The following is a 72,089-nucleotide window of genomic DNA, read 5'->3' on the forward strand; positions in this document are numbered from 1 at the left end:
CCTAGCCATAAATGTATCACATATATTGTCTAGCCATAAATGTATCACATATATTGCCTAGCCATAAATGTATCACATATATTGCCTAGCCATAAATGTATCACATATATTGCCTAGCCATAAATGTATCACATATATTGCCTAGCCATAAATGTATCACATATATTGCCTAGCCATAAATGCATCACATATATTGCCTAGCCATAAATGTATCACATATATTGCCTAGCCATAAATGTATCACATATATTGCCTAGCCAAAAATGTATCACATATATTGCCTAGCCATAAATGTATCACATATATTGCCTAGCCATAAATGTATCACATATATTGCCTAGCCATAAATGTATCACATATATTGCCTAGCCATTAATTTATCACATATATTGCCTAGCCATAAATGTATCACATATATTGCCTAGTAATAAATGTATCACATATATTGCCTAGCCATAAATGTATCACATATATTGCCTAGCCATAAATGTATCACATATATTGCCTAGCCATAAATGTATCACATATATTGCCTGGCCATAAATGTATCACATATCTTGCCTAGCAATAAATGTATCATATATATTACCTAGCCATCAATGCATCACATATATTGCCTAGCCATAAATGCATCACATATATTGCCTAGCCATAAATGTATCACATATATTGCCTAGCCATAAATGTATCACATATATTGCCTAGCCATAAATGTATCACATATATTGCCTAGCCATAAATGTATCACATATATTGCCTAGCCATAAATATATCACATATATTGCCTAGCCATAAATGTATCACATATATTGCCTAGCCATAAATGTATCACATATATTGCCTAGCCATAAATTTATCACATATATTGCCTAGCCATAAATGTATCACATATATTGCCTAGCCATAAATGCATCACATATATTGCCTAGCCATAAATGTATCACATATATTGCCTAGCCATAAATGTATCACATATATTGCCTAGCCATAAATGTATCACATATATTGCCTAGCCATAAATGCATCACATATATTGCCTAGCCATAAATGTATCACATATATTGCCTAGCCATAAATGTATCACATATATTGCCTAGCCATAAATGTATCACATATATTGCCTAGCCATAAATGCATCACATATATTGCCTAGCCATAAATGTATCACATATATTGCCTAGCCATAAATGTATCACATATATTGCCTAGCCATAAATGTATCACATATATTGCCTAGCCATAAATGTATCACATATATTGCCTAGCCATAAATGTATTACATATATTGCCTAGCCATAAATGTATCACATATATTGCCTAGCCATAAATGTATCACATATATTGCCTAGCCATAAATGCATCACATATATTGCCTAGCCATAAATGTATCACATATATTGCCTAGCCATAAATGTATCACATATATTGCCTAGCCATAAATGTATCACATATATTGCCTAGCCATAAATGTATCACATATATTGCCTAGCCATAAATGTATCACATATATTGCCTAGCCATAAATGCATCACATATATTGCCTAGCCATAAATGTATCACATATATTGCCTAGCCATAAATGTATCACATATATTGCCTAGCCATAAATGTATCACATATATTGCCTAGCCATAAATGTATCACATATATTGCCTAGCCATAAATGTATCACATATATTGCCTAGCCATAAATGTATCACATATATTGCCTAGCTATAAATGTATCACATATATTGCCTAGCCATAAATATATCACATATATTGCCTAGCCATAAATGTATCACATATATTGCCTAGCCATAAATGTATCACATATATTACCTAGCCATAAATGTATCACATATATTGCCTAGCTATAATTAGGCTATGTCTATAAGCTGAAGCCTCTTTAATTTTGTAAAAGTTCAAAACCTTATTTTCATGTAGATTTTCTTGCAGGATAGCCATTGTTACAGAGAATGTTAGTAATACATTTCAAATTATCATCCGAACAAATGCTTATGCTTATAGATCTTCAATAAATTGAAGCTCCCGTTGTTTTATTATTCCCTGATCCTGTGCTGCAACTCGCATAGAATTTAATGTAAACCAGAAGGCAGTTAAAATTAAATTTTTAAGTTTAATGCACTATGTAGAAAGTAGTATTAGTTCTAAAGTTAAATAATGATCGATAGCATGAATTAAATCAGACGGTGTTTCGTGAGAGGACTTATTGCGGAAAAGTTCAAGCGCTTGCAACTTTCTTTGTGGGATTATGTATTTGAAGGAACAAGTATTAATTTTAATAATTTGTAAACGGTGACAAAATGTATGAGACAAAGGCTTGAGCAGTCGTTATGGGTGACGAGTGTCAATGATTTCTCTTTAGTTATACTTTTTTATTGATTTTTCATGTATTTTTCTGTAATAATCCATATAAGGGTCTGTATTATATTAATAAATATCATATGTGTGTGTGTTATAAATATTACCATTAAGAGACACATATTCTCTCTATTTATATAAATAGTCGAATATACATCCTAAGATTGTTTTTTATTAATCAATAGTAAAATTAATTCAGCACGCAAGACAATTATTTAGGGATAGATTTTTGTCATCCAACCCCTTCCTTTTCTATTGCTCCCTTGAAATGCTTAATGGTTTAGTTAATCAGTATGGAATCTAGGGTAATGGATGCTGGTTACGGGTTAGGGTTTCAGGCTTTATTTTCGTTGCATTCTACCTTTATATACGTTTTATTTTATCATGTCTTTAACAGATCCACACTACAAGCGTCTTACTATTTTTTATAGTAACATCAGAGGCCGCAGGTCAAACTTTTCTAATGTTCAGTCCTTTCTTTTATGAAATATCCTCATATTCTTGTTCTTTGTGGGAAAAATTTAGATTCTTCTATCAATAGCAATGATCTACATGTATAAGGCTATTTGCCTCTTGTCCATTTAGACTCTTCCCTTCATTTGCATGGTCTTGCTATTTTTCTTCACAGAGATATCCACATTGGACGTGTCCCCAGTTTTGAATGCCATGGATGTCTTTTTATCTGTTTGAGGTTTCATTGCTGCACTCCAGTTTCACTTTCTCTTTTTATACCGTTTTGGCAGTGACTACTCTGTTGTTGATACTATATCCAATGCATTACAACTTCATCCGTCAAGCTCTATCTTTTTCTCCGGTAACTTTAATGCTCACAATTCTGACTGGCTTTCCCACTCTAATCACACAGTTTTCTGGTAAAACTGGTCTTAACTTTTCTCTGTCCTATGACTTACCTTCCCAACACGTTTTCATGATAATATCCTTCATTAACTATTTTTTTAGTCTTTTCTCACTTTTGTGCCTGAATCATGTTCTATTTCCTTTTCTCCTTCATTGGGTTCTTTTGATTCTGGTCTTGTTGATGGTTAAATTGATTTTTCTGTTAATTCTTCAATCGATCGTCCCTTCCATAAGAATATATTTAATTACAAGTAGGCTGATTGGGATGAACTTTACTGATTCCTATATAACCTTCCTGGGATTCTATTTTTTACAAATTTCTCTGAATGCTACTGCTGAGGAGGTTGCTGACTGGCTTCTTATTGAAATTGACAAAACCTCATTCTCCCCTCTGCTTTTCATCTGTTTGTGATTCTGCTATTGCCTATCGTAATTATTACTTCAATCAGTATCGTCGGGTTAGGGTTCTGAGGTTCTAGACAATCATACAGAAAGAATATAGCAATGCCTGCACGAGGACAATTTTCGAGGCTAAGTTAAGCTATTCTCTAAAGATTTAAGATTCTATCTCATCTCAAAAGGTTGACTCTCCTGATATTTAGTACTAATAATGACAAATCTGCTATTCCTCATCTTTTTAATGATCTTTAGGTTATTTCATTTTGTTCGGATAAAGCTGATCTCCTTGCTCGTATTTTGCTGACAGGTCTTTATATCGATGATGCGGGTACTGTTCTTCCGTATTTTCATTCGATTACTGATCAAACTCTTGATTCTGTAATTATAACACCAAAGACGGTTGCTAGGATTATATATTTTTACATGAAGGTCACCACTTATCAAGGCCCAGAGAACACTCAGGGATAAGGGTTATTGTGTATACAGTAATCAATAAGATAGTATTGTAGTAATCATTAGTATTGGAGATTTGATAGTGTCTTACTTAACAGGGCGTTTTGTAAGGAATTTGTTTATGTTGGACTTGAAGACATCCAAGTTATAGTCAGGTGGGAAACAGGCAAACGGAAGAGAGTTCCACAGTCGTGCACTTCTGAGAAAGAACTTCTGCTAATGGAATCTACGTTTGGATTTGGGCACAGATAAAGATTTGGGAAAATTATTGACAGTAGTTTCAGCGTGAAAGATTGCCAAGGGGGGGACGAGATATTGGAGCTCAGACGCGCACTTCTCATGGAAATAATGATAAAACAAAGACAGGCTCGCAACGTCTCTTCTGTGGGAGAGAGGCTGCAGGGAAGAGAAAAGGGCATCCCCCACTAAGCTACGAAGTCTATTTTGTACTCTGTCAAGGCAGGATAGGCTGTTTTTAGCAGCTCCTGTCCAGATGTGGCAGCAGTACTCCATCCTTGGACGTACTTGGCTTTTATACAGATGGAAAATTGCATCAGTAGTGAGATATCTTTTGGAGCGGTAGAAGAATCCCACCATTTTCCCAGCATCCTTGGCAACAGACCTGATGGACGTGTTCCATTTCAAATCAGAAGTAAAGGTCAAACCAAAAAGCTTATCAAAACATGGAGCCTCCCCAAGACGAGAGTCATCGATTTCAATTGATGCCAGAAGGGGATCAGAGCGTTGATTATGTAAAGATAGAAGCTTGGTTTCGGATGCATTAAAAGTAACCAGCCATCTCTTCCCCCATTGTACCACATGTTCAATATAAGAGGAGAGATAATCAGAGAGAACTTTGTCATTTACTGCCTTTGATAGATGGTCGAGTCATCAGCATAGTGTCAATGAATGATTTAAGTATACGTTTTGGGAGATCATTGATGTAGATCAGGAAGAGAGTTGGGCCTAGGATGGACCGTTGAGGTACACCAGCATTAATACTGTGGGCTTCTGATTTCTGTCCAACAACCACTACTCTTATGAGCCCATCAGAGAGAAACAATTTAATGATTATGAAAACATTTCCAGTTATACCGTACCTGGAAATCTTGTGAAGAAGGCCTTTATGCCATACCTTGTCAAAGGCCTTTGATATGTCCAGAGCAATTGCCCTAGAGAGAAAGCCTTTGTCAAGAGATTCACTAATCCTATGAGATATAACCGTTAGTACATCTGCTGTAGATCTTGCGGAGCAGAAACCATATTGTGTGTCACTAAGAAGGTTGTTTCTGCTGAGGTGGTTGAATACTTCTTTATTTAATATGAATTCCAACAACTTACTCATGACATGCAAGAGACTTATTGATCTGTACTGAGAAGGAGATGACTTTTCACGTGAATTCTTAAATACAGGGCATACTGATGAGGTTTTCCAGGGTGTTTCTCCTTAAAGCAACGCTTAAACAGTTTGGTAAGTATGGAGGCAAGTTCTGGTTGTAGCTTTTTTAATACTATAATTGGAATGTCGTCAGGGCCAGTTGCTTTGCTGGAATCAAGGTTCTTGATTAGCTTGGCGACCTCATGCACAGATATTTGTATGTTGCATAGTGTGTTGCCTGCCATAGGTGGAAATACGGGGAGTTGATGGCCTTCGTTGCATAGGGTAGAATTAGCTGCAAAATTCTTTGCAAATAGTTTGGCCTTGTCTGATGCTGATGAGATGACCTCTGGTCCATTGATGATGATTTGGATAGAATGGACGCTTTTGTTCAGGATCCTGTTTGCTATTGGCCAGAACAGCTGGGAACCAAGCCGCTGCTCATATACTTTGGATTCAACGAACTGAGCATATAGCTCTCTTGCATTTTTTATTACTCTTTTACAGTGGTTGCTGGCAGTCCTGAAAGCAGCTTTAGTCTCAGTACAGCTATTACGTTGGTAGCTATGAAAAAAGTTATTTCTGTGCGCGATGGCAGCAGCACATTCAGGGGAGAACCATGGCTGGCTGGCTGGTAGGTTTTGGGGGATTTTTTGGATGGTATGAATCGGTCTATGCCTACAATTAACCATTCGGTCAGGTCTGATACTATAGAGGACACATCCTTTTTAAACATGGAATGCAGAGGTAGATCAGATATAAATGTACGGAAGCTATCCCAGTCAGCCATAGAGTATCTATATACAGTACGGTGGAGAGGTACATCTGAAGATTTATTACATTTCATTTTTATCTTAACTTCTACAATGGAGTGGTCGGAGGATCCTAGAGGAGATAGAACGGAACATGAACATAGCTCAGGGGAAGTTGTGAGGAAAAGGTCTAGAAGGCTTGCATACTGACCAATAGTATCGGGCACATGGGTGGGTTCGTGAACAATCTGAGTGAGGTCATAGGCAGTAGCGAAATCATGGCAGAACCTCCCCTCGTCATCGGTCTTATTTGAGTGGGTCAGCCATTCCACATAATAGACATTGAAGTCACCGCAAAGTTAAATGTTAGCCGAAGGATGAGCAGACAGGATGTGGTCAATTTTCTTAGATATGCTCTTAAAGATAGTAACCCCACTGTTATGGGGGCGATAGAAGGCAAATATAAATGCATTGGTGTAAGCAAGTGCAACCCGGAAGCACATATAAGGTAAATTAGGTCTTCTCTGGAGATATTCCTACCACATGGAAAGCCTTCTTTAATGTAGGCATATATTCCATGCCCATGGCAATCTTGGGGGTCAGATTTAGATGTTAAGTTAGGGTATCCTTTAATTATGAATTCGTCTAGGGAATTGGTTGGCCCTATGCCAGTTTCACTTAGAAAGAATATGTCCGGTTTCGTCTCCTGTAATTGGGTTTCAACCTCTGGAAGGTTGGAACGTAGATCCGTGATGTTGGAGAAGGAGACATGGTAGTAGGGGTCTACGTTGGAAGATGGGGTTCTAGGTTTATTCGTGTTTTTTTTTTTTAGGAGGGGCAAAGATTTGTCATGTTGAGGTTTTGGGATTTGTGGAACAGGTCGATAGACTTGGTTGGAGCAGGACAGAGCGGGAAAGTAAGAGAGAAAAAGACAAGAATTTTTATTTGTAGCACATGATAAGGTAAAGCCGTGATTATTACCCACTAGTATGCCATCGAGAGGCCCCACCAGAAACTACTGTATGGTCCAGAATCCATTCACCAAATGGCAATACAGCAGCCCCGATACTTTGCACCTGCTAATAGGACAGCCTCCTTAGTGGTTAATCCAAGGTTCGGGTCCCTGACTATCAGGCGGGTAACGTCAGCCCAGATGAAACGTTTACCTACAGCACCCTTACTAGTGACATGACCACGAGGATAGACATAGAAACAGAAATTTACCGACTTCTCAGGCTACTGTTCACAAAGTACTACCGATCTAGAAAGCAGCTTTTTCTTCACCCTTTTGTCAGAAAAATCACTCATTGGAAATGAGGATTGAAGGACAAAAAAGGAGAAGCGAGAGTTACTGGAGCTGCCGATAACACATCAACATGCATTATCTACTCTCCATTAAAAAAAAAGGTGAGAAGGACTTATTAATATCTACTTAGTATAAGTCCTTTGCCCGATTCCCATCTTAGGATAGTACTTGAAGATAATCTCCCCTCCCATATTAATGCATGGATACTTTTATCATCAAATTGATTAATTTAAGGTTTGCGGTCCTGATTTGATTCCTGATGTTGTTTCAAACTTTGTGCGCCTTACTTTCTTATATCCTCTCGAAATTATTCTGTGTCAATTAAATTAAATCTTTTATTAAATTAATTAATCTGTGTTAGTTTCAGTTGGTTGGAAAGAGTCTTCTCATTAAAAATACTGGTGATCTGATCCAACAACATATCGCCTAGTTTGTCTTCTCTCTGTTATTAGCAAAGTTGTTTTTAGAGGTTATTCAACAGCAAGTTACTTCATTTTCTAGAAATTCAGGGCTTCTTTAGTGATGTTCAGTACGATTTTATGGCTTTCGATAAACAGCTCATCTAGTTTACTTTTGCAACTGAACAGGTCTGTCAGTTTATGGATCATTCAAGCAAGGATAGGGCCATTGTGCTTGACATTTCAGAAGCGTTCCGCAGAGTATGGCCTCCTGGTCTTCTACTAAAGCTTCAGGGTTATGGTATTAGTGGTAAAGTTCTTGACCTTGTTAGATCTTTTCTCTCTGATCATAGCTTGTGAGTAACTCTTTATTGAGTATCTTTATTTTCTTTTCCTATCAATGCCAAAATTCCTCAATGCTTTTATAACCTAAGGAGCGGGTCCTGGAGTGACCGCCCAACAGTTAAAGGAAGTATTTTACTTTTAAGTTTGTCTAGCGAGGATGTTTATTTCTGTATGTAGAATCCCTTTCGTGGCCCTCAATATAACGTCTCGAGCGTGTTCTGAGAGCGTTACTTGACTTAAGCACGTTCTGGGAAGGGCAACTAATGTAACGTAACCCATAGTTGTTGACAAGGCACAATATGTGTAGTTCTAGGTGGTTAGGACCCCAAAGTTCTGCAACGCAGCTCTAGTTGCTCTCACGAAGATAGGGTTGATATGACGTTGTGTGCAGCAGTGGATGATCTCTGCTATCCTCTTTCCTCTGCTAAAAAGGAGATCGTTAAAACTGGTTGGTCTTTTAAGCTCACTTATAAGTATTAACAATAATAATAACAACCGACGCTAGTTATAGTTTCGTATGATTAATTATTCACAAAAGAGAAAAATAAAAATGTATTACAGTTTTTCACAGGATAATTCTATTAAAAGAAATAAGTGTCGTTTGCAGGTATTCTTTCTCTGGTGGTTACACAGTCGACGAACAGGGTCTTAGTTTTTTTTTCTTCAATAACCGATTCTTGCTTTCCATCGGTCAACGGAGGAGTGCTTATCAAACGACGGGATGGGGAGCGGTGGACAGTTTCCCCACGTCATACGACTGAAAACTCTCTACAAAAAACTCCAAAAACTTCTTTATCCCTCTCTGCACGGGCTTATTTACCTATGGCTCGGTCAGCTCGAGACCGAAACATCCGTTAATATCTCCAAATAATCATGTGTCATAGAAAAATTGTTTTGTATTTTCGACTCTGTTTTTCCCTTTACAAAAGAAGTGTGTTTTACATCGGCGACCACGCCATCTCCCCTATCAACTGGCAGGGTGATCCGGGGTCTGCCAAAAAGGGATCTAATTTCTCTTTCGCTGGTCCCTTTTGGGGGTAATTTTCAATCATAGCCCCTATTTAGCTCTCTGTAACCCCTCCTTAATCGATTCTTAACGTGGCTTGTTGGGTCACACTTTATCACATGTCCAACACTGCTTCTTTTCTATATAAATGGCGGATATTTACAGAGAATATTATTCAGAAATTTAACACTGATGAAACCAATATCTATTCTGGTATTTCTTCTCGGTCATCTCTCCCGAATCAGTTGTAATATACAGTTGATCTAAAAGTTGATTCGGATTCTATTCTGGATTGTAGTAAGAAATGGCTTGTTTCCTTTAATCTTGTTAAGATTCAGCTATTGTCCTTCAATCGCAGGCGGTGAGAGATCGACTCTAATACGTTTTGTTGTTTCTCTCTCATCAAGTCTTTCTTGAAGGTCATATATTAGATTCATTGCTGTTTCTGCTTCTTGTATAAGCAGTTCTCTCTACTATTCTTCTAAACACTTTCTCACAAACGAGACAATTATTTATCTAAAATATCTACTATGCATGGAGTATTGTTGGCATATTTAGGCTGAAGAATCTGCATCCCATTTGCAGGTTCTTCAATAAATTCGATTGCTTCAAACTCACTGCAACCTCTCTCACACAGATGAGATGTTGTCAGTCTCGATTTTTTCTACAAATACTATTGTGACATGTGTTCCTCAGAATTGTCTGCTCTGTTCACTGCTTCCTGCTCTCAAAAAAGAAGATAATTCCGCGATTAGAATTATGACTATTATCTGTATTCTAATTTGGATGAAAAGCAATTAAAAAGTCAGATTCTCGAAAAAAAAAAACGAAAATTACGTATTCTTTTGTAAAAAGCATGCTTATAATTATCGATTAAATGTAAGACAAATCAAGAATCAATATCTCAAAATTGTGCCACTAAAATCCTTTTAAGTAGAACAAGGCCGATAGCCATTAGTTGCGTGCTCTCGTGTAATGAATGAATGTGTGAATGTAGGATTGACATGAAATTCTTAAAGATAAACTAAAATGAATAAAAAAATGGGCTGAAATGACTTAAATAAATAAAAAGGAAATGACTTAGAAAGGATGAATCGAATGACCTTAAGAATTACTTGAATGCTTAAAAAATAACTGGAATCCTTCAAAAACGACTTGAATGATCTGGGGAATGACTTGAATAGCTTTGAAACTGACTGGTTGTAAAGTGAGTGATCATTTTACATTAAATTAATACAGAAAAGTGATGCCCTACTTTATACCACAAAGTTACAAACATAAGTACAGCATGTAGTAAGAACAGATACTAAAGGCCAATAAAAGGGTATCTATTGAAGGGGAAATGGGAACTAACTCCCTGGGAAGTAGGGGAGCTGGATTGCGACAATTGGTATGAAGGTTTGCCCCTACATTGACCAAGATCTTATATGTGTGGTTGGTATTTATTTGCTCCCCCACCGAGCAAATTAGGCACAATGCCGATTTTTAATGTGAGGAGTGAAGGGGAAATGGGGACCAACTCCTAGGGAATTAGGGGAGCTGGATTGTGACAATTGGTATGAAGGGTTGCCCTACATTGACCAAGGTCTTATATGTGGAGTTGTCCCCATATATGGTCTTTGCTTGCAGTATCTGCCGAAACAGATACTACACTGAGATATTAAATCCTTTATTTATGTTAAAAATACAGTGAAAATCAACAATGAACAAAAAACTTAGGCACATGGCCAACTCAAAAGGGGGATTATGGGGGTCGTTGGTCATCTGAACTCCAGAACTAAACAAAATCAAAAGTTTCTCCCAGCTAGTATCTTCTTTCACCATAATACCGCATTCACCTTTTCATTCTGGGGAACGACCTACTTAACTCCCAATTTTTAAAACATTTTTTATTGACGTGTAAAAACAAAAAAAAAATATAATAATAATAAAATGGTACAATAATTCATTTGCGTCGAGGGTGGGGAAGGAAAAACAGAAGGTGATTAGTATGACCCTCCCAACCCCGTCTAGCTGATAGACTGCCCGTTCCACTAGGTTTGTAAAAGGAACCTCGTTTCTGCGGGTCAGTCTCTAAGTGGGGATACCCTCTAGATGTGGGGAATGGAGAAAATAAAATTTTGTGGGTAAGGGATGGGGGTTAGTTTGTATTTCTTTCTCTCCAAGTTGGGTGAAATTTAGAGGAAGGGGTGAAAACAAAAATTGCAAGTAGGAGGGGTGGGGATCTTGGAGGCTTCTTAATAGGGGTGGGGAACACACACTCAGCTAGCTGAGAGGCTACTTTTTAATTTTACTTTACGGAACTGCGCGTTCCACACCTAGGCGGGAACACTTATTTAAATTTGGCTCCTCTTCGTACACAAAGACTTGCTACATGTATCCATCTTCTGTCAAATGGCGCATGATGCAGCCTTCTTCTATCATATCTGATCTTCACCCGTAGTTGGTGTTTAAAGAAAGTAATCAGATCCTGATCAGAAAAAGACAACCCCCCCAGCAACCTTGCAGACGCAACATCCAAATCACCATTCTCGCCACGGCCAGGATCGTAACATAGACCATTCATCTTTCCCGGTCCCACGGCTGCCTCACGCTGTCCACGACATTGGATACAGTAATTGGGCGAGGATGCTCAGGATCGATGCAAGCCGTCACCTTGCTGACATATAACCAGTACCAGCGGAGTTTGCGGCAATCAAAGAAAATGTGATCAGTCGTTTCTACGGCCGTTGTCCCACAACAGGGACAATCAGGCGGAACTGCATTGTATGTTGTTGAGTGGAAGTGCATTTCGGGCCAATCGACAGGTCAGAGAGAACTCAGAATTGTTCAGAGGACTTGAACCTGGCGCCCAGCTCCACGCAGAGTGGATCTCACTCTGCTGCCAACCAAAACGCGCACATAGCGGGTTGCCGGCGTCCCCCTTCACTGGATCCCTTTGGAGTTCCCTACGGGTAGCAGTCATAAGGTCGCTGGACCTTGGTAGTCGTTTTAGCACGGCTTAGCACTCTTTCATGTAGGCAGATTCTACCCGCAGCCTGCGACGGCTCTTGATAGAAGGGTCGAGAATGAGGTCAGGGAAGGCGGCAGTAACCACGGGGTGCCACGGTTAGTCATCTTGCATATAGTAGCTCTGGAAGGCCAGCCTCTCAGCGTCTCGATGACACTTCAAGTCCGGTATTCCCAAGTCTCCCTCACACGGACGTTGAATACAGACCTGTCTGCTCACCCAGTGTCTTCCTCTGTCCCAAAGAAGAAAAGACAAGAGTCCGACGAGAACTGTTAGGTGTTGTGCAGGCAGGGAAAGTATGGCCAGTCGGTAAAGGATGAGAGGAAAGACGTAAGTGGCGCACGCCTCAGCTCTACCCTTTTAAGAAAGTTTCCTATGAAGCCACGAATTGACTGCAGCCTCCACCTTTGACCGTACCTCCAACAAATTTTTGTCAAGCTGGAGACCCGGACCGAACTACACGCCGAGGATCCGAACTGGGCCATCCGTCCAGCTGAAGGGCACAGGGAGGTTGGTGTTGCCACTCCAGGTGCCAACCACAGTCCTACCAACTTGCTGCGGTTTATCTTAGTCCCTTTAATTATTTCGTACCGAGCGAGCGCCTCCGACACAATCTCGATGTCTCTGAAGCTCGACACAGAAACCATGATATCATCGGTGAACGCAGATACCTAAGCGACTTGCAATTCCGGCCGAATTTGACTCACCACGTCGCAGCTTGCAGAGCAGGGACTCCAAAGCCAGGACATAGAGCAGGGGCAACAGCGGACAACCCTAACAAACCGACCGAGAGATAACAAAGGATTTCGAGCGTTTTCCGTTGACTTGCACGATGGATGTGGGCTGTCGATACATCATGGAGATCCACTTGCAGAAGTCCGGTTTAAAACCGGCGGCCTCTAAGACAGATGCCAAGAAACGATGGTCGACCCTATCAAAAGCTTTGGACTGATCTAAGTTGATCAGTGTCGTCATCTATCCCTCCCTCTAGGATCGTGCGTATCAGGTGCAGGTTGTTTTGAATCGATATCCCCTTTACAGCGTAGTTCTGTTCCAGTTCAATCAACTCGCCGATAATAACCTACAGCCGATTCGACAGGACCTTGGCCAAAATCTTCAACTCTGTGTTAAGCAGAGTTATGGGCCTGTAATCGTCTAACTCTTCCCCACCAGCAATGTGATCACTCCCCTGATGACTTCAGAAGAGGCAGAAACATGGGCGACAGCCTCAAATACAGTTCGTATGGCAGACCATCAAGTCCCCGCGATCTGTCACAGCTGACCTGCTTCAGCGCAGTAAAAACCTCCCGCTCTGTCACCCGGCCCTCACAACTAGCCGCTCAAGCCGCCTCGAGGTGGGGAGAGTCAGCCAAATAGTTGCTAAACTCAAGGACGGGAAGATCGGGCTGCTGCGTAAAACGCTCCTTGAAATGTTCTCGAAACCCCTTGCAGATCTTCCCAGTCGATTCCAAGGTGCGTCCATCCGGATGTCTAACCTTTGCAATGTACTTGTCCGAGCCACGCCTAGAAATTTCACGATGCGCGTCAGTGTTGGAGTTGACTGCTTCATTGCCTATCTTTCTAAACCTAGCTCTGACTACTTGACCTTCATAACGCTCACTATTTTCACACAGATGGTCCTGCTTAGCGAGTTCCTGACTACCCCTATCCCCCTCCTCCGTAGCCCGGGCTAGTTTCTGATCTTGCTTCTTCTTCGTCTTGGCCTTATCTAGTGCAAGGCACTGGGGATACTTGACGGAGAAGGTTCTAATTTTGGCTTTTAGACCTACCCACCATTTATTCCCAGTAACCACCCCCACTACTACTTTTTGAATTAATTCTATTAGCTTCTCTTGGAATTCTTGTCTTTCCAGAAGGGAGGTGTTTAACTTCCAGTGAGTCATTAACTTAGGCCTATTTCCTAGCTTCAGCAGGGCCATAACTAGTTTATGGTCCGTCTGGCTTAGCCAAGTGAACGTGGGACAAGATAAGAAGTCTATTTCGCCTCTCCTAACTACCTCGATTTTTGGGCTGGTGGTGGGACGATGGCAGAAGAGATTATGGGCTTCCGTTTTTGTCTCACTGCCGTGCTCCATTCCTCCCCCTTGGCCTCCTGGGTGGTTTGGGTTTTCCTTGGAGCTGGGGTTGGTGCCGCGGTTGGAGGGATTGTTGCCACCTGTCTTGGCGCCGGCACGGTCTCAGGGGTTGTGACCGCCTTTTGGGTCGTTTGATTAGGGGTTACCCTTTGGGGGTAGCTCCTAGCCATGTGGCCCTGCTTTTGGCAGAACCAGCAGTGCGGACGACAGCCCTTCACCACTACCGTTATGCTGGCTTCCTTGTATGTCAGCAGCGCTGGTATCGCCCGAACACCCTCCCTCTTCAGCCTCATTGCTATTGTGTAGCAGCCCAGGTGAGTCCCAGTTTTTGACCGTACTGGGGTCACCTGTTCCACCTGACCATACTGGCTGAAGAGGCATCCTAACAGTTCCGCAGGTATTTGGGTTGGCACATTAAATACCTGCACCCGAGTCCTTCTCTTGCCCTGGTATTCGGGTATTAGTTTGACTCTCCCATGCTTTATTTCTTGGAGGGAGAGTCTCATTGTCCTTGGTGGGTAGGAGGATGTCCCACACGGCGAAGCTCCTCTGCTACAGGTATAGTACTGGGATGTTAAGTTTGTGGAGGAGTTCCACCATGTCTTGCTTCTTCATCCTCAGGAGGCGGTTTTCCAGTATATCGGAAATGGCGAAGGACAGGACTTTGCCCTCAATCGCCTGCCAGGCACCCAGTATGGGTTTTATATCTGCCCCCTCTATGTATTGTCTGTACTTTGTCAGGTACAGGTATCTATACTCTTGAGGGGACAGTTGTTTTTTCTATGGTCTTACCCCTCGCAGACACTCTTGGTGGTGTTGGTGTTGGTATGGCGTCTTTGGTGGGATTAAACCGTTTTTGGTATTTTATGGAGGTCGTCCTCTTTATTGTCCTTTTGGCCTGGACCTCCTCCTTTTTGTGGTCGGAGTGATATGCTACGACCGATTTTGGTTTTGCTCCCCTTTGGGGAGAGTCGCCATCGGGGGGAGCTGTTGGTAAATTTCCCCCTCCTGGGGAGTGTCCAATGCTGTCATATCCGAGCGGTACGACGGAGTGACATAGAGTCGTTTGCACGCGACTAAAAACGCAAATTTATTAATTCATATTTAATATTAATACTTAAAATATAACCACATTTGGAATGATCTCATTTTAACGAACTGCTTTCAGCTCCTACTTACCGTCATTACATAAAACTAAGTATGGTTCACATTATACATCTTTAAACCAGGCATTTGTTTCCCAAAATTCATGATTGGTAATTAGTTTCGGATTTTAACGCACACAAATCTATAAATAATAGCTACCAATTAAGTTATGCACACACATATCCTTTTATATAAATATATATATATATATATATATATATATATATATATAACCTTGTACCATATATTGCTGAGGTAGGAAGCACACACACACACACACACACATATATATATATAGAGAGAGAGAGAGAGGGGGGAGAGAGAGAATATTTTATTGTTCTATTCTTTATTAGCGATACTGTTGTATGTAATTATTTCGCTTAGTTGAACTTTTGTTTATTTTATATTTTTACGTGCATAAAAGTAATCCATCTACAGCGTCGTCAGTTTAGCTACACTTTTAATAAGGATCGAACTCGTAAATGCCCAATCGTTAATTTGATGTTTTACTACGGAGATATGACACCGGCACGATTTTTTCGCTTTTAAATGTAGGTCTGTTATTGTTTTAAACGATTCTGTTGTGTTTAATATCTCTCTCTCTCTCTCTCTCTCTCTCTCTCTCTATATATATATATATATATATATATATATATATATATATATATATATATATATATATATGTAGCGTGTCCAGGGGTGATGAAAAAAATCCAATAAAGTGCTCGATCGTAGATGTGAGAGCTGAAGATACAATATTTATTATGACACTATATATACATATTTCAAGGTCGTACCATTGGTTTCGATACACCGAAAACAGTAATAATATACTGTGGAAAATCGGTATAATCTCTTCGGCGACAAAGAAATATCTGGAACTAATGCAAAATGAACGAACATAGAAGAAACGTTAGACGAGCGTTTAAGACTCAGAATTTCATATTTAAAAAATATAATTTTTAAACCGACGCTAATAGATTATGATTATAGAAGAAAGAAAGGAAGAAAGTGTGTGTGTGTGTGTGTGTGTGTGTGTGTGTGTCTGTGTGCATAGCGGGGAAGGGGATGCAGTGGAAAACTCTCTAAAAAATATAAAAGTCCTGTTAAAGCCATATCAATAAATAAAAGTAGGACAATTAACGATAATAAATAATGAGAAAGGCATGAATATATTAATATGATTTTTTAAAATTTTAAATTATTTAAATTAATTAAATTAAATAAAATAAGGATAAAGATAAATATGTATATATATAGTAAATAAATGACAAAGACTATATTCCAAAGTTCATGATATTTACCATCTTATAATTTATTCCTTTAATTCAGTTGACACTTACAATAAATAAGTTATAAGGAATAGATTATAAAGAATAAATTGTAAGATGGTTAACACCATGAACATGATATAGACTTTTGTCATTTATTCACTATATTGCTCTGTAATTACATTGAGCTTCTTAAGTAAGGATAGTTATATGTTATAAGGAAATAAAATATATTTCCACAGAAATATATATATATATATAGTAAGTTATAAAATGTATATGGCGATTAAGCTACACTGAATATTCCGCGTTTCATCCACGCTAGGACTCTTCAGGCTTATGCGCGAATTCTGTGGTTGTTTGTCGTTTTATATGTGCATCTTCTATTGAGATTTTAGTTAGCCAATTAGCTTTCTAGTATCCACCGCGCCCTTCCTATCAACCAATGAGCATGCATTTATCGGACAAAGGCCTATTTGACCTCTGGTTGACCTGTTCCTTTGTGTTTGCTCTATTTAGCCTGAATATTTAGTTTCTTCATCTATTTTAAATCTAGGTTAGTGTTTTTTTAATGTTAGTTTATATATAAATATATATATATGTACATACATATATGCACATATATATACATATATATATACATATATATATACATATATGTGTGATCGTTTATGTATATTCATGTTTATTTAATGTATTTATTTGTTTATTTTCTATTGTTTTTGTTAGTTTTAAAACTATTTTGTATTGCTATCCTAGAGTAAATTTTATCTTGTGGACACAGTTGTTTGCTATTTCTCTTCTATAGTTTAACAGATGTTGGGGTTCTTTAAAGTACAGGATAGCAAATTTTTCATGAAGGCATAATCTACATGGGTCGTCTAGGTCCCTACACGTGGTAGCTTGTCTTATTCGACTATCGGCGACTTGAGTTCCTAGTATTTATTCGCTGGTGTTGTTTTCATACGGTGTTTTTTTATTGTTGAATGTACTTTTGTGGTCATAATATCGAGTATTGAAATCTAAGGAAGTCATGCCTACGTAATATTTCTTGTTATTCGGGTTTTCTTTCGCAAATATTGTGGCCTGGTAAACTACGCTTTTGGTTAGAATGATGAAACACGGAATATTCAGTGTAGCTTAATCGCCATATACATTTTATAACTTACTAACTAGCTCTACCTACGTATTGAGCACTTTTGAAGTAAATACTTAAAGTTTACGCATAAATCTATAATTTCATATATTAATTTTATGTGAGTAAATGAAGTAGCTATATATATATATATATATATATATATATATATATATATATATATATATATATATAACTACTTCATTTACTCACATAAAATTAATATATGAAATATATATATGATATCAAGGATGAAAAAGATAGGGCAACAGATGGATGGGGTCGGGGCTGCGGCAGTCAATTGTTTCATCTGATTTCTTATATTATTTTTAACTATCGATTATTCTAAAACTATATCATCTTCCATCATATTAAAACAAACTGACGACATTAAAAATGGTAATAATATACGGCGTGGAAACTTGAACTCTGCAGTCACCGATCGATTGTCGTGCAGTCGTCGTCATAACCGAGGGACAACAGAGGATTGCTGTTTGTTTGGTCTCTCAAACTCTCGCCCTGTCCGATTGGAGGTCAATTTTCTTGTCGCTTGTTGAGTTGAGTTAGCCAATTGATCACCGACAGTTTTCCGACTGTCCGCTCAATTATATAACGGACTACTTGTCAAATTTGATAGGAAAAGGCGAGCCACTTATCGCATTACTAACTCCATTGGCCGGATGGATCAGCAGCCCTCGATGGTGCCCGGCGTGACATTAATGTTGAGGTCTGTGTCGCTTCGGCGCACAATTGAAACGCGCGAATGGCGAAAGGGGCGGCTAATTATAACTGAGTGCCCCAAAAGTTAATGGAAGCGTTCGTGATTTTAGATCCGATATCGGCAAAAATGTTAAAATAACGTTGACAGGAAAAGGGATGTTTTTCTACTGATATATTAGAACGATTCATTTTATTTTTTATTAAAAAAATAGAATGAATCAGGTGTTCGTTTTTAATATATTGTCAGCCATCATCATCATCACATATGGATAACTTTGTATCATCATCATTACCATCTTTTTTTCTTCTGCCAGATTTGATCAATTTTTGGAAAAATGCGACGAATCCAAGAAAATGCATTTTAACTTGCTCCTGTAAAAATAACACAGAAGTGTTTAAAACTGTTTTGTGTGTTGTTTGATGGTTTCGTTACAAATTCCGTAGATGTATTTCTTTTTCTACTGAAAGAATCGACATTAGACATTGGCATATGCCAAAACATAACGTTTTTGTGAAGATTTATTTTTTTTTGCAAACAGGTTACCGCTTATCAAGGCCAATACCGACTCGATGATAAGGGTTAGTGGGTTTGACAGTTAGACAGTGAAATACCGTGTGGATTAATAACGAAGCTGATAATTTGATATTCAGCCAAAATTACTCAAATTATAACAGTTGTTTTTATGATGCGCTATATTACATAAAGAAATTATATATATATATATATATATATATATATATATGTGTGTGTGTGTGTGTGTGTGTGTGCGTGAGTGTGTGTGTGAGTGTGTGTGTGTATATATATATATATTATTCAAATATATTTTAAAAGATTAAATAAATATAGTTTCAATTGTAGCATATGTCCCTAATACAATAATTTCTTTTCAGTATAAGAAATAGAGCATTTATATGGTGAAATGAGAGATCAAATACTCATATATATATATATATATATATGCTTACATATTTATTTGCATATTTTCAGCATTTTTATTTTCATGTATTTTTCAAAAATTACCCAATCCTTCGGACGAGAAGACTATTTTGTTTGAAAAAAAAATCATGAAGTGTTAGTATAAGGTATTAAATATAAATTAAGTTTTTTAGTGTATTAATAGAGTTAGTCGCTGTGCCCAGCTTTACATATTCAAGTCAAATAATTTTGATTTTCATGGAATTTTATGCATAGTTAAATACACGCAGAATTAAGCAAAATATATTGAATTTCAAAGGAAAATCATAATCATTTTTTTTACTTAAGTTTAAATAAAAATGATGATGATTTTTCTAAAATAAAAATCGTTTAATAACTTTTTCATAAAAATTGGAATAAGGATTCTAGACATAATTCTACATATATATTTTGATTTTACTAATAGGAAGAGGATTTGTAAATTTGTTCTGTTAGGTGAATTCATTTTAATATTAAATAGAATATTGAATTGAATATTCTCAATCCTCCCAGGCCTTGCCACCAGGCTTTCGGATGGGGCAAGTGTCGAGGCGCCCTTATCGAAAAGTGCCGATGAGCATACCTGATACATTTTCGATAAGTCAGAGTTGTCATTCTTTAGATGCGCTGACTGGACATTTCAAGTTTTTAACCCGGTGCCATATAATGCTGAAGTCGGAAGCATGTAAATACCTGCCTATCCTCGCTTACGTTATCTGCTAGTAAATCAAAATACTTATGAATTTTACATATTTTCTATCTTCTGTATAAAATCTTGTGGACAAATGAGAAAATATTAGTAGAAACAAAATAGCACTCCAGAATGTAAACAATAAAAATAGCACAAATCATTAAAGGAATTAAAAAACACTTCAGAATGGTAACAATACAAAAAGCACCATTGATTAAAACAATAAAATCAGCACTATGAATTGATACAATAAAATAAGCAATAATGATTGAAACAATAACAACTACACTAATAATTGAAACAATAAAAGTTGCTCTAATGATTTAATGATAAATATAGCACCAATGTCTAAAACATTAAAAATAGCACCAATGATGAAAACAATAAATATCACTAATAATTAAAACAATAAATAGCACTAATGATTGAAACAATAAAAATAGCACAAATGATTACATCAATAAAAATAGCCCTAATCATTGCAACTATAAAAATAGCACTAATGATTAAAACAATAAAACTAGCACAATGATTGCAACTATAAAAATACAAAAAATTAGGAGCATTAGTGATAAAAACAATTCCAATAAAACTAATGATTGAAACAATACATATAGCACACATGATAAACATTAATAGCACTAGTAATTGGAACAAAAAAAATAGGACCAATGATTAAAACAATACAAATAGCACTAATCATTGAAACAATAAAAATACCACCACTGATAAAACAAAACCTCGGATTAATAATTGAAACAATACAAATAGCACCAATGATAAAAACAATAAATAGCAAAAATGATTACAACAATAAAAATAGCACCAATGAGTAAAACAGTAAAAATAGCAATAATGATTAAAACGATAAAAATAGTACTAATCATTCAAACAATTAAGATAGTGCAAATGATTAAAACAATAAATAACATAAATGATTGAAACAATAAAAATAGCACCAATTATTAAAACACTAAAAATAGCACCAATTATAAAAACAATAAAAATAGCACCAATTATTAAAACAATAAAATAGCACTAACCTTTGAAACAATTGTTTAAATAGAACTTTTGATTAAAACAATAAAAAGCATTAATGATTAAAACAATAAAAATAGCAGTAATGATTAAATAATTGAAAATAGCACCAATCATTGAAACAATAAAATAGCACTAATGATTTAAATAATAAATAGCAGTACTGATTTAATCATTAAAATAACATCAATTATTAAAACATTAAAAATAGCACTAATCATTTAAACAATAAAAATAGGACTAATGATTAAAACAATAAATAGCACTCACGGATTAAACAATAAAAATAGCACCAATAATTAAAACGATAAATAGCACTAAGGATTAAATAAATAGCACTAATCATTGAAACCATAAAAATAGCACCAATGATTTAAATAATAACTAGCATTAATTATTGGAACAATAAAAATAGAACTAATGATTTAAACAATAAAGAGCACTAAGGATTTATACAGTAAATATCATAAATGATTGAAACAATAAATATAGCACAAATGATTAAAATAATGAATCGCACTAATGATTCAATAAAAATTGCACCAATAATTAAAACAATAAATTACATTAATGATTGAAACAGTAAAAATAGAACAAATGATTAAAACAATAAATAGCATTAATGATAAAAACAATAAAAGTAGCACTAATGATTAAAACAATAAATATTACCATTGATTAAAAGAATAAAAATAGCACTAATCATAACAACAATAAAAATAGCACCAATGATTGAAACATTAAATAGAACCAATGATTAAACAATAAAAATGGCACTAATGATTAAAACAATAAAAAATAGTACCAGTGATTAAAACCATAAGAATAGCACTAATGTATAAACAATAAAAACAGAACTCATGATTAAAACAGTAAAAAGCATTAATGATTAAGCAAGAAAAATAGCACTACCGATTAAAATAATAAATAGCCGTAACGATTTAAACAGTAAACATTGCACAAATTATTAAAACAATAAAAATAGCACTAATCATTGAAACAATAAGAATAGCACTACTGATTAAAACAATAAATAGCACTAATGATTAAAACTATAAAATTAACACTAATCATTGAAAAAATAATAATAACATCAATGATTAAAACAGTATAAAGCATTAATGTTGCAACAATAAAAATAGCAAATATGATTAAAAGAATAAATATCACTAATGATTAAAACAATAAAAATAGCATCAATTATTTAAACAATCAAAATACAACTAACCATTGAAACAATAAAAATAGCACGAATGATTGACACAATAAATAGCACTAATGATTAAAACAATAAACTAGCACTAATGATAGAAACAGTAAAAATGCACCAATGATTAAAACAATAAAAATTGGAAACATTATTGAAACGATAAAAATGGCAGCAATGATTAAAACAAAAAAAAATAGAATCAATGATTGAAACAATAAAGATAGCATAAATGATTGAAACAATAAAAATATTACCAATCATTAAAACAATAAAGATACCACTAATTATTGAAGCAATAAAAATAGCACAAATTATTATAACAATAAAGATACCACTAATGATTGAAACAATAAAAATAGTACTAATGATTAAAACAATAAAAATTCTATTAAGGATTAAAACAATAAAAATAGTACTAATGATTAAAATAATAAATAGCACTAATGATTAAATTAAGACAAATACACCAATGATTAAAACAATAAAATAGCACTAATGATTGAAACAATAAAGATATCACCAATCATTAAAAAAATAAATTGCACTATTGATTGAAACAATAAAATAGCACTAATGATTTACACAATACATAGCACCAATGATTAAAACAATAAAGATAGCACTAATGATTAAGACAACACAAATAGCACAACTGATTTAAACAATAAAAATAGCATGAATGATAGAAACAATAAAAATAGCACCAATGATAAAAACAATAAAAATGGCACAGAAGGTTGAAACAATAATAATAGCACTAATCATTGAAACAATAAAAATAGCACTTATCTTTGAAACATTAAAATTGCTAAATTGCTTATTAAAACAATAAAAATAGCCCTAATCTTTGAAACAATAAAAATAATACCAATGAGTAAAACAATAAATAGCATTAATAGTTGAAACAATAAAATAGAACTAATGATGAAAACAGTAAATAGCACTAATGATAAAAAAATTAAAATGGCACCAATGATTCGAACATTAAAAATAGCACTAATCATTGAAACAATAAAATAGTATAAATGGTTAAAACAATAAATAGCATAAATGACCGAAACAATAAAAATAGCCCCAATGATTAAAAAAATATATAGAATTAATGATTTCCACAATAAAAATAGCACTAATGGTTAAAACAATAAAAATAGCACCAATGATTATTAGAATAAATACCATTAATGATTTCAACAATTGGAATAGAACTAATTATTAAAAAAGTAGTAGCACTAATGATTGAAACAATAAAAACAGCACCAATGATTAAAGCAGAAAAAATAGAACTGATGATTAAAACAATCAAATAGCACCAATGATTAAACAATAAAAATGGAACTTATTATTCAAACCATAAAAATGGCCCCAATGATTAAAAAAGCAGTAATGATTGAAACAATAAAATAGCACTAATCATTGAAACAATAAAAAATCGTACCAATGATTAAAACAGTAAATAGCATTAATGATTGAACAATAAACATAGCACTAATGATTAAAACAATAAATCGCACTAATGATTAAAAAATAAAAATAGCACCAATGAATAAAAAAATAAAAATAACACTAATCATTAAAACAATAGAAATAACACCAACGATTAAACCAATAAAAATAGCATTAATGATTGAAACGATAAAAATAGCAGTAACGATTAAAACAATAAAAATAGCAGTAATGATTAAATAATTGAAAATAGCACCAATCATTGAAAAAATAAAAATAGCACTAATGATTAAAACAATAAAAATAGCACTAATGATTAAAACAATAAAAATAGCAAAGATGATTACAACAATAAATAGCACAAATGGTTTAAACAATAAATAGCAATAATTATTAAAACAATAAAAATAGCACTAATGATTTAAACAATAAAAATATCACTAATCATTAAAACAATAAAAATAGCACCAATGATTATAACAATAAATTACTTTAATGATTGAAACAATAAAAATAGAACTAATTATCAAAACAATAAATAGCACTAATGATTAAAGCAATAAAAATAGCACCAATGAGTAAAACAATAAAAATAGCACTAATCATTGAAAGAATAAAAATTACAGCAAGGATTAAACAGTAAATAGCACCAATGATTAAAGCAATAAAAATAGCACCAATGAGTAAAACAGTAAAACTAGCACTAAGGATTAAAACAATAAAAATAGCACTAGTCATTGATCACATAAAAATAGCACCAATGATTAAACAATAAATAGCAACAATAATTAAAACAATAAAAATAGCACCAATCATTGAAACAATAAAAATAGCACCAATGATCAAAACAATAAATAGCACTAATAATTAAAACAATCAAAATAGAACTAATTGTGTAAATAATAATAATAATAGCATTAATGATTTAAACGATAATAATAGCATTTATTATTTAAACAATAAAAATAGAACTAACGATTAAAACAATAAATATAGCACTAAAGATAATTTCATAATTTATAAAAAATAGTTTTAGTTCTCTTGCGAGTTGAAGCCAAACTGCCCTTATCTTCTCATGAGAGAAATTTACGAGCAAAAGTAAATTGTAGTTTTAATTTTAGAAGTAAACGGTATATTTAACAATATATCAATCATTATTTAAAACAGTTAAACATACTGGGAACCAATTATAAATAAAGCAGTGAATTGTAGTTATCTGTATTTTTATTCATGCGCCTCCACAATAAATCCATTATGAAAAAGGTCCATTAGTTCTTTTTTTTTACATGGAGTTCACCACTTATCAAGGCCCAATGGCCACTCAGGGATAAGGGTTATTGTGTGTACAGTAATCAAAGGGATAGTGTAGCAGTAGTATTGGAGAATTGGTAAGGTGTCATTACTTAGGGGGGCGGCGGTTCATCAGGAATTTGTTTGTGTTGGACTTGAAGACATCCAGGTTCAAGGCGGGAGGAAAACAGGCAAGCGGAACAGAGTTCCACAAGCGTGCAGTTCTAAGAAAGAATCTTTGTTCATGGTATCTACGTTTTGATTTAGGCACAGATAGGGAGTGGGGAAATTATTGACGGTGGTTTCAGCTAGTTGGGTGTTTTTTGAAAAAGATTGGCGATGGAGAACCAGATAATGGAGCTCAGACGAGCACCTGCCATGGAAGTAACGATAGAACAATGACAGGCTCGCTACGTCTCTTCTGTGGGAAAGAGGTTACAGGGTAGAAAAAAGGGCATCCCCCACCAAGTCACGGAGTCTATTTTGTACTCGGTCAAAGCAGGATAGGCTGTTTTTTGCAACTCCCGCCCAGACGTGGCAGCAGTACTCCATCTTTGGACATACTTGGCTCTTATATAGAACGAGAATTGCATTATTAGTGAGATATCTTCTGGAGCGGTAGAAGGATCCCACCATTATCCCAGTGACCTTGGCCACAGACTTGATGTATGTGTTCCATTTAAGATCAGGTGTAAAGGTCAAACCCAGGAGCTTATCAAATCCTGAGGCCTCCCTTAGACGAGAGCCATCCATTTCAATTGATGCCAGATGGGGATCAGAGCGTTTATGATGTAGAGATAGGAGCTTTGTCTTAGATGCATTAAAGGTAACTAGCCACCTCTTTCCCCACTGTACCACGCGCTCAGGATCAGAGGAGAGAGAATCAGAGAGAACATCATCATTTACGGCCTTTGATGTGTTGCCATAGATGGTCGTGTCATCAGCATAGATTTTAGTATGTGTTTTGGGAGATCATTGATGTAGATCAGGAAGAGAGTTGGGCCCAGTATGGACCCTTGAGGGATTCCAGCATTAATACTGTGGACCTCTGATTTCTGCCCATCAACCACTACTCTTATGAGCCTATTAAATTGAAATGATTTAATGATAGAGAAATCAATTCCAGTTATACCGTAGCTGGAAATCTTGTGTAGTAGGCCGTTATGCCAAACCTTATCGAGGGCCTTTGATATGTCGAGAGCAATTGCCCTAGAAATGAAGCTTTTGTCGAGAGATTCACTAATCCTATGAGATATAACCGTTAGCACATCTGCTGTAGATCTAGCAGAATGGAAACCATATTGCGTGTCGCTAAGAAGGTTATTTCTGCTGAGGTGGTTGACTACTTATCTATTTATTGTGGATTCCAGCAACTTACTCATGACACACAGGAGACTTATTGGTCTGTACTGAGAGGGGGATGACTTATCACCTTAATTCTTAAATACAGGACATACTGATGAGGTTTTCCAGGGTGTTGGAAAGCATTTCTCCTTAAGGCAATGCTTAAACAGTTTGGAAAGTATGGGGGCAAGTTATAGTTGTAATTTTTTTACCACTATAATTGGAATACCGTCGGGACCAGTTGCTTTACTGGAGTCAAGGTTCTTGATTAGCTTGGCGACCTCACGCACAGATATTTGTATGTTGCATAGCGTGTTGTCTGTTATAGGAGGGAATATGGGGAGTTGATGGCCTTCGTCACACTGGGTAGAATTTGGCGCAAATCTTTGGTAAATAGTTTGGCCTTGTCTGATGCTGTCGAGATGACCTCTGGTCCATTGATGATGGTTGGGATAGAGCGCACGTTTCTGTTCAAGATCCTATTTGCTATTTGCCAGAACTGGTGGGAACCAAGCCGCTGCTCAGCTACTTTGGACTTAACGGATTGCACATATAGTTCTCTTGCATGTTTTATTACTCTTTTACAATGGTTGCTGGCGGTTCTGAAAGCGCAGACAGGATGTGGTCAATTTTTTCTGATATACTCTTAAAGACAGTAACTCCACTGTTGTGGGGGCGATAGAGGGCAAATATAAATGCAGTGGTGTAAGCAAGTGAAACCCGGAAGCACATATAAGGTAGATTAGGGTCTTCTCTGGAGATATCCCTGCCACATGGGAAGCCATCTTTAATGTAGGCACATATTCCATGCCCGTGGCGATCTTGGGAGTCAGATTTAGATGTTAGGTTAGAGTATCCTTTAATTATGAACTCATCTAGGGAGGTCGTCGGCCCTATTCCAGTTTCGCTTAGAAAGAATATATCAGGTTTCGTCTCCTGTAATTGGGTTTCAACCTCTGGAAGGTTAGAACGTAGACCCCTGATGTCGGAGAAGGAGATATGGTAGTAGGGGTCTACGTAGGAGGATAGGGTTCTAGGTTTATTTGTGTTTTCTTTTTTGGAGAAATAAATCAATGGGGGAGGAAGACGAGCACAAAAAGTGAAACCACTTCAGAGAAACACTGAAAATTTTAACATCCTAACGAGAAAAGAAAAACGAAGTCAACATATAAACTATGCTTCTTTATAAAGCATTCAAAATATTAAAATGTCATAATAAAACATTGATTGAAAGATTTAAATTTTACTCCTTACTACAAGCGATTTTAACTAAGAATAGCATAAAATAGCACTTCTATCCAATCATGACTGAACATATAAAAATGTATAACAGAAAATAAGTACGAAATTTCGTAATGATTCTAGTAGTCCGCACAAAAATTGGAGATTCTCAAGTTCGATAGGATGTACCTGACAAAGGTCGGAGATTATATTGACCGAAACGTTGTTAAAATAACGATGAAAATAAACACATTTGTTTAAATGATCTAAATAATACAACTTATCAATTTTCATGTAAAATTCTGAAACCAAATTAATTATAGATTAAGTTTTGTTGCAACACCTCGCAGGACAACATTTCAAACATACCTCTGCTCACCCAACAACAACTTCAATGGCTTGTCCATGTCATACGAATGGACGATGGGAGGATCCCAAAGTATATTCTATTCGCTGAGCTCGAAAACAGCGCCAGATTAACAGGAAAACATGTCATGCGTTACAATGATGTTTGCAAGACATGAGAGCAGGTGGCATCGACACAATAGGCTGTGGCTCAAGACCTCAGCGGTTAAAGAGGTACTATAAATACACATACTAAAGTCAGGTCGGAGGGATGCGACCAGCAGTGGAGAAAGAGAGCACAGACGAAGAGCTTTCGAAACCAGACAGCGTCTACATTTGTGACATCTGAAACAACGCCTGTCAATAGAGGATTGGCTTACACATTTACAGCATTCGTCAACGGAAAATTTGAGGCGAAGAACACTATTGTATCCTTAAAAGAGATGACAACACTATTTTAAGTTATATATTAATTGTTACTAGTCTCAGTTTTTTCTACAATTTCTATTATAGCATGCATTCCTCATAATTGTCTGATCTATTTCCTGCTTCCTTTGTTCCAGCTCGATGGACTCGTTGTCTCAAGGCCCCCATCAATTCGTTGTTTTAGTACCTCGTTGTAGTACAACTTCCTATTCCAGTAGCTTTTCCCCAAGGACTGCAAGGTTGTGGAATTCTCTTCCTGGTCACTGTTTTCTTTCTACCTACAGCCGCGGTCTTTAGACTAACATCAATAGGCGTCTTTTTTGTTTGCAATGACCAGCTTTCTTTCTTCTTAGCTCCTTACATCAAGTGGCTTTGTGCCTTGTATCGAGCGATTTCCATAAATAATGTCACTATTTTTACACTGTGTAATAAGTAAGTTGCAATTGATGCCATTTAAGTCGTCGTGGAATTTCTAAGTTTTACTAATAAATGAAGACTACTCTGAATTACTTGAATTTTTGCTTCATCAGTTCCGTTGCTAATAATCGGAATCGATCAAGTATGGAGAACAACGATAATGAACGAAAGGTAAAGTAAGTGAGAAACTAACTTGGCACAAAACGTGCCGTGGCGTTTACTAGCAGTATTCCAAACACATCATAATATTTCGAACAATTAATTTGGAATTATTTTCAACTTTACTCGTTCTTGCAACACTTTCATAAGGGCGGTAAATCCGGATTTGCCTTAAAAGAAGCGATCCGTGCACAGGTAATTTCACGCCAGGTTTTTATTTTTCTGGGTATAAAATCAAGGCTTGCATTCTTTACACACCACCCAACATCTCGACGTGATGATTGTCTCGAAATCAAGGTGTAATTGTCAAGTTCGATTGGTTGGATATTTTGAATGGCATAAAAATCACTCAATATATTGCTTCAACAGGGAAGTTGGCCATCAAAAAAATATAGTAAAATATGCATACATGTACGAAGACAAGTTTTAGTTTTAAGTGTGCATGTATTGAAAACCAAGAAAATATGAAGGTAAATAAGTCTTAACGTTCAAAGCCTAGAAGATGTTATTCATAAATATTGGCAAGCTTTCACGCTTTTCTGATTCGATTATATCCGTTTCAAAGTAAAATTAAGTTGGCGGAAAGTTCACGAAATCATGCAAACCTCACAGCTGAACAGGCGGAATGAACGTGTCAGAAATAGTGAGTCCCATTAATCGAATAGAATGATTTACAAACGCCAAAATTACATAACAAATTAGTCTTTAATGCTATGCAACAAAATAAGGAAATTAATAACATCAGTTATAAGTTAGAATATACGCACCAGGGTAAGGGTGAGTATTATTATTTAAGCGCTTTTCAGTATTTAATAATGAAATATATAATACTTAAGCTTTTTTATCGCCTTATCAAACATGTTTAAAACTCAAAATTAACCTTTACATTAAAAAGGAAAACTCGAAATAATGATTACGTAAAAATTTAGTAAAGCAACATTTCGAAATTATACTAAAAATTTAATCAATCAACATTTCGAAATTATTCAAAAATGTAAGCAAGAAACATTTCGAAATTATACAAAAAATGTAAGCAAACAATATTTCAAAATTATTCTAAAAATGTAAGCAAGCAATATTTCGAAATTATACTAAAAATTTAATCAGTCAACGTTTCGAAATTATTCTAAAAATGTAAGCAAGCAATATTTCGAAATTATACTAAAAATTTAATCAAGCAACATTTCGAAATTATACTAAAAATTTAATCAGTCAACATTTCGACATTATACTAAAAATTTAATCAATCAACATTGCGAAATTATACTAAAAATTTAATCAATCAACATTTCGAAATTATACTAAAAATTAATTCAGTCAATATTTCGACATTATTCTAAAAATGTAAGCAAGCAATATTTCGAAATTATACTAAAAATTTAATCAAGCAACATTTCGACATTATATTAAAAATTAAATCAAGCAACATTTCGAAATTATACTAAAAATTTAATCAATCAACATTTCGAAATTATTCTAAAAATGTAAGCAAGCAATATTTCGAAATTATGTTAAAAATTCAATCAAGCAACATTTCGAAATAATACTAAAAATTTAATCAATCAACATTTCGACATTATACTAAAGATTTTATCAAGCAACATTTCGACATTATACTAAAAATTTAATCAAGCAACATTTCGAAATAATTCGAAAAATGTAAGCAAGCAATATTTCGACATTATACTAAAAATTTAATCAAGCAACATTTCGAAATTATACTACAAATTTAATCAAGCAACATTTCAACATTATACTAAAAAATTTAATCAAGCAACATTTCGACATTATACTAAAAATTTAATCAATCAACATTTCGAAATTATACAAAAAATTTAATCAATCAACATTTCGAAATTATTCTAAAAATGTAAGCAAGCAATATTTCGAAATTATGTTAAAAATTAAATCAAGCAACATTTCGAAATAATACTAATAATTTAATCAAGCAACATTTCGACATTATACTAAAGATTTTATCAAGCAACATTTCGACATTATACTAAAAATTTAATCAAGCAACATTTCGAAATAATTCGAAAAATGTAAGCAAGCAATATTTCGACATTATACTAAAAATTTAATCAAGCAACATTTCGACATTATACTAAAAATTTAATCAAGCAACATTTCGACATTATACTAAAAATTTAATCAAGCAACATTTCGACATTATACTTAAAAATTTAATCAATCAACATTGCGAAATTATACTAAAAATTTAATTAATCAACATTTCGACATTATACTAAAAATTTATACAAGCAATGTTTCGAAAGTATACTAAAAATTTAATCAAGCAATATTTCGAAATTATTCTAAAAATGTAAGCAAGCAACATTTCGAAATTATACTAAAAATGTAATCAAGAAAAATTTCGACATTATACTAAAAAGTTAATCAATAAACATTTCGACATTATACTAAAAATTTAATCAAGCAACATTTCGACATTATACTAAAAATTTTATCAATCAACATTGCGAAATTATGCTAAAAATTTAATCAGTCAACATTTCGACATTATACTAAAAATTTAATCAGTCAACATTTTCGAAATAATACTAAAAATTTAATCAGTCAACATTTCGAAATTATACTAAAAATTTAATCAGTCAACATTTCGAAATTATACTAAAAATTTAATCAGTCAACATTTCGAAATTATACTAAAAATTTAATCAAGCAACGTTTCGAAATTATACTAAAAATTTAATCAATCAATATTTCGAAATTATACTTAAAAATTTAATACAATTTTATTATTTTTCAATTAATACCACCTCCAATAAAACATACACACCGCCACTGAAACGTAATTGTGAATAAACGTCCAATTTATAGGTGTGTCCGAAATAGGCAATTGTGTATTAGGTTCTTGTTTGCATTACATGTAAAGTGTTGGATCTTGGGACAGTCAGGTACATGGAGCATGGAAAGGATTTCCCAGGAAGCGGTTCAAGTAAAATAATCTTTTAAAATGAACAGGCTTCCAGCATGTGAGGACTTCTACAGAAAATAGTATTTTACTGATTGCCGGGTTTATGTCGAGAAGACGTGAACCAATTTTATCGGATTACATTTTGTTGAAGTGCATATAAAATTAGCACAGGGATACAACATTTTGACGACGATACACGGAGTCTGAAATTTATTAAGCCATATAAAATTAAATGCACTTATTTGGGGCTCAGTTAAAATTCGAGAGACTAGTAAGTGGTGCATTAATCAGATATGATGAGTAAACTTTATGCAGATGTGATACTTTATAAATATTTATATATTATTCAGATGTGTTCCTATATAAATATATAGAATATTACGCAGATACGTTACTTTACAAATATATATATTATAAATATTATAAAGATGCGTTACTTTAATACAATATAGATTATTATAAATATGTGTTATTTTAAAAATATAAAGGATAATATTCAGATGTATAACTGTATAATGATATAAGATATTATGCATCACTTTATAAAGATATCGATTATTATTAAGATGTGTTATTATATATAGATCTAAGTTATTATGCAGATGTGTTACTTTAGATAAAGGATATTGTTAGTATGGGCTGTTTGTTTTTATAAATAAATAGAATAGTATGCAGACGGGATCACTTTATAAAGATATTGATTGTTATGCATATGTGTTACTTTTTAAAGATACATGATCATATAGAATATGCGTTACTTAAAACATATAAGATATAATGCAGATGTGCTACTTTATAAAGATACGGATTATTATGAAGATTTGTTACTTTGTAATGATATAGGTATAATTCAGAAGTCTAATTGTATAAGATATATCATTTGAAATACACAAGTATTTTAACTCCTAAAAACCTGACTTTCTCATGCAATGTACATTATTATTAACTAGTTTAAACTTAATACTTAACACAGTATTTCTATTTTAATATTGCATTAATATTGTATTTTTATTCCTTTTTTAACCAGTTTCAAACGACTTTTTCTCATCCAAATTGATACAAAATAGTGTGACTGCTCCAATTGATACCAAAAATATTACACTTTTATATTTTAATGTAAGGGAGACCTACACTTTTTTAATAATTAGAACCGAGAAGGGCTTTATTAAGTATGATACTTAATACCTCAATTCTATATCTTTCTGGATTGAAGACGACAGAACTTTCTTTAAATGTGGTATCATCTCCCCAACCAAGCGAGTGCGCTACTAAACCTGATCTTGGCTACCTCTTTCGTGAGATTGATCCGTAGATCTACCTAGGTTACCTGAATGTGTGAATACTCTTAAGTAAATCTATTCTTTTTTTCTATGACATTGCGCCGTAACACTGGGTGAGGGGGTCCTACTGGGTCATAGTCGGTAACCTCCTAAGAGTCGGTGATATCAAAGAAATCCCCCAGTTGCAAACCTTTACCACATAAGAAGCTAAGCTCTGCACGCCTACCATAAGTATACTTTATTAGTCGGGTGCTGTTACAATTTGAAACGCTTTGCCGGGACTCAATTCCTGAACCCCGACTCCATTTCCAATATATTTCTCACACAAACAGTATTCTACCTTTGTTCATCTGATTGGTTTTGATCTTTATTATAAAGTTATTATAAAGTTATTATAACGTTATTATAAAGTTGTCTCATTATGTACTTAAACTTAATCTCCCATCTTTATTTCCTTCTAAGATATACTGAATAAAATTAAAATATGAATTTACAAAAATACTAAAAGACCCCCTCCCTGCTAAAGTAATGACCACAGGTTGAAAATAAATAGAAACTGACCACAGGTTGAAAACAAATAGAAACTTCGTAATACACCACGCGTAATTGAAACTTTAGTGCAGAGAAAGTATTTTGCTTTAAATTACTTACTTGCATGCTAAGTATTGGAAAGTTATTGTAAAGTTACTGTAAAGTTATTATAAAGTTACTGTAAAGTTATTGTAAAGTTACTGTAAAGTTATTGTAAAGTTACGGTAAAGTTACTGTAAAGTTATTGTAAAGTTACTGTAAAGTTATTGTAAAGTTATTGTAAAGTTACTGTAAAGTTATTGTAAAGTTATTGTAAAGTTACTGTAAAGTTATTGTAAAGTTACTGTAAAGTTATTGTAAAGTTACTGTAAAGTTACTGTAAAGTTATTGTAAAGTTACTGTAAAGTTATTGTAAAGTTATTGTAAAGTTACTGTAAAGTTATTGTAAAGTTACTGTAAAGTTATTGTAAAATTATTGTAAAGTTACTGTAAAGTTATTGTAAAGTTATTGTAAATCATGCTATCTTACGGTCTCTCTCTGTATCTCCAGATAATCCTTCTTACTCTCTCAAATTGCACAGACAGTAGAAAGAAGAAAACAAAAAAAAAAGGTTCGCTTACCCGCCTGTGTTGTTCTCTTCTTCCACTCTATCTTTCTCGTCGCTTTGCAACGCGCACTTGTCGAATGTTAAAAAGTGTCGCTTTTCTCTCTCTCTGTTTTCTCTTCTTCTTCTTTTTTTTCAAAATGTCCAAACGTTTTCTTTTTTTTTCTTTTCCAAACGGCATTTTCTTTTTCTCTCTCTGTTCTCTCTTCTTTTTTTTTCAAAATGTTCAAACGTTTTTTTTTTTCAATCGGCGTTTCTTTTTTTCTCTCTATGTTTTCTCTTCTTTTTTTTAAATGTTCAAACGTTTTTTTTTTCAAAACAAAATGTCCTTTTCACGCATGCTAATTCTTTTTCTGGCTCAAAGTCTTTCTTCGGGCGCTGCTTTTTTTCTCCTTCTTCTTCGCTCGTCTCTTTATCAGTTTTCTTTTCTGTCTCTCCTTCCTTTGTTTTCAGATATCCCCGTCTGTCTCTTTCTTAGCACGTCTTTTGTTCTACCACCAATAATGTAGGATTATAACGCAATCCCAACACCGTTTGTTTTCTTTTTCCATGGTAACACAAGGTCATCCTGGTTACGGCACCAAACTATAACCCCTCACTCGATAGAAGGTGGTTAGGGCTCTTATTTCTCTAGAAATCCCGGATCGTGCAGTCTAGTCTCCTCTGAGGGTGTTACATGAAATCTAGTATGCTGAAAGCGAATATCGAAGCAGCAGGCAGGAAGACAAACTTATTTAGTCTATCTACAGAAGCTTAATTTTCACAAAATTATGTACAAAAATGTTTTTACAATTCTCATTCAATTTGTAGTAAGTTTTTCCAAAGTCTCAAATCTCTTCACAGACAGCGACAGACGGTTGGATGAGGAAGGTGGGGGGCCCCTTTTCAGGGAACGGCGGGTTTATACGATCTGTTCTCTCCGAATTCAACAAGCAATCTGTTTCATTTTAGAGCGCATCGACCCAATTGTGGGTGGGGTGGAAGTCTCCCCAGCCAATCAAATCACACTAAGCTCCAACGATCTGAGACCCTATTCAAGACTAAAAATCCCATAACCTCGAGGTCATCAACCATCACTCAGCCAGTACAATATGTTCGTCTAACATCCTCGCATTTCCTGTTGTTGAGTTTTTCCCAAATAACAAAATATCACAGGTCTTCCAACAAAAAAAAACAAATATATCTATTTTGAAAGTGAATTAAAATATATCTATATTTATCTTCTCTATCTTAAATCCTTGGGTTATATGGCGTCACCCGGGAATATAAAGCTACCTCAGCGTAATTCTAACGCTCCTCAATGGGGGATTACGTTACAAAACTATCCTGTACCTCTACAAGGCCAGTATTGACCCATCTATGGATGTTGTCACATTTGGGTTGGTGCATCTACTACTTGTCTCTTACTCCTGGACAGGGTTCAAAAGAGAGTCGTCAACCTAGTAGGTCCTGAACTGTCATCTAAGCTTCAATCTTTGTCCCATCGACAAGTATTTTAATGGTGGATGCTCCGACGAACACTTGTACACTTTCGACGAAAATACCCCCAACAAATCCGACAAGCAGCAAAGTCCCACCCCTACATAGTAGAGATCGCTAGGTGTAAGAAGGCCTACTCCAATAGTTTCTTCCAAAGAACTACTAGATTTCGAAATTCGGGTTTCTGTGTTCCCAACTGCACTGACATGCAGAAGTTCAAGTGTAATGTAAACAGACATCTTGCTGCTCAACTTCCTACATAGTATCCCGTTCAAAGTATGTCCCTGATAGTATCCTCCTAACACCAAAGTTTCTCTTGCCTTGTTTAGGGTGAAAATGTAATAAAAATAATAATTCATAAAGATATAAGATATTATACATATGTGTTATTTTATAAAGATTTTGATTATTATTATTATTATTATAAAGATGGTATTTTATAAAGATATGTATTATTATTCAGATGTGTTACTTTATAAAGGTATATGATATTTTGCAGATGTAATTCTTTTAAAACAATGCGATTTAAACTTTAAAATTGTCATAACAATGCGATTAAAACGAGATCTCTCAAACCGATTAAAACGTTAGAATAATGCAAGTAAAACCTTAAAACAGAACATTGCAATTAACACGTTAAAATAAATAGATTGGATCAAAGCGTTAAAATGGATATAACAATTCGATTAAAATGTTAAATAGAAACAGCAATGTGATTAAAACGTTCAAATAGCCAAAATAATGCAATTAAAACGTTTAAATAGACTTAACAATGCAATTAAAACGTTTAAATAGACTTAACAATTCAAGTAAAACGTTAAAAACATAACAATCCGATTAAAACGCTAAAATACAATAATGTGATTTAATTTTAAAATATTCAGAGCAATTCAATTAAAACGTTTAAATAGACATAGCAAACTGATTTATTTATACAAAGGTGTCACCATTTATCAAGGCCCTGAAGCCACTCGAGGATAAGGGTTAATGAGTGATTCTCCGGGCTCTTTAGTATGCAATGGTAGTAGTGCCGGTGGTGAAAGGGATAGGTCGAGAAGGCACCATGGTGAGTAACCCTCCTAGAGATGATGTCTCAATAAAACTATCGGTGGTGGTGTAACCTAAAATTCACTAACCCAATTTATGGGAGAATGTCAAATCAAAATATTGAAAATAACGACGTGAATGAGGCTGGGACATCTTGCGAAGGTCTCACGTCCGGCAGGTGTCCCACTGGTCAACAGAGTGGGTCCTGTCGTCATCATACAACTGTTCGAAATTTTAAGGATGTTGATGGATGTAGAGGCAGTGAGGATTGGCAGAAAGGGTCTGAAGACACGAAGCGAGTTGGAACAGTAAATATAAAAAAAATCATGGACGGATAGGGAAAGAAGACTACTGTGTGAATTCTTTATAAGAAGTGGAAGTACCAAATCTGGAGAATATATCAGAAAAGTGAAGGAAGAGTAGGAATCTAGAGGAGGAGTAGCTAGGCGTGTCGCGTTTGGTATCTCAGTTAGAACAGATTAAAAATAACACTTACTTGCAAGGGAAGAGATTGAACGGATGGTAAGGAATGAAGTGAACAGCGAAAGTAAAATTGATGAAGCTATCTCTGCTAAAAGCATTGAGGGTGTGGAAGTGCAGAAGGCAAATGTAAGCAATGATGTGAAACGGACAACTAATGAGGAATGGAATGTTAGGGGAAGTGATGAGAAGGAGTTTGAAGGATTTAACGCAGATGAGATCAATGATTCTGCAGCCAGTGGAAGGAGCAGATGTATGGAAAAATAGTGATGAAGTTCGAGCTTTGTCTTTTGTAGGAAAAGAAGTGCTTCAAAAGTTAAGAGAGGCTTTTTTCTTGGAGATGAGATCATGGATATTCCAAACATAAAGAGTAGTGATAGGCGGAAGGTGAAAAGCGAGGTAAAAATAGTTCAAGGCGTAATTCACAACATCATAAGAAACAACATATCGATTACGGAACTTAACAGGCTTCTGTATGCAGCTTCATACGTTATTGCGAATTGTCTTGGCTTAAAACGAGGGAATAAAGGATAGAAGGCCATACTGGCAGAGGCGGCTTGAAGAAATTATTAAACGGTGGGGGAAATGCATTGATAGAATCGAAGTAGTTAAAGTAGGACAGAAAGTCAAGGACGAGTTTGAAAGGAGGTATAGATTGCTGGAAAAGTGAACGATGAACGTTCTAACAATTTTGCAAGAGAAGATCCACACTAGTGGTATGAAAATTAGGAACTTTCTTGGAAAAGGCGTTGCGTTTCAGCAGAACAAACTTTTTCCGAAGCAATCAGTCTCAGCTGTATAAAGAATTAAATGGTAGCAAACGGGCGGGAAATAACAACACTTCTAATGCAGATGATGCTAGAAATTATTGGAATGGGATTTGGTCCGTCCAATGGCGACATAATAAGAAGGCTAGCTGGTTGGGAGAGGTTGAAGCAAAGCTATCAGGAATGCAGCAGAAGGAGAACGTTGAGATAACCATTGATGACGTGAAGGCTGGCATACGAAGGATGACAAACTGGAAGACACCTCGTCCAGATGGAGTGATGGGCTTCTGGTTCAAACAGTTCCCATGCCTTTATTCACCTATAGCTGCAAAGGGTTTCTGCAAAGGGTCGTAGAGTCGGTAGAGGTCACTGATAAGGGAAGGACGACATTTATTTGGAAAGATCCTGAAAAGGCAACAGCTGCCACCAATTACATGTCTACCACTAATGTGGAGCCTGTTAACTGGAATCTTTGCAGAAAAAGTTTATGGACATCTTGTGAGTAATGGTGTTCTCTCTCATGAACAGAAAGGGTGTCGGAAAGGCTCGAGGGGTAGCAAGGACCAACTAATGCTTGATGAGACAGTAATGCCGGATACAAAAAGGAAGAAAATGAATAGCATGGATCGATTATAGAAAGGCTTACGACACGATTCCTTATTCATGGATCCGTGAAACACTATCGATGATGAATCTAGCTGAGCATGTAATAGGGCTTTTGGAGACAAGTACAGCTCAATGGAAAACTATACTGACAGCAAACAGAGAGGAGATGGGGCAGGCTGGCATTAAACGTGGAATATTCCAAGGAGATTCATTATCTCCACTTCTTTTTGTAATGATAATGATGCCACGGAGCATTCTCTTGAAGAGAGAGACGCTGGGGTATAACTTTGGATATGGTGGCAGACGCCTCGACCATCCACTGTTTATTGATGATTTGAAGATATTCGGTAGAAATAAAAAGGAAATGGAGAGACTGGTGGAGCTCGTAGAGACATACTCGGAAGACATAGTGAAGGAGTTTAGGATTAGTAAATTTGTGGAGCTGGTGATAAAAAGGGGAATAAAGGTTCATTCTAATGGAATAGTACTGCCAAATAGAGAAATTATGAAAAAAATAGAAGATACAGGGTATAATTATTTGAGAGTGCTGAAGGGTGTAGGCATCATGAACAGAAAGATCAAAGAGAAAGTCAGGGAGGAGTATCTTAGAAGAGTGAAACTGTGATAATTGGGTTGATTGGCTTACCGAGGGTGGCTCGGTGGGAAGGGAAAGACACTCATGGCTGTGAACGGCCCGGCCTGGTGTTTATTAATGAAGAAAATAGGATGTCTATTCCTTATAGCTTAAATAGACATTCCAGTCTCGTTTCAATCTCGCTGAATGAGAGATTGAGACTATAAAAAGAGTCACCTTTGTAGGCTTGTTGTGGTTGTAGTTTGTTCTTGTCGTTGTTAGAGATCTATCAGACCGGTACGACAACTGTTAACAGCGCGTTATATTTACAAGAATACGTTTGCTTGTAAGCAACGAGGTAATTTTTCGTTGCAAGCTAAACGTCTTTTCTTCCCCCCCCCCCACTCGTCGATAGGAAATATCGACAAAACTAATTGCGGTCGAAATTGCCTGGGGGAAACTTAATGAAGCGGTGAATGCATGGGCATTCAATGTTTGGAGATACAGTGTGGATTTTTAGAATGGTCTGCCAAGGAGTTGCATGCAATGGATACCAAAACAAGAAAAGTTTTAGCAATGTTTGGTATATTCCACATTCTAAGTAGCGTAGCGAGGCGTATCAAAGGAGGAAAGATGGTGGGAGAGGATTGAAAAGCGTAAAAGATTATGTTAGAACTGAAATGTCGTTGAAGGAGAAAGTGGTTAGAAGTGAGGTGTGGATGCTCAAAATTGTGGCAAAGGATGTGGCGGTATGTGAGACCAAGGCTGATTATGTGAAACGTATGAATAGAGAAAGGGCAGAGGAACTGGCTAGGAAGAAAATGCATGGAAAGTTCTTCCAGCATATAGCAGAAGTGGCTGATGAAAGATTATGGCAATAGTTTAGAGCTTGGTATCTGGCTAAGAGTACGGAAGCTTTTGTTTGTGCAGCACAAGAGCAGGCATTAGGAACACGACTGTTCAAAAAAGCGGGTTTAGGAGAGGAAGTTGCTGCAGAACTCAGACTCAGAGTCAATTGCGCACCTTGCAGCAGGGTGTAGTGGATTGGTCCAGAGAGAGAAAGGAAGAGAGAGAGAGAGTACCACAAAAGACACGATCGCATGGGACGCCAGATATATTAGGAGGTCTGTCAGAAGGTTCGAGATAAGTGTGCTGGAAAATGGTTTGAGGAAGTGCCTTATGAAGTGAGAAGAAGTGAGGATGGCAATGTAGAGATATGGTGGGACAAAAGTGCTATAACGATCAAGCAATTGTAACATAAACGCCCGGATTTGGTTATCATTGACAAGGTCTCCAAAAACTGGCAAATTGTAGACATCTCAGTACCCGGGGACAGGAATGTGAGAGAGAAGGAGAACGAGAAGTAGAACCATTATGCTGCATTGGCCTTGGAGATAAGGCGTATACAAGGGGTTACAACACAAATAATCCCGGTCGTAGTTTGTACACTAGGAGTATTATCAAGTCGTCTGGAAGGACAATTGAACAATCTATGAATCCTCGATGTTTCAGACGGCGTTTAGACCTCTGCTATTGTAGGTACCACCAACATCCTTAGGAAAACCCTTGATCTTTGAAGCTCCTGGTTAGGAGCCGGGGTTGAGGAAAATCCTCTGGAAATGAATCCCATCTCTTTTCATGCTGATAAATGAAATCAGAATTATTATTATTATTATTATTATTATTATTATGATCATCATTATTATTATTATTATTATTATTATTATTATTATTATTATTATTATTATTATTATTGCCGTAATTGTTGTTTCGGTTATTGCTGTTGTTTTTGTTTTTGTCGTTATTATTATTATTATTATTATTATTATTATTATTATTATTATTATTATTATTATTATTATTATTATTATTATTATTATCATCATCATCATCATCATCATTATTATTATTCGAATAAATTAACAGCAGTAAACTACACAGATTGGATATTTTATGGATATTATAATTTTATTTCTCATCACAAATAGATTAGCCGCTACATATAGATGACCTTAACGTAGTCGGTAAAAATAGAACTAAAAATTGAAACCTTTATTGAAACAATCATGGATTCTATTCAAAGCACTGGAATGAAATTTGACATTGAGAAATCTGCAATGCCAAGTCGAAATAAAAAAAACGCGGAAAACTCGTGAATTATAATGAAGACATTCAATGAAGAAATTCAATGAAAAGAGAATTACAAGAATCTTGGATTCTGTGAAGCGGACATCATCAGAGAGACGGAAATTAAAGAGAATTCAGAAAGGAATCATTTGGAAGAACTAGAAAAATACATGAGACGAAGGTCTGCAATAAAAATCTGAAGGAATTAGTCTTAATTTTGCGATGGAAATCAGATAGCGGAACGAGATGTAGAATTAAGATAGACGTCAAAAATGTAGAAACACTTGAATGTTGTTGTTGTTGTTGTTAAGCTATAGAAATGACTATCAACACGGATGACATCTGGATGTTGTTGGTGTTGTTGTTGTTAAGCTATAGAAATGAATCAACACGGATGACATCTGGATGTTGTCGTAAAAAGAATGCAAACAAAGTGTTGAAAACATGCGGCAAAGAGAACGAAAAACGCGACGATATAAAATCATATAAACGAAACATTGCAAATTTCTAACAGGTTTCCATGTAAATCATCAATTAAGGTCTTTAGAATTCAATTACTAACAATGTGTTTTTTGCCGAACATTAGAAACTAGCGCTTACATTGCAGTTAAAGATATAGATTTTTTTTTAATTTCCTAAACCAATTAATGCAAAATCGTTTTCTATTTCCAAGAGATCAAAGAAAAAAATGGAACAACATGTATATAATTTAAAATAAAAAGTAATCCGTCCCATTTTTTAACAAGAGTATGCACGTTCACGAATAAGACACAGAAAAAAAAAACAATAATTAACGATTATATTAAATTAAATATAAACTAAAATAGAAAAAAGTATAGTAAATGCACAATATTCAGGAAATAAATAAAGTTAAAAAACAAATAAATAAGTACTAAATAAAGATAAACACAAACAAATATATAACAAATAAATAAATAATAAATAAAGATAATAACAAATAAATAAATAGTAAATAAAGATAAAAAACAAATAAATAAATAATAAATAAAGATAAAAAAAACAAATAAATATATAATAAATAAATAAATAAAAATCAATAAAGATAAATAATAAATAAAGATAACAAATCAATAAATAATAAATAAAGATAAAAAACAAATAAATATATAACAAATAAATAAATAATAAATACAGATAATAAAAAATAAATAAATAAAACATAAAGATATTAAAAAATAAATAAAAATTAAATAAAGATAAAAACAAATAAATAAGTAATGAATAAAGGTAAAAAATAAATACATATATAACAAATAAATAAAAATTATATAAAGATAATAACAAATAACTAATAAATAATGATAATAAAAAAATAAATAAATAATAAAAAAGATAACAAATAAACCAAACTACTTAAAAGTACATGTATAAAAAATTGAACTTCAAAAACATTAAATTAAATTGATTTGGCGTCATCTTCTGCACTCGTTCCAATAACGGCCGACTAGAGAGGAAAATACAAACCCAAATATCTTTTGTTAACGTCATCCTTGACAATGGGATTTAAATCATGAACATACGGATTCTACGCTCAACAGGTAATAAGGAAAATTATGGAAAAAAATGTGTCATTCTTTTAATATTTTGAATAGTCTGTTTTGCATATTTAGCGACCATGTGTAATTTTATACATAGAATGAAGATATGTTCATTTATTAACTAGCCTACTTGTTGACCCTTGGAGGAAAAGATGAAAAATCTTCAAAACAAAAAGGGATTTGGAGATTATATGTTTTTTATTGTCTTGAGAAAATATCTTTTTAAGTGATGAGTGAAAAAAAAGTAAAACATCCAGAGTTTTGCCAGCGTTCATTATAATTAAGGAGTAAAAGAACTACTACAGACAATTTTCATTATAATTAAGGAGTAAAAGAACTACTACAGACAATTTTCATTATAATTAAGGAGTAAAAGAACTAATACAGATAATTTTCATTATAATTAAGGAGTAAAAGAACTACTACAGACAATTTTCATTATAATTAAGGAGTAAAAGAACTACTACAGACAATTTTCATTATAATTAAGGAGTAAAAGAACTAATACAGATAATTTTCATTATAATTAAGGAGTAAAAGAACTACTACAGACAATTTTCATTATAATTAAGGAGTAAAAGAACTAATACAGATAATTTCATTATAATTAAGGAGTAAAAGAACCACTACAGACAATTTTCATTATAATTAAGGAGTAAAAGAACTAATACAGATAATTTCATTATAATTAAGGAGTAAAAGAACTAATACAGATAATTTCATTATAATTAAGGAGTAAAAGAACTACTACAGACAATTTTCATTATAATTAAGGAGTAAAAGAACTACTACAGACAATTTTCATTATAATTGAGGAGTAAAAGAACTAATACAGATAATTTCATTATAATTAAGGAGTAAAAGAACCACTACAGACAATTTTCATTATAATTAAGGAGTAAAACAACTAATACAGATAATTTCATTATAATTAAGGAGTAAAAGAACTAATACAGATAATTTCATTATAATTAAGGAGTAAAAGAACCACTACAGACAATTTTCATTATAATTAAGGAGTAAAAGAACTAATACAGATAATTTCATTATAATTAAGGAGTAAAAGAACTAATACAGATAATTTCATTATAATTAAGGAGTAAAAGAACCACTACAGACAATTTTCATTATAATTAAGGAGTAAAAGAACTAATACAGATAATTTCATTATAATTAAGGTGTAAAAGAAGTAATACAGATAATTTCATTATAATTAAGGAGTAAAAGAACTACTACAGACAATTTTCATTATAATTAAGGAGTAAAAGAACTAATACAGATAATTTCATTATAATTAAGGAGTAAAAGAACTACTACAGACAATTTTCATTATAATTAAGGAGTAAAAGAACTACTACAGACAATTTTCATTATAATTAAGGAGTAAAAGAACTAATACAGATAATTTCATTATAATTAAGGAGTAAAAGAACCACTACAGACAATTTTCATTATAATTAAGGAGTAAAAGAACTAATACAGATAGTTTCATTATAATTAAGGAGTAAAAGAACTAATACAGACAATTTTCATTATAATTAAGGAGTAAAAGAACTACTACAGACAATTTTCATTATAATTAAGGAGTAAAAGAACTACTACGGACAATTTTCATTATAATTAAGGAGGCCATAGTAAAAGAACTACTACAGACAATTCTCATTATAATTAAGGAGTAAAAGAACTACTACAGACAATTTTCATTATAATTAAGGAGGCCATAGTAAAAGAACTACTACAGACAATTTTCATAATAATTAAGGAGAAAAAGAACTACTACAGACAATTTTCATTATAATTAAGGAGTAAAAGAACTACTAAAGACAATTTTCATTATAATTAAGGAGGCCATAGTAAAAGAACTACTACAGACAATTCTCATTATAATTAAGGAGGCCATAGTAAAAGAACTACTACAGACAATTTTCATAATAATTAAGGAGAAAAAGAATTACTACAGACAATTTTCATTATAATTAAGGACTAAAACAACTACTACAGACAAATCTCATTATAATTAAGGACTAAAACAACTACTACAGACAAATCTCATTATAATTAAGGAGGCCATAGTAAAAGAACTACTACAGACAATTTTCATTATAATTAAGGAGGCCATAGTAAAAGAACTACTACAGACAATTTTCATTATAATTAAGGACTAAAACAACTACTACAGACAATTTTCATTATAATTAAGGAGACCATAGTAAAAGAACTACTACAGACAATTTTCATAATAATTAAGGAGAAAAAGACCTACTACAGACAATTTTCATTATAATTAAGGAGTAAAAGAACTAATACAGATAATTTCATTATAATTAAGGAGTAAAAGAACTAATACAGATAATTTTCATTATAATTAAGGAGTAAAAGAACTACTACAGACAATTTTCATTATAATTAAGGAGTAAAAGAACTACTACAGACAATTTTCATTATAATTAAGGAGTAAAAGAACTAATACAGATAATTTTCATTATAATTAAGGAGTAAAAGAACTACTACAGACAATTTTCATTATAATTAAGGAGTAAAAGAACTAATATAGATAATTTCATTATAATTAAGGAGTAAAAGAACTAATACAGATAATTTCATTATAATTAAGGAGTAAAAGAACTACTACAGACAATTTTCATTATAATTAAGGAGTAAAAGAACTACTACAGACAATTTTCATTATAATTAAGGAGTAAAAGAACTAATACAGATAATTTCATAATAATTAAGGAGTAAAAGAACCACTACAGACAATTTTCATTATAATTAAGGAGTAAAACAACTAATACAGATAATTTCATTATAATTAAGGAGTAAAAGAACTAATACAGATAATTTCATTATAATTAAGGAGTAAAAGAACCACTACAGACAATTTTCATTATAATTAAGGAGTAAAAGAACTAATACAGATAATTTCATTATAATTAAGGAGTAAAAGAACTAATACAGATAATTTCATTATAATAAAGGAGTAAAAAAACAACTACAGACAATTTTCATTATAATTAAGGAGTAAAAGAACTAATACAGATAATTTCATTATAATTAAGGAGTAAAAGAACTAATACAGATAATTTCATTATAATTAAGGAGTAAAAGAACTACTACAGACAATTTTCATTATAATTAAGGAGTAAAAGAACTAATACAGATAATTTCATTATAATTAAAGAGTAAAAGAACTACTACAGACAATTTTCATTATAATTAAGGAGTAAAAGAACTACTACAGACAATTTTCATTATAATTAAGAAGTAAAAGAACTAATACAGATAATTTCATTATAATTAAGTAGTAAAAGAACCACTACAGACAATTTTCATTATAATTAAGGAGTAAAAGAACTAATACAGATAGTTTCATTATAATTAAGGAGTAAAAGAACTAATACAGACAATTTTCATTATAATTAAGGAGTAAAAGAACTACTACAGACAATTTTCATTATAATTAAGGAGTAAAAGAACTACTACGGACAATTTTCATTACAATTAAGGAGGCCATAGTAAAAGAACTACTACAGACAATTCTCATTATAATTAAGGAGTAAAAGAACTACTACAGACAATTTTCATTATAATTAAGGAGGCCATAGTAAAAGAACTACTACAGACAATTTTCATAATAATTAAGGAGAAAAAGAACTACTACAGACAATTTTCATTATAATTAAGGAGTAAAAGAACTACTACGGACAATTTTCATTATAATAAGGAGGCCATAGTAAAAGAACTACTTCAGACAATTTTCATAATAATCAAGGAGAAAAAGAACTACTACAGACAATTTTCATTATAATTAAGGAGGCCATAGTAAAAGAACTACTACAGACAATTTTCATAATAATTAAGGAGAAAAAAAACTACTACAGACAATTTTCATTATAATTAAGGAGGCCATAGTAAAAGAACTACTTCAGACAATTTTCATAATAATCAAGGAGAAAAAGAACTACTACAGACAATTTTCATTATAATTAAGGAGGCCATAGTAAAAGAACTACTACAGACAATTTTCATAATAATTAAGGAGAAAAAGAACTACTACAGACAATTTTCATTATAATTAAGGAGTAAAAGAACTAATACAGACAATTTTCATTATAATTAAGGAGGCCATAGTAAAAGAACTACTTCAGACAATTTTCATAATAATCAAGGAGAAAAAGAACTACTACAGACAATTTTCATTATAATTAAGGAGTAAAAGAACTACTACGGACAATTTTCATTATAATTAAGGAGGCCATAGTAAAAGAACTACTACAGACAATTTTCATTATAATCAAGGAGAAAAAGAACTACTTCAGACAATTTTCATTATAATCAAGGAGAAAAAGAACTACTTCAGACAATTTTCATAATAATCAAGGAGAAAAAGAACTACTTCAGACAATTTTCATAATAATCAAGGAGAAAAAGAACTACTTCAGACAATTTTCATAATAATCAAGGAGAAAAAGAACTACTACAGACAATTTTCATTATAATTAAGGAGGCCATAGTAAAAGAACTACTACAGACAATTTTCATTATAATCAAGGAGAAAAAGAACTACTTCAGACAATTTTCATAATAATCAAGGAGAAAAAGAACTACTTCAGACAATTTTCATAATAATCAAGGAGAAAAAGAACTACTACAGACAATTTTCATTATAATTAAGGAGGCCATAGTAAAAGAACTACTACAGACAATTTTCATAATAATTAAGGAGAAAAAAAACTACTACAGACAATTTTCATTATAATTAAGGAGGCCATAGTAAAAGAACTACTTCAGACAATTTTCATAATAATCAAGGAGAAAAAGAACTACTACAGACAATTTTCATTATAATTAAGGAGTAAAAGAACTACTACGGACAATTTTCATTATAATTAAGGAGTAAAAAAACTACTACACACAATTTTCATTATAATTAAGGAGTAAAAGAACTACTACAGACAATTTTCATTATAATTAAGGAGGCCATAGTAAAAGAACTACTACAGACAATTTTCATAATAATTAAGGAGAAAAAGAACTACTACAGACAATTTTCATTATAATTAAGGAGGCCATAGTAAAAGAACTACTTCAGACAATTTTCATAATAATCAAGGAGAAAAAGAACTACTACAGACAATTTTCATTATAATTAAGGAGTAAAAGAACTACTACGGACAATTTTCATTATAATTAAGGAGGCCATAGTAAAAGAACTACTTCAGACAATTTTCATAATAATCAAGGAGAAAAAGAACTACTACAGACAATTTTCATTATAATTAAGGAGTAAAAGAACTACTACGGACAATTTTCATTATAATTAAGGAGGCCATAGTAAAAGAACTACTACAGACAATTTTCATTATAATCAAGGAGAAAAAGAACTACTTCAGACAATTTTCATTATAATCAAGGAGAAAAAGAACTACTTCAGACAATTTTCATAATAATCAAGGAGAAAAAGAACTACTTCAGACAATTTTCATTATAATTAAGGAGTAAAAGAACTACTACGGACAATTTTCATTATAATTAAGGAGGCCATAGTAAAAGAACTACTACAGACAATTTTCATAATAATTAAGGAGGCCATAGTAAAAAAACTACTACAGACAATTTTCATTATAATTAAGGAGGCCATAGTAAAAAAACTACTACAGACAATTTTCATTATAATTAAGGAGTAAAAGAACTACTACAGACAATTCTCATTATAATTAAGGAGGCCATAGTAAAAGAACTACTACAGACAATTTTCATAATAATTAAGGAGAAAAAGAACTACTACAGACAATTCTCATTATAATTAAGGAGGCCATAGTAAAAGAACTACTACAGACAATTTTCATTATAATTAAGGAGTAAAAGAACTACTACAGACAATTTTCATTATAATTAAGGAGGCCATAGTAAAAGAACTACTACAGACAATTTTCATTATAATTAAGGAGGCCATAGTAAAAAAACTACTACAGACAATTTTCATTATAATTAAGGAGGCCATAGTAAAAAAACTACTACAGACAATTTTCATTATAATTAAGGAGTAAAAGAACTACTACGGACAATTTTCATTATAATTAAGGAGGCCATAGTAAAAGAACTACTTCAGACAATTTTCATAATAATCAAGGAGAAAAAGAACTACTACAGACAATTTTCATTATAATTAAGGAGGCCATAGTAAAAGAACTACAACAGACAATTTTCATAATAATCAAGGAGAAAAAGAACTACTTCAGACAATTTTCATTATAATTAAGGAGTAAAAGAACTACTACGGACAATTTTCATTATAATTAAGGAGGCCATAGTAAAAAAACTACTACAGACAATTTTCATAATAATCAAGGAGAAAAAGAACTACTTCAGACAATTTTCATTATAATTAAGGAGTAAAAGAACTACTACGGACAATTCTCATTATAATTAAGGAGTAAAAGAACTACTACGGACAATTTTCATTATAATTAAGGAGGCCATAGTAAAAGAACTACTACAGACAATTTTCATAATAATTAAGGAGGCCATAGTAAAAAAACTACTACAGACAATTTTCATTATAATTAAGGAGGCCATAGTAAAAAAACTACTACAGACAATTTTCATTATAATTAAGGAGTAAAAGAACTACTACAGACAATTCTCATTATAATTAAGGAGGCCATAGTAAAAGAACTACTACAGACAATTTTCATAATAATTAAGGAGAAAAAGAACTACTACAGACAATTTTCATTATAATTAAGGACTAAAACAACTACTACAGACAAATCTCATTATAATTAAGGACTAAAACAACTACTACAGACAAATCTCATTATAATTAAGGAGGCCATAGTAAAAGAACTACTACAGACAATTTTCATTATAATTAAGGAGGCCATAGTAAAAGAACTACTACAGACAATTTTCATTATAATTAAGGACTAAAACAACTACTACAGACAATTTTCATTATAATTAAGGAGACCATAGTAAAAGAACTACTACAGACAATTTTCATAATAATTAAGGAGAAAAAGACCTACTACAGACAATTTTCATTATAATTAAGGAGTAAAAGAACTAATACAGATAATTTCATTATAATTAAGGAGTAAAAGAACCACTACAGACAATTTTACTTATAATTAAGGAGAAAAAGACCTACTACAGACAATTTTCATTATAATTAAGGAGTGAAAGAACTACTAAAGAAAATTTACATTACAATCAAGGAGTAAAACAACTACTACAGACACTTTTAATTAAATTTAAGGAGTAAAAGAAATAATACAGATAATTTTCATTATAATTAAGGAGTAAAACAAATACTACAGATAATTTTCATCATAATTAAGGAGTAAAACAACTACTACAGATAATTTTCAAAACAATTAAGGAGTAAAAGAACTAATACAGATAATTTCATTATAATTAAGGAGTAAAAGAACTACTACGGACAATTTCCATTATAATCAAGGAGTAAAACAACTACTACAGGTAATTTTAATTAAACTTAAGGAGTAAAAGAACTAATACAGATAATTTTCATTAACATTAAGGAGTAAAACAACTACTACAGACAATTTTCATTATAATTAAGGAGTAAAACAACTACTAAAGAAAATTTTAATTAAACTTAAGGAGTAAAAGAACTAATACAGATAATTTTCATTATAATTAAGGAGTAAAAGGACTGCTACAGACAATTTAAATTTTAATTAAGGAGTAAAAGAACTACTACAGACAATTTTAATTATAATTAAGGAGTCCATAGTAAAAGAACTACTACAGACAATTTTTATTATTAATAAGGAGCCCATAGTAAAAGAACTACTACAGACAGTTTTTATTATTAATAAGGAGTCCATAGTAAAAGAACTACTACAGACAATTTTCATTATAATTAAGGAGTAAAAGAACTACTACAGACAATTTTTATTATTAATAAGGAGTCTATAGTAAAAGCACTACTACAGACAATTTTTATTATTAATAAGGAGTCTATAGTAAAAGAACTACTACAGACAATTTTTATTATTAATAAGGAGTCTATAGTAAAAGAACTACTACAGACAATTTTTATTATTAATAAGGAGTCTATAGCTAAAGAACTACTACAGACAATTTTTATTATTAATAAGGAGTCCATAGTAAAAGAACTGCTACATACAATTTTCATTATTAATAAGGAGTCCATAGTAAAAGAACTACCACAGACAATTTTTATTATTAATAAGGAGTCCATAGTAAAAGAACTGCTACATACAATTTTCATTATTAATAAGGAGTCCATAGTAAAAGAACTACTACAGAAAATTTTTATTATTAATAAGGAGTCCATAGTAAAAGAACTGCTACATACAATTTTCATTATTAATAAGGAGTCCATAGTAAAAGAACTACTACACACATTTTTTTTATTAATGAGGAGTCCATAGTAAAAAACTACTACAGACAATTTTTATTATTAATAAGGAGTCTATAGTAAAAGAACTACTACAGACAATTTTCATTATTAATAAGGAGTCTATAGTAAAAGACCTACTACAGACAATTTTTATTATTAATAAGGAGTCTATAGTAAAAGAACTACTACACACATTTTTTTTATTAATAAGGAGTCCATAGTAAAAAACTACTACAGACAATTTTTATTATTAATAAGGAGTCTATTGTAAAAGAACTACTACAGACAATTTTTATTATTAATAAGGAGTCTATAGTAAAAGACCTACTACGGACAATTTTTATTATTAATAAGGAGTCCATAGTAAAAGAACTACTACAGACCATTTTCATTATTAATAAGGATTCTATAGTAAAAGACCTACTACAGACAATTTTTATTATTAATAAGGAGTCTATAGTAAAAGAAGTACTACAGACAATTTTTATTATTAATAAGGAGTCTATAGTACAAGAAGTACTACAGACAATTTTTATTATTAATAAGGATTCTATAGTAAAAGAACTACTACACACAATTTTCATTATTAATAAGGAGTCTATAGTAAAAGACCTACTACAGACAATTTTTATTATTAATAAGGAGTCTATAGTAAAAGAACTACTACACACAATTTTTATTATTAATAAGGAGTCTATAGTAAAAGAACTACTACAGATAATTTTTATTATTAATAAGGAGTTTATAGTAAAAAAACTACTACAGACAATTTTTATTATTAATAAGGAGTCTATAGTAAAAGAAATACTACAGACAATTTTCATTATTAATAAGGAGTCTATAGTAAAAGAACTACTACAGACAATTTTCATTATTAATAAGGAGTCTATAGTAAAAGAACTACTACAGATAATTTTTATTATTAATAAGGAGTTTATAGTAAAAGAACTACTACAGACAATTTTTATTATTAATAAGGAGTCTATAGTAAAAGAAGTACTACAGACAATTTTTATTATTAATAAGGAGTCCATAGTAAAAGAACTACTACCGACAATTTTTATTATTATTAAGGAGTCTATAGTAAAAGAACTACTACAGACAATTTTTATTATTAATAAGGAGTCAATAGTAAAAGAACTACTACAGACAATTTTCATTATTCATAAGGATTCTATAGTAAAAGACCTACTACAGACAATTTTTATTATTAATAAGGAGTCTATAGTAAAAGAACTACTACCGACAATTTTTATTATTAATAAGGAGTCTATAGTAAAAGAACTACTACCGACAATTTTTATTATTAATAAGGAGTCTATAGTAAAAGAACTACTACAGACAATTTTCATTATTCATAAGGATTCTATAGTAAAAGACCTACTACAGACAATTTTTATTATTAATAAGGAGTCTATTGTAAAAGAAGTACTACAGACAATTTTTATTATTAATAAGGAGTCCATAGTAAAAGAAGTACTACAGACAATTTTTATTATTAATAAGGAGTCCATAGTAAAAGAACTACTACAGACAATTTTCATTACTAATAAGGATTCTATAGTAAAAGACCTACTACAGACAATTTTTATTATTAATAAGGAGTCTATAGTAAAAGAAGTACTACAGACAATTTTTATTATTAATAAGGAGTCCATAGTAAAAGAAGTACTACAGACAATTTTCATTATTAATAAGGATTCTATAGTAAAAGACCTACTACAGACAATTTTTATTATTAATAAGGAGTCTATAGTAAAAGAAGTACTACAGACAATTTTTATTATTAATAAGGAGTCCATAGTAAAAGAACTACTACACACAATTTTTATTATTAATAAGGAGTCTATAGTAAAAGAAGTACTACAGACAATTTTCATTATTAATAAGGATTCTATAGTAAAAGACCTACTACAGACAATTTTTATTATTAATAAGGAGTCTATAGTAAAAGAAGTACTACAGACAATTTTCATTATTAATAAGGAGTCCATAGTAAAAGAAGTACTACAGACAATTTTCATTATTAATAAGGATTCTATAGTAAAAGACCTACTACAGACAATTTTTATTATTAATAAGGAGTCTATAGTAAAAGAAGTACTACAGACAATTTTTATTATTAATAAGGAGTCTATAGTAAAAGAAGTACTACAGACAATTTTTATTATTAATAAGGAGTCCATAGTAAAAGAACTACTACAGACAATTTTCATTATTAATAAGGATTCTATAGTAAAAGACCTACTACAGACAATTTTTATTATTAATAAGGAGTCTATAGTAAAAGAAGTACTACAGACCATTTTTATTATTAATAAGGAGTCCATAGTAAAAGAACTACTACACACAATTTTTATTATTAATAAGGAGTCTATAGTAAAAGAACTACTACAGACAATTTTCATTATTAATAAGGAGTCTATAGTAAAAGAACTACTACAGATAATTCTTATTATTAATAAGGAGTCTATAGTAAAAGAACTACTACTGACAATTTTCATTATAATTAAGGAGTAAAAGAACTACTACAGACAATTTTCATTATAATTAAGGATGCCATAGTTAAAGAACTACTACAGACAATTTTTATTATTAATAAGGAGTCCATAGTAAAAGAACTACTTCAGACAATTTTCATTATTAATAAGGAGTCTATAGTAAAAGAACAACTACAGACAATTTTCATTATTAATAAGTAGTCTATAGTAAAAGAACTACTACAGACAATTTTTATTATTAATAAGGAGTCTATAGTAAAAGAACTACTACAGACAATTTTCATTATTAATAAGGAGTCTATAGTAAAAAAACTACTACAGACAATTTTCATTATAATTAAGGAGTAAAAGAACTACTACAGACAATTTTCATTATAATTAAGGAGACCATAGTAAAAGAACTACTACAGACAATTTTTATTATTAATAAGGAGCCCATAGTAAAAGAACTACTACAGACAGTTTTTATTATTAATAAGGAGTCCATAGTAAAAGAACTACTACAGACAATTTTCATTATAATTAAGGAGTAAAAGAACTACTACAGACAATTTTTATTATTAATAAGGAGTCTATAGTAAAAGCACTACTACAGACAATTTTTATTATTAATAAGGAGTCTATAGTAAAAGAACTACTACAGACAATTTTTATTATTAATAAGGAGTCTATAGTAAAAGAACTACTACAGACAATTTTTATTATTAATAAGGAGTCTATAGCTAAAGAACTACTACAGACAATTTTTATTATTAATAAGGAGTCCATAGTAAAAGAACTGCTACATACAATTTTCATTATTAATAAGGAGTCCATAGTAAAAGAACTACCACAGACAATTTTTATTATTAATAAGGAGTCCATAGTAAAAGAACTGCTACATACAATTTTCATTATTAATAAGGAGTCCATAGTAAAAGAACTACAACAGACAATTTTTATTATTAATAAGGAGTCCATAGTAAAAGAACTGCTACATACAATTTTCATTATTAATAAGGAGTCCATAGTAAAAGAACTACTACACACATTTTTTTTATTAATGAGGAGTCCATAGTAAAAAACTACTACAGACAATTTTTATTATTAATAAGGAGTCTATAGTAAAAGAACTACTACAGACAATTTTCATTATTAATAAGGAGTCTATAGTAAAAGACCTACTACAGACAATTTTTATTATTAATAAGGAGTCTATAGTAAAAGAACTACTACACACATTTTTTTTATTAATAAGGAGTCCATAGTAAAAAACCACTACAGACAATTTTTATTATTAATAAGGAGTCTATTGTAAAAGAACTACTACAGACAATTTTTATTATTAATAAGGAGTCTATAGTAAAAGACCTACTACGGACAATTTCTATTATTAATAAGGAGTCCATAGTAAAAGAACTACTACAGACCATTTTCATTATTAATAAGGATTCTATAGTAAAAGACCTACTACAGACAATTTTTATTATTAATAAGGAGTCTATAGTAAAAGAAGTACTACAGACAATTTTTATTATTAATAAGGAGTCTATAGTACAAGAAGTACTACAGACAATTTTTATTATTAATAAGGATTCTATAGTAAAAGAACTACTACACACAATTTTTATTATTAATAAGGAGTCTATAGTAAAAGACCTACTACAGACAATTTTTATTATTAATAAGGAGTCTATAGTAAAAGAACTACTACACACAATTTTTATTATTAATAAGGAGTCTATAGTAAAAGAAATACTACAGACAATTTTCATTATTAATAAGGAGTCTATAGTAAAAGAACTACTACAGACAATTTTCATTATTAATAAGGAGTCTATAGTAAAAGAACTACTACAGATAATTTTTATTATTAATAAGGAGTCTATAGTAAAAGAACTACTACAGACAATTTTTATTATTAATAAGGAGTCTATAGTAAAAGAAGTACTACAGACAATTTTTATTATTAATAAGGAGTCCATAGTAAAAGAACTACTACCGACAATTTTTATTATTAATAAGGAGTCTATAGTAAAAGAACTACTACAGACAATTTTTATTATTAATAAGGAGTCCATAGTAAAAGAACTACTACAGACAATTTTCATTATTCATAAGGATTCTATAGTAAAAGACCTACTACAGACAATTTTTATTATTAATAAGGAGTCTATAGTAAAAGAACTACTACCGACAATTTTTATTATTAATAAGGAGTCTATAGTAAAAGAACTACTACCGACAATTTTTATTATTAATAAGGAGTCTATAGTAAAAGAACTACTACAGACAATTTTCATTATTCATAAGGATTCTATAGTAAAAGACCTACTACAGACAATTTTTATTATTAATAAGGAGTCTATTGTAAAAGAAGTACTACAGACAATTTTTATTATTAATAAGGAGTCCATAGTAAAAGAAGTACTACAGACAATTTTTATTATTAATAAGGAGTCCATAGTAAAAGAACTACTACAGACAATTTTCATTATTAATAAGGATTCTATAGTAAAAGACCTACTACAGACAATTTTTATTATTAATAAGGAGTCTATAGTAAAAGAAGTACTACAGACAATGTTTATTATTAATAAGGAGTCCATAGTAAAAGAAGTACTACAGACAATTTTCATCATTAATAAGGATTCTATAGTAAAAGACCTACTACAGACAATTTTTATTATTAATAAGGAGTCTATAGTAAAAGAAGTACTACAGACAATTTTTATTATTAATAAGGAGTCCATAGTAAAAGAAATACTACACACAATTTTTATTATTAATAAGGAGTCTATAGTAAAAGAAGTACTACAGACAATTTTCATTATTAATAAGGATTCTATAGTAAAAGACCTACTACAGACAATTTTTATTATTAATAAGGAGTCTATAGTAAAAGAAGTACTACAGACAATTTTCATTATTAATAAGGAGTCCATAGTAAAAGAAGTACTACAGACAATTTTCATTATTAATAAGGATTCTATAGTAAAAGACCTACTACAGACAATTTTTATTATTAATAAGGAGTCTATAGTAAAAGAAGTACTACAGACAATTTTTATTATTAATAAGGAGTCTATAGTAAAAGAAGTACTACAGACAATTTTTATTATTAATAAGGAGTCCATAGTAAAAGAACTACTACAGACAATTTTCATTATTAATAAGGATTCTATAGTAAAAGACCTACTACAGACAATTTTTATTATTAATAAGGAGTCTATAGTAAAAGAAGTACTACAGACAATTTTTATTATTAATAAGGAGTCCATAGTAAAAGAACTACTACACACAATTTTTATTATTAATAAGGAGTCTATAGTAAAAGAACTACTACAGACAATTTTCATTATTAATAAGGAGTCTATAGTAAAAGAACTACTACAGATAATTCTTATTATTAATAAGGAGTCTATAGTAAAAGAACTAGTACTGACAATTTTCATTATAATTAAGGAGTAAAAGAACTACTACAGACAATTTTCATTATAATTAAGGATGCCATAGTTAAAGAACTACTACAGACAATTTTTATTATTAATAAGGAGTCCATAGTAAAAGAACTACTTCAGACAATTTTCATTATTAATAAGGAGTCTATAGTAAAAGAACAACTACAGACAATTTTCATTATTAATAAGTAGTCTATAGTAAAAGAACTACTACAGACAATTTTTATTATTAATAAGGAGTCTATAGTAAAAGAACTACTACAGACAATTTTCATTATTAATAAGGAGTCTATAGTAAAAAAACTACTACAGACAATTTTCATTATAATTAAGGAGTAAAAGAACTACTACAGACAATTTTCATTATAATTAAGGAGACCATAGTAAAAGAACTACTACAGACAATTTTTATTATTAATAAGGAGTCTATAGTAAAAGAACTACTACAGATAATTTTTATTATTAATAAGGAGTCCATAGTAAAAGAACTACTACACACAATTTTTATTATTAATAAGGAGTCTATAGTAAAAGAACTACTACAGACAATTTTTATTATTAATAAGGAGTCTATAGTAAAAAAACTACTACAGACAATTTTCATTATAATTAAGGAGTAAAAGAACTACTACAGACAATTTTTATTATTAATAAGGAGTCTATAGTAAAAGAACTACTACACACAATTTTTATTATTAATAAGGAGTCCATAGTAAAAGAACTACTACACACAATTTTTATTATTAATAAGGAGTCTATAGTAAAAGAACTACTACAGACAATTTTAATTATTAATAAGGAGTCTATAGTAAAAAAACTACTCCAGACAATTTTCATTACAATTAAGGAGTAAAAGAACTACTACAGACAATTTTAATTATAATTAAAGAGGCCATAGTAAAAGAACTACTACAGACAATTTTTATTATTAATAAGGAGTCTATAGTAAAAGAACTTCTACAGACAATTTTTATTATTAATAAGGAGTCTATAGTAAAATAACTACTACAGACAATTTTTATTATTAATAAGGAGTCCATAGTAAAAGAACTACTACAGACAATTTTCATTATTAATAAGGATTCTATAGTAAAAGAACTACTACAGACAGTTTTTATTATTAATAAGGAGTCCATAGTAAAAGAACTACTACAGACAATTTTTATTATTAATAAGGAGGCCATAGTAAAAGAACTACTGCAGACAATTGTTATTATTAATAAGGAGTCTATAGTAAAAGAACTACCACAGACAATTTTTATTATTAATAAGGAGTCTATAGTAAAAGAACTACTACGGACAATTTTCATTATAATTAAGGAGTAAAAGAACTACTACAGACAATTTTCATTATAATTAAGGATGCCATAGTTAAAGAACTACTACAGACAATTTTTATTATTAATAAGGAGTCCATAGTAAAAGACCTACTGCAGACAATTTTTATTATTAATAAGGAGTCTATAGTAAAAGAACAACTACAGATAATTTTTATTATTAATAAGGAGTCCATAGTAAAAGAACTACTACAGACAATTTTTATTATTAATAAGGAGTCTATAGTAAAAGAACTACTACAGACAAGTTTCATTATAAATAAAGAGTCTATAGTAAAAAAACTACTACAGACAATTTTCATTATAATTAAGGAGTAAAAGAACTACTACAGACAATTTTCATTATAATTAAGGAGGCCATAGTAAAAGAACTACTACAGACAATTTTTATTATTAAGAAGGAGTCTATAGTAAAAGAACGACTACAGACAATTTTTATTATTAATAAGGAGTCTATAGTAAAATAACTACTACAGACAATTTTTATTATTAATAAGGAGTCCATAGTAAAAGAACTACTACAGACAATTTTCATTATTAATAAGGATTCTATAGTAAAAGAACTCCTACAGACAATTTTTATTATTAATAAGGAGTCCATAGTAACAGAACTACTACAGACAATTTTTATTATTAATAAGGAGGCCATAGTAAAAGAACTACTACAGACAATTTTCATTATTAATAAGGAGTCTATAGTAAAAGAACTACCACAGACAATTTTTATTATTAATAAGGAGTCTATAGTAAAAGAACTACTTCAGACAATTTTCATTATAATTAAGGAGTAAAAGAACTACTACAGACAATTTTCATTATAATTAAGGATGCCATAGTAAAAGAACTACTACAGACAATTTTTATTATTAATAAGGAGTCCATAGTAAAAGAACTACTACAGACAATTTTTATTATTAATAAGGAGTCTATAGTAAAAGAACTACTACAGACAATTTTTATTATTAATAAGGAGTCCATAGTAAAAGAACTACTACAGACAATTTTTATTATTAATAAGGAGTCTATAGTAAAAGAACTACTACAGACAATTTCATTATTAATAAGGAGTCTATAGTAAAAGAACTACTACAGACAATTTTCATTATAATTAAGGAGGCCATAGTAAAAGAACTACTACAGACAATTTTTATTATTAATAAGGAGTCTATAGTAAAAGAACTACTACAGACAATTTTCATTATTAATAAGGAGTCTATAGTAAAAAAACTACTACAGACAATTTTCATTATAATTAAGGAGTAAAAGAACTACTACAGACAATTTTCATTATAATTAAGGAGTCTATAGTAAAAGAACTACTACAGACAATTTTTATTATTAATAAGGAGTCTATAGTAAAATAACTATTACAGACAATTTTTATTATTAATAAGGAGTCAATAGTAAATGAACTACTACAGACAATTTTCATTATTAATAAGGATTCTATAGTAAAAGAACTACTACAGACAATTTTTATTATTAATAAGGAGTCTATAGTAAAAGAACTACTACAGACAATTTTCATTATTAATAAGGAGTCTATAGTAAAAGAACTACCACAGACAATTTTCATTATTCATAAGGAGTCTATAGTAAAAGAACTACTGCAGACAATTTTTATTATTAATAAGGAGTCTATAGTAAAAGAACTACTACAGACAATTTTCATTATTAATAAGGAGTCTATAGTAAAAGAACTACTGCAGACAATTTTCATTATTAATAAGGAGTCTATAGTAAAAGAACTACTACAGACAATTTTCATTATTAATAAGGATACTATAGTAAAAGAACTACTACAGACAATTTTCATTATTAATAAGGAGTCTATAGTAAAAGAACTACTACAGACAATTTTCATTATTAATAAGGAGTCTATAGTAAAAGAACTACTACAGACAATTTTCATTATTAATAAGGAGTCTATAGTAAAAGAACTACTACAGACAATGTTCATTATTAATAAGGATTCTATAGTAAAAGAACTACTACAGACAATTTTCATTATTAATAAGGAGTCTATAGTAAAAGAACTACTACAGACAATTTTCATTATTAATAAAGAGTCTATAGTAAAAGAACTACTACAGACAATTTTCATTATTAATAAGGAGTCTATAGTAAAAGAACTACTACAGACAATTTTCATTATTAATAAGAGTCTATAGTAAAAGAACTACTACAGACAATTTTCATTATTAATAAGGAGTCTATAGTAAAAGAACTACTACAGACAATTTTCATTATTAATAAGGATTCTATAGTAAAAGAACTACTACAGACAATTTTCATTATTAATAAGGAGTCTATAGTAAGAGAACTACTACAGACAATTTTCATTATTAATAAGGAGTCTATAGTAAAAGAACTACTACAGACAATTTTCATTATTAATAAGGAGTCTATAGTAAAAGAACTACTACAGACAATTTTCATTATTAATAAGGAGTCTATAGTAAAAGAACTACTACAGACAATTTTCATTATTAATAAGGATTCTATAGTAAAAGAACTACTACAGACAATTTTCATTATTAATAAGGAGTCTATAGTAAAAGAACTACTACAGACAATTTTCATTATTAATAAGGAGTCTATAGTAGAAGAACTACTACAGACAATTTTTATTATTAATAAGGAGTCTATAGTAAAAGGACTACTACAGACAATTTTTATTATTAATAAGGAGTCTATAGTAAAAGAACTACTACAGAAATTTTCATTATTAATAAGGAGTCTATAGTAAAAGAACTACTACTGACAATTTTCATTATAATTAAGGAGTAAAAGAACTACTACAGACAATTTTAATTATAATTAAGGAGGCCATAGTAAAAGAACTACTACAGGCAATTTTTATTATAATTAAGGTGTAAAAGAACTACTACAGACATTTTTCATTATAATTAAGGAGTAAAAGATCTACTACAGACAATTTTCATTATAATTAAGGAGTAAAAGATCTACTACAGACAATTTTCATTATAATTAAGGAGTAAAAGAACTACTACAGACAATTTTTATTATAATTAAGGAGGCCATAGTAAAAGAACTACTACAGACAATTTTTATTATTAATAAGGAGGCCATAGTAAAAGAACTACTACAGACAATTTTCATTATTAATAAGGAGTCTATAGTAAAAGAACTACTACAGACAATTTTCATTATTAATAAGGAGTCTATAGTAAAAGAACTACCACAGACAATTTTCATTATTCATAAGGAGTCTATAGTAAAAGAACTACTGCAGACAATTTTTATTATTAATAAGGAGTCTATAGTAAAAGAACTACTACAGACAATTTTCATTATTAATAAGGAGTCTATAGTAAAAGAACTACTGCAGACAATTTTCATTATTAATAAGGAGTCTATAGTAAAAGAACTACTACAGACAATTTTCATTATTAATAAGGATACTATAGTAAAACAACTACTACAGACAATTTTCATTATTAATAAGGAGTCTATAGTAAAAGAACTACTACAGACAATTTTCATTATTAATAAGGAGTCTATAGTAAAAGAACTACTACAGATAATTCTTATTATTAATAAGGAGTCTATAGTAAAAGAACTACTACAGACAATTTTCATTATTAATAAGTAGTCTATAGTAAAAGAACTACTACAGACAATTTTCATTATTAATAAGGAGTCTATAGTAAAAGAACTACTACAGACAATTTTCATTATTAATAAGGAGTCTATTGTAAAAGAACTACTACAGACAATTTTCATTATTAATAAGGAGTCTATAGTAAAAGAACTACTACAGACAATTTTCATTATTAATAAGGAGTCTATAGTAAAAGAACTACTACAGACAATTTTCATGATTAATAAGGAGTCTATAGTAAAAGAACTACTAAAGACAATTTTCATTATTAATAAGGATTCTATAGTAAAAGAACTACTACAGACAATTTTCATTATTAATAAGGAGTCTATAGTAAAAGAACTACTACAGACAATTTTCATTATTAATAAGGATTCTATAGTAAAAGAACTACTACAGACAATTTTTATTATTAATAAGGAGTCTATAGTAAAAGGACTACTACAGACAATTTTTATTATTAATAAGGAGTCTATAGTAAAAGAACTACTACAGACAATTTTCATTATTAATAAGGAGTCTATAGTAAAAGAACTACTACAGACAATTTTCATTATAATTAAGGAGTAAAAGAACTACTACAGACAATTTTAATTATAATTAAGGAGGCCATAGTAAAAGAACTACTACAGGCAATTTTTATTATAATTAAGGAGTAAAAGAACTACTACAGACATTTTTCATTATAATTAAGGAGTAAAAGATCTACTACAGACAATTTTCATTATAATTAAGGAGTAAAAGATCTACTACAGACAATTTTCATTATAATTAAGGAGGCCATAGTAAAAGAACTACTACAGACAATTTTCATTATAATTAAGGAGGCCATAGTAAAAGAACTACTACAGACAATTTTCATTATAATTAAGGTGTAAAAGAACTACTACTGACAATTTTCATTATAATTAAGGAGGCCATAGTAAAAGAACTACTACAGACAATTTTCATTATAATTAAGGAGGCCATAGTAAAAGAACTACTACAGACAATTTTCATTATAATTAAGGAGGCCATAGTAAAGCAACTACTACAGACAATTTTCATTATAATTAAGGAGGCCATAGTAAAAGAACTACTACAGACAATTTTCATTATAATTAAGGTGTAAAAGAACTACTACAGACAATTTTCATTATAATTAAGGAGGCCATAGTAAAAGAACTACTTCAGACAATTTTCATTATAATTTAGGAGTAAAAGAACTACTACAGACAATTTTCATTATAATTAAGGAGTAAAAGAACTACTACAGACAATTATCATTATAATTAAGGAGGCCATAGTAAAAGAACTACTACAGACAATTTTCATTATAATTAAGGAGGCCATAGTAAAAGAACTACTTCAGACAATTTTCATTATAATTTAGGAGTAAAAGAACTACTACAGACAATTTTCATTATAATTAAGGAGTAAAAGAACTACTACAGACAATTTTCATTATAATTAAGGAGGCCATAGTAAAAGAACTACTACAGACAATTTTCATTATAATTAAGGAGGCCATAGTAAAAGAACTACTACAGACAATTTTCATTATAATTAAGGTGTAAAAGAACTACTACAGACAATTTCCATTATAATTAAGGAGGCCATAGTAAAAGAACTACTACAGACAATTTTCATTATAATTAAGGAGGCCATAGTAAAAGAACTACTACAGACAATTTTCATTATAATTAAGGTGTAAAAGAACTACTACAGACAATTTTCATTATAATTAAGGAGGCCATAGTAAAAGAACTACTACAGACAATTTTCATTATAATTAAGGAGTAAAAGAACTACTACAGACAATTTTCATTATAATTAAGGAGGCCATAGTAAAAGAACTACTACAGACAATTTTCATTATAATTAAGGTGTAAAAGAACTACTACAGACAATTTTCATTATAATTAAGGAGGCCATAGTAAAAGAACTACTTCAGACAATTTTCATTATAATTTAGGAGTAAAAGAACTACTACAGACAATTTTTATTATAAAAAATAGGCCATAGTAAAAGAACTACTTCAGACAATGTTCATTATAATTAAGGAGTAAAAAAACTACTACACACAATTTTCATTATAATTAAGGAGTAAAAGGACTACTACAGACAATTTTCATTATAATTAAGGAGGCCATAGTAAAAGAACTACTACAGACAATTTTCATTATAATTAAGGAGGCCATAGTAAAAGAACTACTTCAGACAATTTTCATTATCATTAAGGAGTAAAAGAACTACTACAGACAATTTTCATTATAATTAAGGAGGCCATAGTAAAAGAACTACTACAGACATTTTCATTATAATTAAGGAGTAAAAGGACTACTACAGACAATTTTCATTATAATTAAGGAGTAAAAGAACTACTACAGACAATTTTCATTATAATTAAGGAGGCCATAGTAAAAGAACTACTTCAGACAATTTTCATTATAATTAAGGAGTAAAAGGACTACTACAGACAATTTTCATTATAATTAAGGAGGCCATAGTAAAAGAACTACTACAGACAATTTTCATTATAATTAAGGAGGCCATAGTAAAAGAACTACTACAGACAATTTTCATTATAATTAAGGAGGCCATAGTAAAGCAACTACTACAGACAATTTTCTTCATAATTAAGGTGTAAAAGGACTACTACAGACAATTTTCATTATAATTAAGGAGTAAAAGTTAATATATATATATTTATACATATATTTATTTATATATATATATACGTATATATATATATATATATATATATATATATATATATATATATATATATATATATATACCCCGTACCAGAATTATATGCAAATCGATATTGCTGTTCAAAATCCGATAGGTTTCAATGAAAATTTGTGAAATTTATCACGTTATATGGCAACACTAACACAAGCGCAGATCTTAAATTTTAAGCTAATCCGTACAGTAATAAACAATTGGCAGCAATTATTTTCAGCGTGCCAACTTCATATGCAACCAATGCTAAACTATTGTGAAGTGCTAAAACATCATCGAAAGATTGATTATTCTAGGAATTTGTAAATTGAGGACAATAATAAAGAACAAACAACTTCAATATAATTTCATAGTGCAATCAATATTTTATATAATTGCTATTTTTATTGACAAGAGCAAAAAAACCTTTGGTCCATTGAAGATGTCAAACCTACGATTTCATCTGATGAAATGTCTTTGGCAGCAGTCAGAATAGTATTCCAGAGGTCATCATTGGAGTTGTACTGCCTTCCTCTGGAGTAAATATTTTGTTTAAAGATGCTCCACAGATTTTCGATGGAATTTAAATCGGAAGAACAGGCTCGCCATCGAATTATTTTCCCATATCTGGCAAAAACTCTCTCCAAATATTCAGTGGCTATTCTTGGAGAATGAAACGGTGCCCTATCATGCATGAATACCATTTTTTTCCGGAATGCCAATTTCTTCTTCTTGTGTCAGGCTTCCAAGTGTTCGTTAATGAAGTCAATGTAAAGTTTGGCGGTAATTTTCACTCCATCTGCGACTCTGAATGGTCCTACCAGCTCATTACCAAATATTGGAGTTCACAACATTACACCACCACCTCCTTGTTGACGACTGATCCTTTGGGGACGTAGATTCTCATTATGGTACCATCCTCCCCCACAAACCATCAAGGGTCGCTCGACACTCATCGGTGAACAAAACAGTTTGAAAATTCATCTTCATGTGATCTCTTGCCCACTTCATCCTCTTTTGTCTGTGGATATCCTTTTTTAGTTTCAAGTGGGTTACGGCGAACTCCTCTCTAGATCTTGCTCATTGTTTGACGTGGCAGATATGATTTCTTACGAATTTTCCCATTTGTCAGAACCTCCGTTGCAAAGATGAGTGTTGGTACAATATTTTTTATTGTACGATGATCACGGTGTAATTCTTTGGCAATGTCTATAGTGGAAATCTTATTATGGAGCCTTTGAACAATTTTAGACTTCTCAGCTTGACTTAAAGCATCTTTACGTTCCATCTTGCATATAAAGTTGGCACGCTGAAAAACTGCAAGTCACCAAATGGCTGCCGTTTTCTCGCTATTGCGCAGATCAGATTTTATATCTGCGCATACGTTAGTGTTGACGTATAACGTGCGAAGTTTCACGAATTTTTATTGAAAACTATCCAGAGTTAGAACAAAAATATCGATTTGCATAAGATTCTGGCACGGAGTGTATACTAGCAAGACGCTCCGTATTGCTCAGTCGCAAAATACGCTTCGATACAATATTTGATTAATGCAGATGTCGTATTTATTATTATATTGGACCCAATACACAGAATCAAAACCAAAGCGTTTAGCTTACGATTTACTTTTTTTCTTTTGACGTTAATGCCTGACCTAATGTCAGGCTAAAATTAAAACATGAACTAATAGCTATTACGTTACGCATGCATATATGCAATATCGTTGTTCGACCGTTATCTGGCAAATTCCATTTCTTTCATTTACACACTTTTACACCGATTTTCCACGGCTAAAACGTATATATAAGGTTTCGCATGGGTTCGAATGCCCTATGTATAAAGTTTCATGTATGTAGATCAAAAACGGACGAAGGAGTGTTGTATGCAAAAATTTCTTAAATATATATATATATATATAGAGAGAGAGAGAGAGACGGACAGACAGACAGACAGACAGAGAGTGAGAGAGAGGTTTCCTTTTTATGCAAATATTACGCAAGTATAAATCATATAGAATATCTGCATGAATATAATTACACGTAATAGGCAACTAAAGATGATCATCCCATAAGAAAACTAAATATTTGTTACGTCGTATTCTCCAACAAGAATTTCTTATTCATCGAAGAGATTTTAAAGAGTTTGGTTGATATAAAAAATTGTTATGTACTTAAGAAAAAGTATTTAAACTGAATCACTTTGAAACGTTATTTAGATGACGTAGTATTTTTCTTGTGTTTAAAACATGTGTGTTAATTGTTTGTTTGTTTGTTTGTTTATTATATAAGACATAACATGACTGCAGCTACTGTGTATTGCATCTGCTTTCTTGTGAGAAAAATGGTGAGTATAAACCCTCTTTCATAACGGCGTCTGTTTGAAGGAGCTGGAAAATTCGCATTAAACAGCGTTGTAAGCATTAGTGACTCATAATTGAATTAACCTGAAATAGAAAATACTTAACAAGCATAAATAATGCACAATGGCTGAGAAGACGGAGACTAAGTACAGTTATTAATAGAGATTGATAAATGTAATTGTGGAGAAAGAAGTGGCTTACTGTTAAAGCGGCTGCGCATTTGTGCATGCAAAGCACAAATCGAGAATCAATATGGCGCCCGCATGCGTTTATGTAGAAAAAAGTCTCGTGGAATCTCGGGGAATCTCGGAGAATCTCGTACCCTGATTCCATAAATAACGAGGAAAGGAAAGCGGGAAGACAGACGATTTTTAGTCACTTTAGCGAACGGACGTGTGTAAAAAAGAGGTAGAAGAAAAGAGTGTGGTGAACGAAACAAACAACGACTCGGTTAAAAGTAGAGTTGTAACGAACACAAGCTATTTCGGCATGACGTCAGGATTTGCCCCCAAGCTAATTCCCCTGTTTGATGGCAGTAGCACTGATCACTCAGTGCAGGAATGGGTGGAAAAAGCAGAATTAATATGTCAGCTCAGTGGGGTGAAGCGTATGGAATGCGTGGTTCCAATGCGCCTCACTGGGGGAGCATATGCAGTATACCAGCAGTTGGCTGATGAGAAGAAAACAGATTTTGCCAGCATCAAGCGCGCCCTTTTTACAGCATTTGCATTAGATCCAGTTACTGCATGGAAGGAATTCATGCCCCGAAAATTACATCCTGGGGAAACGGTGGATGTGTATCTGGCTGAGCTAAAAAAGCTATCGGTCCTTTTTGGAGGGATGTCAGACAAAGGCTTGGCGTGCGCCATTGTTGCAGGATTACCTAAGAGTGTGGAAGATCTGCTCCGTGCCTAATTCTAAGTGGACGAGATGGACATATCGGAAGTATTGGCGCGGGCACGAGCAATACTAAAGAAAAGCCCTAACACTATAGACCAAGCGGCAGCTGTACAACCATCACAGGTTGGATTGCAGGACCTGGGCGCAGCTACAACCTGCTATAAGTGTGGAGGACCCAACCATTTGGCCCGTGATTGTCTTTCGTCACGTCAATCAACTCGGAAACTTGACGGGCCGCAGTGCTACAAGTGCAAAAAACGCGGACACCTAGCCCGCACCTGTCCGGGAAACGGGCAAGGGGAAGAAGCTACAGCGCCAGTCTTCTCCCCAGATCGCCATTGAGCAGGGCGCTACCCACTGTAAGCATACACATTAATGGAAGCGAGCGCCTCGCGCTTGTGGACACTGGGTACACCCAGACTCACGTAAGCAAGATATGCTGTGCCACTTGGAAAGCAGAGAGAATTCCGGTACTAACTGTAGGCGGAGGTTCACTAGCCTCTTGTGGGGTGAGTATTATCCGCGCAAACATCAACGACGGGCCTGCAGTAGCCGTGCGAGCCCTGGTTGTGGAGGGAGAGCTTCTCGGGTACGACTTACTCCTGAGTATGGACTTGATTACACAACTGGGTGGAATTACTGTGGACAGGACCGGCAAGGTACAGTTCTCCCGATGTGAGGAACATGTTTGTGCTGGCATAACTCTCGACGAGCCTGATTTTCATGCAGAGTATGATAGAAACACCAATGCATGGACGGCGTCTTGGAAGTGGTCAAACGATCAGCCACCAATATCCTTGCAGAACCAATTATCGGAATATTCCCCACCCATGTGGCTAAGGGAGCAGTATGAAGAAGAACTGCAAACGTGGATCGATAATGGCTGGCTTCTTCCATACCCAGAGGATGAGCTTGGCCCCCCGCGAAGGCTGATTCCCTTGATGGCCGTTGTACAAGAGACCAAACAAAAGGTCCGCCCCGTCCTAGGCTACCGTGCGCTCAATGAGCATGTCGACCCATATACGGCAAGGGTTGATGTGTGTGCACTCAAATTAGGGGAGTGGCGACAGCAGGGATCGAACGTGGCAACTCTGGACCTACGCAGGGCCTATCTGCAAATACGCATTGAGAAGAAATTGTGGCCATTTAAGACTGTGGAAATTGGAGGAACCCGATATTGTCTAACCAGGCTAGGGTTCGGTCTAAATGTGGCACCAGGCATTATGACAGCAATCATGCATGATATCCGGCAGCAAGATGAGGCAGGGCAACAGGCAACATCGTCATACATCGATGATATATTCGTCAATGAGAGCCTCATGGCAGCGCAATCGGTTAGAATGTACTTTGAGAGCTTTGGACTGACATGTAAGGAACCAGAGCGTCTGTGCGATGGAGCAAAAGTTCTCGGCCTGCACGTGCGCAATAGCAAGGAGGGACTTTGCTGAAGAAGAGGAAGTCGCGTTCCCAAGGTCCCAGTAAACATCACTCGACGAACAGTGTTTTCGCTTTGTGGAAAGATGGTAGGCCATTTCCCTGTGTGCGGTTGGCTCAAGGTGGCCGTGGCGGCCATAAAAAGACGTGCAACAGCCGTGTCGTCGGGATGGGACGATGCAGTACACGATGTCACCCTAAAGAGCATGCTGACAGAGACTGTGTCCAGGGTGACCAGTGATGAGCCCGTTCAGGGAAAGTCGTCCGTCAGCGGGAATGAGTTCACGGTCTGGGTGGATGCTAGTTCACTGGCCCTTGGAGTTGCCCTTGCAGTTAATTCCATAATTGAAGATGCCTGTTGGCTGCGGTCAGAGAATGATTCAAGGCACATAAACCTGGCCGAACTTGATGCCACATTGAAGGGCGTTAACTTGGCGCTTCAATGGCAAGCCAAGGTTCTACATATTATGACTGACTCGGCATGCACTCATCGGTGGATAAACGATGCATTAAGTGGAAGAGCACGGCTGACGACACGAGCATCGAGTGAGATGTTAATTCGAAGACGGCTTGCCACCTTGGTCGACACCATCACAGAGTACGACCTGACTGTGGACGTAGTGTTGATCAGGTCTGCGCTAAACAGAGAAGATGCTCTGACAAGAGTCCCTCAACGATGGCTTCTGGCTGGTGCTCGGAGAGATTCTGATAATCTGCAAAACACATGTGCAGCAGTTGTGTGTAATGTGGATGCAGCGCGCATCATGGACATTCATCGACAGTGTGGACATCCTGGCATCAAGCGGACACTGTACTTTGTCAAGATGATTGATCCAGGAGTAGAAAAAAAATATATCCGAAGAGTGGTGGAAAGTTGCGAGGCCTGCCAATCCATCGACCCAGCTCCAGCACGATGGAAGAAAAGGGAGTTGGGAGTGAGTGGTAAGTGGTAGAGAGTGGGCATGGACATCACACACTACGGTGGCAACCACTTCCTTACCCTCATCGATTGTGGGCCTACACGTTTCGCAGTCTGGAGACTCCTCGGGCGCCAGGACTCTTGCAACATTATTCGCCAGCTGTCATCCGTGTTCTGTGAAAGAGGTGCGCCCGATGAAGTGCTGACGGACAACGACCCAGCCTTTTGCAGCCATCAGATGAGGCAGTTCTTACAAGAATGGGATGTGCGGCTGCGGCTTAGATGCGCTTATGTGCCTTCTGGCAATGGTATAGCTGAAAGAAGCCATCGCAGCATCAAAACAATTGCAGCCAGGAAGCAGTGCACCATCGCAGAAGCTGTGTACTGGTATAATCTCATGCCAAAGGATGGTGTCTCTCCAGGAACGGCGCCTGCAAACGCAATCTATCAGTAACGTGTCCGAGAAAAAGGAATCCACCCCGATACAACTGTGGCCACTAAGATAGAACGGAATCGATATGCCAAAGGGGATGCTGTCTGGGTGAAGCCGCCAGGAAACCAATGTACTGACAAGTATAAACGGGGCACAGTGACCGATGTGGTGAGTCAGCAGTGTGTCCAGGTTGATAACGTACCCCGTCACGTTATCGACCTATGGCCGGCGACACATGTACCACCTCCAGTGGACGATGAGAGTGACTCTGACTCTGAGATGAGTGGGCCATCGCTTTGGTTTGCACCATCCCTATCAAGTAGTGACTCTGATATCAGTAGCCTCCACGGAGATGAAGCCTTCCCCGACCATCAGGCGGTGGATGAGAGCGCACACGAAGACGAGAGCAGCACTGTCCCCCTTCGCAGAAGCACCCGACGGCGGCGATCGCCACCCCCCTGCCGTCTCTGTGATCATGAGATCAGGGGGGAGTGTGGAGAAAGAAGTGGCTTACCGTTAAAGCGGCTGCGCATTTGTGCATGCAAAGCACAAATTGAGAATCAAGATGGCGCCCGCATGCGTTTATGTGGAAAAAAGTCTCGTGGAATCTCAGGGAATCTCGGAGAATCTCGTACCCTGATTCCATAAATAACGAGGAAAGAAAAGCGGGAGAACAGACGATTTTTAGTCACTTTAGCGAACGGACGTGTGTAAAAGAAGAGGTAGAAGAAAAGAGTGTGGTGAACGAAACAAACAACGATTTGGTTGAAAGTATAGTTGTAACAAACACAGTAATGCTGGCAAGAAAGACAACATAACAGAACAGATATAAATGTTCATAAACTTTCCACTGTGGTGCAATCTCTTC

Source organism: Euprymna scolopes, chromosome 37, assembly GCF_053919585.1.
Source record: "Euprymna scolopes isolate OS-2025 chromosome 37, ASM5391958v1, whole genome shotgun sequence".
NCBI classification, from domain to species: domain Eukaryota; kingdom Metazoa; phylum Mollusca; class Cephalopoda; order Sepiida; family Sepiolidae; genus Euprymna; species Euprymna scolopes.